Genomic DNA, 72,089 nt, shown 5'->3' with positions numbered 1-72,089 from the left:
TTGCCGATTGGTCCCCTGCTGCTGTGGAGGCCTTTCGGGAGCTTAAGCGCCGCTTTTCGTCTGCTCCTGTGTTGCGCCAGCCTGATGTTTCTCTTCCCTTTCAGGTTGAGGTCGATGCTTCCGAGATCGGAGCAGGGGCGGTTTTGTCGCAGAAAAGTTCCGATTGCTCAGTGATGAGACCTTGTGCGTTCTTTTCTCGTAAATTTTCGGCCGCCGAGCGAAACTATGATGTTGGTAATCGGGAGCTTTTGGCCATGAAGTGGGCGTTTGAGGAGTGGCGTCATTGGCTTGAGGGTGCCAGACATCAGGTGGTGGTTTTGACTGATCACAAGAATCTGATTTATCTGGAGTCTGCCAGGCGCCTGAATCCTAGACAGGCACGCTGGTCGTTGTTTTTTTCTCGGTTTAATTTTGTGGTCTCATACTTACCGGGTTCTAAAAATGTGAAGGCAGATGCTCTTTCTAGGAGTTTTGAGCCTGACTCTCCTGGGGATTCTGAACCTGCTGGTATCCTTAAGGATGGGGTGATTTTGTCTGCTGTCTCCCCAGACTTGCGACGTGCTTTGCAAGAATTTCAGGCAGATAGACCTGATCGTTGTCCACCTGGTAGACTGTTTGTTCCTGATGATTGGACCAGTAGAGTCATCTTGGAAGTTCATTCTTCTACTCTGGCAGGTCATCCTGGAATTTTTGGTACTAGAGATTCGGTGGCTAGGTCCTTCTGGTGGCCTTCCCTGTCTCGAGATGTGCGTGTTTTTGTGCAGTCTTGTGATGTTTGTGCTCGGGCCAAGCCTTGTTGTTCTAGGGCTAGTGGGTTATTGTTGCCCTTGTCTATTCCGAAGAGGCCTTGGACGCACATCTCTATGGACTTTATTTCTGATCTCCCTGTTTCTCAGAAGATGTCTGTCATCTGGGTGGTGTGTGACCGTTTTTCTAAAATGGTCCATTTGGTGCCATTGCCTAAGTTGCCTTCCTCATCTGAATTGGTCCCTCTGTTTTTTCAAAATGTGGTTCGCCTGCATGGGATTCCGGAAAACATCGTTTCTGACAGGGGAACCCAGTTCGTGTCTAGATTTTGGCGGACATTCTGTTCCAGGTTGGGAATTGATTTGTCTTTTTCGTCTGCATTCCATCCTCAGACTAATGGCCAGATGGAGCGAGCTAATCAAACTTTGGAGACTTATTTGAGGTGTTTTGTGTCTGCGGATCAGGATGACTGGGTTGCCTTTTTGCCGTTGGCAGAGTTTGCTCTTAATAATCGGGCTAGTTCTGCCACTTTGGTTTCCCCTTTCTTTTGCAATTCAGGGTTTCACCCTCGTTTTTCATCTGGTCAGGTGGAATCTTCGGATTGTCCGGGAGTTGATGCTGTGGTGGATCGGTTGCATCGGATTTGGGGACAAGTGGTGGACAATTTGAAGTTGTCCCAGGAGAGGACTCAGCAGTTTGCTAACCGCCGGCGTCGTGTTGGTCCTCGCCTTCGTGTTGGGGACTTGGTGTGGTTGTCTTCCCGTTTTGTCCCTATGAGGGTTTCTTCTCCTAAGTTTAAGCCCCGGTTCATCGGTCCTTATAGGATTTTGGAGATTCTTAACCCTGTGTCCTTTCGTTTGGACCTCCCGGCATCTTTCGCTATCCATAATGTATTCCATCGGTCGTTGTTGCGGAGGTATGAGGTACCGGTGGTTCCTTCTACTGAACCTCCTGCTCCTGTGCTGGTAGGGGGTGAATTGGAGTACGTTGTGGAGAAGATCCTGGACTCCCATATTTCCAGACGGAGACTTCAGTATCTGGTTAAATGGAAGGGCTATGGTCAAGAAGATAATTCTTGGGTAACTGCCTCTGATGTTCATGCCTCGGATTTGGTTCGTGTCTTTCATAGGGCTCATCCAGATCGTCCTGGTGGTTCTCGTGAGGGTTCAGTGCCCCCTCCTTAAGGGGGGGGTACTGTTGTGAATCCGCTTTTGGGCTCCCCTGGTGGTTGCTGGTGGTACTGGTGACTTGTGTGTCTTTGCTGTCTCAGTTCACCTGCTCCCATCAGTGTTTGGGAGTTTCCTATTTAGCCTTGCTCTCCAGTCATTTCCTTGCCGGTCATCATTGTAACCAGAGCCTTCGGTTGCATGTTCCTGCTACTAGTCTGCTGATCAGCTAAGTGGACTTTGTCCTTTTGTTTTGTATCTTTTGTCCAGTTTGCAGTTTTGTTATTCTCTGTAGCTGGAAGCTCTTGTGGGCTGAAATTGCCACTCCTGTGTCATGAGTTGACACAGGAGTCTTAAAGTAATTTCAGGATGGTTTTTTGATAGGGTTTTCAGTTGACCGTGAAGTCCTCTTTTGTATCCTTCTGCTATCTAGTAAGTGGACCTCTCTTTGCTAAATCTACCTTCATACTGTTTATGTCTTTTCCTCTAAACTCACCGTCATTACATGTGGGGGGCTGCTATCATCTTTTGGGGTATTTCCCTAGAGGTAAGCCAGGTCTGTTCCTTCCTCTACCAGGGGTAGTTAGTCCTCTGGCTGGCGCGTGGCATCTAGGGTTAATCAGGTATGCTCCCTGGCTACTATTAGTTGTGTGGTAGATTTAGCTCACGGTCAGCTCGAGATTCCATCACCCAGAGCTCGTCCGTTATCTTTGTGTTTTGATGTTTCCCTGCCATTGGGAATCATGACAGACAACCCAGCCGTGCAGTGCCTCCCAGGCGTCAAGCTCTCACATACCACCAGGAGGTGGGGTCGGATGCCCCAGTCGCCGCCGAGGCCGATGCCCAGATCCTAGAGGACGATTCCCCTGCAGGACTCCGCCTCCAGATGCAGAAGCTGACCAAGAGCGTTGCTGCCCTAGCCCGGACCGTGCAGTCCCTACAGGAGGCCCCCAAGGAGAAGATCCAGCTGGTCTCCAGACCAGAGGATGTCCCCTGGATGCGACAGAGGAGGACTCCGCCGACCAGAGGCAGGGACGATGATCGCTTTCATCGGGACGGACGACCTATCTGCCACCGCTGTCATCAGGTGGGCCACCTTGCAAGGTACTGTCATTTAAACGAGCAACCCCTGGGGCAGAGGGCCAACCCCCAGGAGTAGGACGATCAGGCCCACAGCATTGGAGAGCCAAATACATTGGAGGGCGACCAGTTCTTCCTATTGTGATCGACGGTATCCCCATGAACGCTTTGCTGGACACCAGTTCTCAGGTGACGACTATGCCTTACGTGCTTTATAAACGGTACTGGGAGAACACTGATATTACTCGTGGCCCCGATGACGATTTCACCATAATAGCCAGTAATTGTCAGCCATTGCCACAAGTGGGGTATAAAGAGGTAACCATCAAAGTGGGGCGGGTGGAATTGAAGGCCTAAGGGATTGTAATTGTTGATATTGACCACCGTGAATGTAATCCCATGATGACCATTGGTACTAATGTTATAGAAAATTGTCTTGCAGAAGTTATTGTCCTATTACAACAGGTAGCAGAAACAGCTGGCTACAGTGAACAACGTGCCCTGCAAAAAGAAATCAGGGCCCTGATGCAAAGACAGCAGGTGGAGCTGACTGCTGGTGAAATTGGTCGTGTCACAGTGAGTGATTCAAACCCCATTGCGATACCCCCCAGGGATGAAATGCTAATATGGTGTCAGGCAGCCATAGGCCTCAGGGGTAAAGACTATCAGGCCCTGGTAGAACCCGTATATTCGGATAATAGGCCTACCCTCCTGACAGCCAGAGGGGTGGTTGACGTCCGCAAGGGGAGGGTGCCAGTACGTGTTCTCAATTGCGGGGAGGAAGAAGTCCAGCTAGCCAAATATGCCACACTTGCCAAACTCTTTACTGTTAATAGTAGTGTGATACAGGCACCTGGGCCCTTGGTCCCGTCCAATCCGGCGGAGAACAACGGTTCTGCAGGGCAACCGAAAGATTGGTGTCGGGAATTACACGTGGGCACTGACTCTACCCCACCTCACCAGAAACAGGCGGCCTGCAGGGTGGTTCATGAGTACGAGCGGGTCTTTAGCAAACACCCCCTAGATTTGGGCAGGTAAAAGGGATCCCGCATCATATCCCCACAGGGGATCACCGACCCATAAAAGAGAGATACCGTCCCGTACCCCCAGCTCATTATCAGTGTGCCAAGGACATGTTGCGAGAGATGAAGGAGGCTGGGGTAGTGAGGGATAGTTGTAGCCCCTGGGCTGCTCCATTAGTCCTCGTTAAGAAGAAAGATGGCACAATGAGAATGTGTGTGGATTATAGGCAACTAAATCGCATTACACATAAAGATGCATACCCAGTGCCCAGGATAGAGGAGTCCCTGGCTGCTTTGAAATCTGCTAACTACTTCTCTACCTTGGATCTCACCAGTGGGTACTGGCAGGTTCCCGTGGCGGAGGCGGACAAGGAGAAGACGGCCTTCACGACGCTGATGGGTCTCTGTGAATTTAACTACATGCCCTTCGGATTATGCAATGCCCCGGGGACGTTTCAGAGGATGATAGAGTGCTGTCTGGGGCACAAGAACTTTGAATCCGTACTGCTGTATCTGGATGATGTCATTGTCTTCTCTAAGACCTATGAAGACCATCTGAAGCACCTGGCCCAGGTGTTTGAAGCCCTGTCCAACTTTGGCTTGAAGGTGAAACCATCCAAATGCCACCTGCTGAAACCCAAAGTGCAGTATCTAGGCCATGTGGTGAGTGCTGAAGGAGTGGCCATAGACCCCGACAAGGTTACGTTGATTAAGGACTGGCCGATACCCAGCAACCTCCATGAAGTCCGGCAGTTCCTCGGGTGGGTAGGCTATTACAGGAGGTTCATCAAGGACTTCACCAAGAAGGCCGCGCCATTGCAAGATCTGTTGGTGGGCCAATCCAAGAAGACCAAGGGGAAGAATACCCCATTTGATTGGAATGAAGGACTGGAAGGATCATTCACTTGCTTGAAGATGGCGCTGACGGGAGAAGAGGTACTGGCCTACCCTGAATATGATCAACCGTTTGTACTGTATACGGATGCCAGCAACGTAGGACTGGGAGCTGTGTTGTCCCAGGTCCAGAAAGGCAAGGAAAGGGTAATCACTTACGCCAGTAGGAAACTTCGTCCCACGGAAAGAAACCCTGACAACTACAGTTCCTTCAAGCTGGAATTCCTCGCCATCGTTTGGGCAGTGACGGACAGGTTCAAGCACTACCTGGCTTCAGCAAAACTCACCGTCTTCACTAGGGTTGAGCGAAACGGATCGTTCATTTTCATAAGTCGCCGACTTTTGGCAAAGTCGGCGTCTCATGAAACCGACCCGATCCCTGTGTGGGGTCTGCCATGCGGTACGCGACTTTTGCACCAAAGTCGCATTTCAATGACGCTAAAAGCGCCATTTCTCAGCCAATGAAGGTGGACGCAGAGTGTGGGCAGCGTGATGACATAGATCTCAGTCCCCACCATCTTAGAGAAGGGCATTGCAGTGATTGGCTTGCTTTCTGCCGCGTCACAGGGGCTATAAAGGGGCGTTCCCACCGACCGCCATCGTACTGCTGCTGATCTGAGCATAGGGAGAGGTTGCTGCCGCTTCTTCAGAAGCAGGGATAGTGATAGGCAGGGTACATAAAGCCACAAACCGCTTGTGCGGTAGCGATTTCCACTGTCCAACACCACCTTTTGTTTGCAGGGACAGTGGAAGCTACATTTTTTTTCCTCAGCGCTGTAGCTCATTGGGCTGCCCTAGAAGGCTCCCTGATGGCTGTGTTGCTTTGTGTGTACGCACAAATCCTGTTGTTCCTTCCTTTCTGCACAGCTATCTTGTGTGTTTGTCCCCACTTTTGTGTGCAGCAGTCCTTTTTATAGCTGCCTGCCATACTTTCCTGAGATTACTGCAGGGAGATAAAGATTGGCAAGTCTGCCTCTGTGCCAGTCCTGTGTGTGGCATCTGTCTCTCATTGTGTGCCACCGAAAACCACTGTGTAATACTGGGCCATTTTTTTGGGGGGGGGTAAATTCTCCCTGTAAAAAAAAATAATTAGTGGGAGATAAAGATTGGCAAGTCTGCCTGTGTGCCATTGCTGTGTGTGGCATCTGTCTCTCATTGTGTGCCACCGAAAACCACTGTGTAATACTGGGCCTTTTTTTTTTTTTTCTAAATTCTCCCTTTTAAAAAAAAAATAATTAGTGGGAGATAAAGATTGGCAAGTCTGCCGCTGTGCCAGTCCTGTGTGTGGCATCTGTCTCTCATTGTGTGCCACCGAAAACCGCTGTGTAATACTTGGCCATTTATTTTTTGGGGGTAAATTCTCCCTGTAAAAAAAAAAATAATTAGTGGGAGATAAAGATTGGCAAGTCTGCCTCTGTGCCATTGCTGTGTGTGGCATCTGTCTCTCATTGTGTGCCACCGAAAACCACTGTGTAATACTGGGCCATTTTTTTTTTGGGGGGGGGGTAAATTCTCCCTGTAAAAAAAAAAATTATTAGTGGGAGATAAAGATTGGCAAGTCTGCCTCTGTGCCAGTCCTGTGCGTGGCATCTGTCTCTCATTGTGTGCCACCGAAAACCACTGTGTAATACTGGGCCATTTTTTGGGGGGGGTAAATTCTCCTTGTAAAAAAAAAATAATTAGTGGGAGATAAAGATTGGCAAGTCTGCCTCTGTGCCATTGCTGTGTGTGGCATCTGTCTCTCATTGTGTGCCACCGAAAACCACTGTGTAATACTGGGCCATTTTTTTTGGGGGGGGGTAAATTCTCCCTGTAAAAAAAAAATTATTAGTGGGAGATAAAGATTGGCAAGTCTGCCTCTGTGCCATTGCTGTGTGTGGCATCTGTCTCTCATTGTGTGCCACCGAAAACCACTGTGTAATACTGGGCCATTTTTCTTTGGGGGGGTAAATTCTCCCTGTAAAAAAAAAAAATTAATAGTGGGAGTCTGGGAGATAAAGATTGGCAAGTCTGCCTCTGTGCCAGTCCTTTGTGTGGCATCTGTCTCTCATTGTGTGCCACCGAAAACCTAGTGTGTAATATTGTTTTTTTTTTTTTTTTTTTTTAAATTCTCCCATAAAAAATTAAAAATAGTGGGAGATTAAGATTGGCATTTCTGCTTGAGTGCTGGTCCTGTTTGTGCCATCTGTCTCAAATTATTGGGGCACAGAAAACCTAGTGTGTAACATTGGGCCTGATTTTCCTTTCAGTGTCAGGCACCTATAAAGGTATATATAAATCCAACAGAAGTTTGAGTTCACCTTATAAGTTGTTTTACAGTAACAAATACCGTTACTTTGGTTACGTTTTGCAAACAATGAGGAAGTCTAGTGGAAGAGGTCGTGGCCGTGGGCGGTCATTGTCAGCTGGTAATGATGGTAGTGGTGGTGGAGCATCAGGTGGTCGTGGTAAAAGCAGTACAGCACCTAAGTCTCGAGTTGTTGAGCCAGGTTCGTTGTCTGGCTACACAAGGCCTCGAACGCTCTCTTTTCTGGGAGTAGGAAAACCACTTTTGAAGCCGGAGCAGGAGGAACAAGTATTGGCTTTCATTGCTGACTCTGCCTCTAGCTCTTTCGCCTCCTCCTCGGAAAGTGCCAAATGTCAGAGCAGTGCATCGTCAGTGGATGCTCCCGGTCAGGAACAAGTCGCTTCCTTGTGTCCTTCACCCAGAACAACAGTGAAGGATGCGTCAGTCGACAGAACAGGTTACTCCATGGAGCTCTTTACACATACCATTCCTGGGTTAGACAGTGAAACAGTTAACAGGCCATGCCCATTCGAAGTTGAATCGGACATGGAGTGCACAGATGCACAGCCACAGCCAGATTACTATGCTGTTCCTTTGACTCAGACCAGAACATTGCCCTCGCAGTGTACTGAGGCAGAATCAAACCCAGCGGAGACTATGGTGCCCCGTCACGAACGCAATACCACCGGCTTACACGGTGACACAGACGAAGTTGCACACGACATAGAAGAGGAGGTCATAGATGACCCAGTTGTTGACCCCGATTGGCAGCCATTGGGGGAACAGGGTGCAGGCGGCAGTAGTTCTGAAGCGGAGGAGGAGGAGCCGCAGCAGGCATCAACATCACAACAGGTTCCATCTGCCGGGCCCATATCTGGCCAAAAACGCATGGCAAAACCAAAACCAGTTGGAGGACAGCGTGGTCATCCGGTTAAAGAAGCTCAGTCTGCAATGCCTGAAAAGGTATCCGATAGTAGAAAGAGTGCAGTCTGGCATTTTTTTAAACAACATCCAAATGATCAGCGCAAAGTCATCTGTCAAAAATGTTCAACTACCTTAAGCAGAGGTCAGAATCTTAAAAGTCTAAATACAAGTTGCATGCATAGACACTTATCCACCATGCATTTGCAAGCCTTGACTAACTACCAAACGTCCCTAAAGGTTGCAGCACCCTCGGCCAATGAAGCTAGTCAGCAACGCTACATCCCTTCCCTCACTGTAAACCCACCATTTCCCGCACCACCTGCAGTATCTGTGCAGCTTTCGTCGCCAGGCCAAAGCAGTCAGGGAATCACCAGGTTTGCAGTAGGAAACACTGCATGTAGGGCACCGGCAAGAATACCATCTCCAACCCTCTCTCAGTCACCCATGTCCACCGGCACCACCGCTAGTTCCACGATCTCCAGCTCTCCAGTCCAGCTCACCCTACATGAGACTCTTGTTAGGAAAAGGAAGTACTCATCCTCGCATCCACGTACACAGGGTTTGAACGCCCACATTGCTAGACTAATCTCATTAGAGATGATGCCCTACCGGTTAGTTGAAAGCGAAGCTTTTAAAGCGCTGATGGACTACGCTGTACCACGCTACGAGCTACCCAGTCGACACTTCTTTTCTAGAAAAGCTATCCCAGCCCTCCAACAGCATGTTAAAGACCGCATCGTCCATGCACTCAGGCAGTCTGTGACTACAAAGGTGCACCTGACAACAGATGCATGGACCAGTAGGCATGGCCAGGGATGTTACGTGTCCATCACGGCACACTGGGTGAATGTGGTGGATGCAGGGTCCACAGGGGACAGCAATATTGGGACAGTTCTGCCTAGCCCACGGTCAAGGAAAGAGTTGGCTGTAGGCGTTCGCCCCCCCTCTTTCTCTTCCTCCTCCTCCTGCAGAAGCGAGAGCTCGTCCACAGACCGCAGTCGCACATCCACTCCATCCGCAGCTGCCACTGTTGCACACCAGGTGTGCCATTATGGGACAGCTAGTGGCAAGCATCAGCAGGCTGTATTGGCAATGAAGTGTTTGGGCGACAACAGACACACCGCAGAAGTTCTGTCCGAGTTCTTGCAGAAAGAAACTCAGTCATGGCTGGGCACTGTACATCTTGAGGCAGGCAAGGTAGTGAGTGATAACGGAAGGAATTTCATGGCTGCCATAGCCCTTTCCCAACTGAAACACATTCCTTGCCTGGCTCACACCTTAAACCTGGTGGTGCAGTGCTTCCTGAAAAGTTATCCGGGGTTACCCGACCTGCTCCTCAAAGTGCGCAGACTTTGCTCGCATATCCGCCGTTCGCCCGTACACTCCAGCCGTATGCAGAACTATCAGCGTTCTTTGAACCTTCCTCAGCATCGCCTAATCATCGACGTTGCAACAAGGTGGAATTCCACACTGCACATGCTTCAGAGAGTGTGCGAACAGAGGCGTGCTGTTATGTATTTGTGGGAGGATACACGGGCAGGCAGTTGGATGGCAGACATGGAGTTGTCAGGTGTGCAGTGGTCGAAGCTACAAGACCTGTGTCAAGTCCTTCAGTGTTTTGAGGAATGCACACTGCTGGTTAGTGCAGACAACGCCATAATAAGCATGAGCATCCCCCTAATGCGTCTGCTGATGCAAAGTTTGACGCACATAAAGGAGCAGGCGTCTGCAGCCGAGGAAGAGGAAAGCCTTGATGACAGTCAGCCATTGTCGGGTCAGGGCCGTGTAGAGGACGCGGTAGCGGGCGAAGAGGAGGAGGAGGACGAGGAGGATGATGGGGATGAGTACTTTTTTAATGAGGAAGCTTCTCCTGGGCCAACAGAAATTAGTGGCGTTGCAAGGCCGGGTTCTGTTTTTTTAAGGGAGACAAGTGACGTAGATTTGCCTGTAACTGCCCCACAAATCAGCACAACCGCAGATTTGACAACTGGAACTTTGGCCCACATGGCGGATTATGCCTTACATATCCTCAAAAGGGACCCACGCATTTGTTAAAATGATGAGCGATGACGATTACTGGTTGGCCTGCATCCTTGACCCTCGCTATAAAGGCAAATTGCAAAATATAATGCCACATGAGAACCTAGAACAAATATTAGCAACCAAACAAGCAACTCTTGTAGACCGTTTGATTCAGGCATTCCCAGCACACAGCGCCGGTGATGTTTCTCACACGAGCTGCAGGGGGCTACAGGGCAGAGGTGTTAGAGGTGCACAGATCAGAAGTGGCGTTGGACAGAGGGGTTTTCTGACCAGGTTGTGGAGTGATTTCGCAATGACCGCAGACAGGACAGGTACTGCAGCATCTATTCAAAGTGACAGGAGACAACATTTGTCCAGTATGGTTACTATTTTTCATCCCTTATCGATGTTCTCCCTCAACCGTCATTCCCATTTGATTACTGGGCATCCAAATTAGACACCTGGCCTGAATTGGCAGAATATGCATTGCAGGAGCTTGCTTGCCCAGCAGCTAGTGTGCTATCAGAAAGAGTATTCAGTGCTGCTGGTTCAATATTAACCGAAAAAAGGACTCGTCTGGCTACCCAAAATGTGGATGATCTCACCTTCATTAAAATGAACCACTCCTGGATTTCAAATTATTTTGCCCCACCTTTCCTGGCTGACACCTAGCTTTCCTATAAAAAGGTCTTGCTTGTGGACTGGTCTTACTGAGTGTTCCAATCTCTTAATTTGCAGCAGCTGTTTGTCCAGCATACGACATGTTTACACCTCCCTCAATGGGAAAATTCCCCCCACGGGGCCGTGGTCTCGCCACTTGGCGCAAGCACCCGTTACAGTGCTGTTTGTCTGAAGAGGTGGGTGTGCCCGCTTTTGGTCGACGGCACTGCCACTGGGTCCCTCATAGTACAATGAAGTGTCTCTGGCGGTGGTGGTGCGCACCCAACGTCAGACACACCGTTGTAACATGAGGGGCCCTGGGACGGTACCGCCGGCCACAAGAGAGTCCCCCCCCCCCTTAGCTCAAACTGTGCTCTACCACGTGCAGAATTATCTCGCACAGCTCCACCAATGTTTAGTCTATGCGCTGACATCATTCAATGCCTGGCACTGACAGTACCAATTTGTTGACATCTATGATGCTAGTTAAAGTAGTCTGGGTCAGTGTCCTATATTGACACCAGTAAATACTTACTGCCAAATTACTTTGCCAGAAACTCAGCAGATGAGCCCACCCCTGTACCTAAGTATGCCACACTTTTTTTTTTGTTGTTTTGCGAGACATTAACATCTATTTATTTTTTGTGAGTACTAACTGTGTCAGACACTCCTTGCAATACTCCTCCACTGACCACAATGCTGCCTGTGTATCCATGTAACTGATTTAAAACTGCCTTGAGCCTATTTTTTGTTATTTTAGGCCTTCATTAGCCTGTCTGCGGTCCCTCCTTGCAATACTCCTCCACTGATCACAATGCTGCCTGTGTATCCATGTAACCGATTTAAAACTGCCATGAGCCTATTTTTTGTTATTTTAGGCCTTCGTTAGCCTGTCTGCGGTCCCTCCTTGCAATACTCCTCCACTGACCACAATGCTGCCTGTGTATCCATGTAACTGATTTAAAACTGCCTTGAGCCTATTTTTTGTTATTTTAGGCCTTCATTAGCCTGTCTGCGGTCCCTCCTTGCAATACTCCTCCACTGATCACAATGCTGCCTGTGTATCCATGTAACCGATTTAAAACTGCCTTGAGCCTATTTTTTGTTATTTTAGGCCTTCATTAGCCTGTCTGCGGGCCTTCGTTAGCCTGTCTGCGGTCCCTCCTTGCAATACTCCTCCACTGACCACAATGCTGCCTGTGTATCCATGTAACCGATTTAAAACTGTATTGAGCCTAATTTTTGTTATTTTAGGCCTTTGTTAGCCTGTCTGCGGTCCCTCCTTGCAATCCTCCTCCTCCGCTGACCACAATGCTGCCTGTGTATCCATGTAACTGATTTAAAACTGCCTTGAGCCTAATTTTTGTTATTTTAGGCCTTCGTTAGCCTGTCTGCGGTCCCTCCTTGCAATCCTCCTCCGCTGACCACACCAATGCTGCCCGTGTACCCCTGGAACCTATTTAAAAGTTCATAGAGCCTATTTATATATTTTATTTAATATTAATAAAGCCATGATGGACTACGCTGTACCATGCTACAAGCTAACCAGTCGACACTTCTTTTGCGAGAAAAGCCATCCCAACCCTCCACCAGCATGTAAAAGACCACATTGTCCATGCACTCTGGCAATCTGTGAGTACAAAGGTGCACCTGACAACAGACGCATGGACCTGTAGGCATGGCCACAGAAGGTTACGTGTCCATTACGGCGCAATGGGTTATTGTGGTGGATGCATGGTCCACAGGGGACAGCCTACTAAGTCTGTCTGCAGTCCCTAATTCAAATTGTCCTCCACTGTCTAAATCTGAGCTTCAACCTTCTGGCTCTCATTAAGTGCTTTTTTTAAAAAAAATTGGTGTTTGGGGCCTAATACATCTGTTTGCCGCTCACTGGTGTTCTCCTCAACTGAATAAATCTGAGCTTCAACCTTCTGGCTCTAATTTTTTTTTTTTTTAAATTGGTGGTTGGGGCCTAATACCTCTGTTTGCCGCTCACTGGTGTTCTCCTCAACTGAATAAATCTGAGCTTCAACCTTCTGGCTCTCATTTTTTTTTTTTTTTTTTAAATTGGTGGTTGGGGCCTAATACCTCTGTTTGCCGCTCCCTGGTGTTCTCCTCAACTGAATAAATCTGAGCTTCAACCTTCTGGCTCTCATTTTTTTTTTTTTTTTTTTAATTGGTGGTTGGGACCTAATACCTCTGTTTGCCGCTCCCTGGTGTTCTCCTCAACTGAATAAATCTGAGCTTTAACCTTCTGGCTCTCATTAAGTGCTTTTTAAAAACAAAAAATTGGTGTTTGGGGCCTAATACCTCTGTTTGCCGCTCCCTGTTGTTTTTCCTCAACTGTATAAAGCTGAGCTTCAACCTTCTGGCTTTCGGCCTATAGTATCAGATATTAAACAGCATTTGGCCTTCAACTTTGGTTGCGGCCTACTAACGGTGTCTGCCGCTCCCTGGTGTTTGTCCTCAACTGTATAAAGCTGAGCTTCAATCTTCTGGCTCTCATTAAGTGCTGTTTTTAAAAAAAATTGGTGTTTGGGGCCTAATACCTCTGTTTGCCGCTCACTGGTGTTGACCTCAACTGAATAAAGCTGAGCTTCAACCTTCTGGCTCTCATTAAGTGCTGTTTTTTAAAAAGCTTGGTGGTTACGGCCTACTAACGGGGTCTGCCGCTCCCTGGTGTTGTCCTCCTCTGTATAAAGCTGAGCTTCAGTCTTTAGGCTTTTGACCTATAGTAGCAGATATTAAACTGCATTTGGCCTACTAGTGTGGTTGGGCCCTTAAAACAGTGTCTGCTGCTCCTGGGTTTGCTACTCCACTGAACAAAGCAATGCCGCCTGTTTAGTCCTGTTACCAATTTTGAACTGCATTTAGCCTACTTTATTCTTTGGCCCTATATCTGTGTTTCCTCTTCATCCTGCCCATTGCCCAGCCACTGCTAGATGAGTCTGCTGGTACATTGACCTAGACCACTACATTCCCCTTGCACTCTACACAGCCAGAATCTGACCCTGCTGAAAGTAAGGTTCCCCTTCCCGCATGTTATACCACCTTACACAGGGACAAAGAGGAAGGTGCAGATGAAAGTGCAGGTTCCTTCATCAGGTGGGGGGGCATACTCGTTGGCGACGTCACTGGCACAGGGCCCCTCAGAGTACGCAAAAGTGTCGCTGCTGGTGGGAGGCGCCCCCGCCGTGCAAACACACCGCTGTACTTTGAGGGGCCCTGTGCCAGTGCCAATGCCAACGAGTGGGCCCCCCCTGCTTGCTTAGGATCACAGCACTAGCAAACTTGACATACTTACCTCTCACTGCTCCACCGCCGTGACGTAGTCCACGTTTCCTGGGCCCACTAAAACCTTGAACCAGCCCTACCCCCCACAACTTTTGCCAAATGACCCCCAATTTCTAATGCCCAACTATTATTATAAAGTTAATTAAGATTGACAAGCTTCAGAAACAAGAATGGATGTTTTTGGCATTAAAATGGGCACTGTAGGTGTTTTCCTGGCCTCCACTCACTGTCGACTATGCTTCCCCATTGACTTGCATTGGGTTTCGTGTTTCGGTCGATCCCCGACTTTTAGCGATAATCGGCCGACTGCACTCGACTCGACTCTGGACAAAGTCGGGTTTCGCAAAACCCGACTCGATCTTAAAAAAATGAAAGTCGCTCAACCCTAGTCTTCACGGATAACAATCTACTAACACACTTGGACACAGCAAAACTCGGGGCCTTGGAACAGCGGTGGATGGCCCGGCTGTCCAATTATGACTTCACCATCAAGTACCGGGCAGGACGCAAGAATGTGAATGCCGATGCCTTGTCCCGGATGCCCAATTTGCCAGAAACGGGGGAGGACCCGGAGGCACTTGAAGAAGTAGAGCTGCCCGCTTTCCATCGCCCCAAAGCCACTCAGTGCTCCCATCATGTGAAGAACAGGCACGGAAACAACCAGGATGCCACGCTGAATCCCCTGCCCCACCACGGGTGGGCAGAGACCCAGGATGGTGACCCTGCGGTCCGTCGGGTGAAAGAGCTCCTGACGCAGGCAGATTTGCATCCCGGCCCGGATGATCCACAAGAAACCCAACAGCTGTGGAAGGGGAGAAGCAAACTGTTTATTCACGATGGTAAGCTGTGCCGAAGAAGTATCGACCCCTGCACTCATGAATTGGTGTGGCAGATAGTGGTTCCCAGGCAAGATGCGCCAATGGTTCTGGGAGCGTACCACGATGGGGCTGGACACTTCGGGTGGAGGAAGTTGGAGAGACTACTCCGAGGGAGATTCTATTGGATTGGCATGAAAAGAGCCATCAAGAAGTGGTGTCGGGAGTGTGGCCCGTGCAGCCTACGCAGGAAGGACCGTGACAGCCAATGGGCTCCTTTGCAGCCCATCATCACCAAACAGCCGTTAGAACTGGTCGCGCTAGACCACGTGAAGATGACGCCTAGCCGGTCGGGCAATATTTATGCTCTCACCATCGTGGACCACTACTCCAGGTTTCTGGTGGTTGTACCTGTCAAGGATATAACGGCCAGGACGGCCGCCAAGACCTTCCAGCAGTACTTCTGTAGGCCCTATGGGTACCCGGAGAAGGTACTGACCGATCAGGGACCAGCGTTTGAGGCGGAGGTGTTCCAGGAGTTCTGCAATCTGTACGGGTGTAAGAAGATCAGAACCACACCGTACCACCCACAAACCAACGGGATGTGTGAAAAGATGAACCAAGTGGTGATCGACTTATTGAAGACCTTGCCTGTAGAAGAACGGAATTTGTGGCCAACAAAGTTGCCCGACCTGGTAGACATGTACAACCACATCCCAGTGAATTCTACCAACTGCACTCCGGCGTACCTGATGTGAGGAAAGTCTAGCATGGGGGTTCTAACCCCCGAAGATACCTCGCCGGATGCCGATTGGGATACGGAGAGGCAGCAAAGGTACCGCAAAGTACAGGAATGCGTGGAAAGAAGTCTCGCTCAGGCCAGGCAAAAACAGGAAAGGGTGTCATGATTCTCAATGGCGAGAGAACATAGCCCAGCATATATGAGAACTAGCTCTTGGAAGATGGAAACTATACTGACCATGAACTAAACCTGCCGCACAACTAGAAGTGGCCGGGTAGCATGCCTACGTTTTTTTATCCCTAGATGCCCAGCGCCAGCCGGAGAACTACCTAATCCTAGCAGAGGAAAAGACAGTCCTGGCTCACCTCTAGAGAAATTTTCCCAAAAGGCAGACAGAGGCCCCCACATATATTGGCGGTGATTTAAGATGAAATGACAAACATAGTATGAAAATAGGTTTAGCAAAATCGAGGTCCGCTTACTAGATAGCATGAAGACAGAAAGGGCACTTTCATGGTCAGCAGAAAACCCTATCAAAACACCATCCAGAAATTACTTTAAGACTCTAGCATTAACTCATAACACCAGAGTGGCAATTTCCGCTCACAAGAGCTTTCCAGACACAGTAACGAAACAGCAGCTGTGAACAGGAACAAAATGCAAAAACACACAAGGACAAAAGTCCAACTTAGCTGGGAGTTGTCTAGTAGCAGGAACATGCACAGAAAGGCTACTGATTACATTGTTGACCGGCATGAAACTGACAGAGGAGCAAGGTTATATAGCGACTCCCACATCCTGATAGGAGCAGGTGAACAGAGGGGATGATGCACACAAGTTAAATTCCACAAGTGGCCACAGGGGGAGCCCAGAATCCAATTTCACAACAGTACCCCCCCCTCAAGGAGGGGGCACCGAACCCTCACCAGAACCACCAGGGCGATCAGGATGAGCCCTATGAAAGGCACGGACAAGATCGGAGGCATGAACATCAGAGGCAGTGACCCAAGAATTATCCTCCTGACCGTATCCCTTCCATTTGACCAGATACTGGAGTTTCCGTCTGGAAACACGAGAGTCCAAGATCTTTTCCACAACGTACTCCAACTCACCCTCAACCAACACCGGAGCAGGAGGCTCAACGGAAGGCACAGCTGGTACCTCATACCTGCGCAACAATGACCGATGAAAAACATTATGAATCGAAAAGGATGCAGGGAGGTCCAAACGGAAGGACACAGGGTTAAGAATCTCCAATATCTTGTACGGGCCGATGAACCGAGGCTTAAACTTAGGAGAAGAAACCCTCATAGGGACAAAACGAGAAGACAACCACACCAAGTCCCCAACACAAAGCCGAGGACCAACACGACGACGGCGGTTGGCAAAAAGCTGAGTCTTCTCCTGGGACAACTTCAAATTGTCCACCACCTGCCCCCAAATCTGATGCAACCTCTCCACCACAGCATCTACTCCAGGACAATCCGAAGATTCCACTTGACCGGAGGAAAATCGAGGATGAAACCCCGAATTACAGAAAAACGGGGACACCAAGGTGGCAGAGCTGGCCCGATTATTGAGGGCGAACTCCGCCAAAGGCAAAAAAGCAACCCAATCATCCTGATCCGCAGACACAAAACACCTCAAATATGTCTCCAAGGTCTGATTAGTCCGCTCGGTCTGGCCATTAGTCTGAGGATGGAAAGCAGACGAAAAAGACAAATCTATGCCCATCCTAGCACAGAATGCCCGCCAAAATCTAGACACGAATTGGGTCCCTCTGTCAGAAACGATATTCTCCGGAATACCATGCAAACGAACAACATTTTGAAAAAACAGAGGAACCAACTCGGAAGAAGAAGGCAACTTAGGCAAGGGAACCAGATGGACCATCTTAGAGAAACGGTCACACACCACCCAGATGACAGACATCTTCTGAGAAACAGGCAGATCCGAAATAAAATCCATCGAGATGTGCGTCCAAGGCCTCTTCGGGATAGGCAAGGGTAACAACAATCCACTAGCCCGAGAACAACAAGGCTTGGCCCGAGCACAAACGTCACAAGACTGCACAAAGCCTCGCACATCTCGTGACAGGGAAGGCCACCAGAAGGACCTAGCCACCAAATCCCTGGTACCAAAGATTCCAGGATGACCTGCCAACGCAGAAGAATGAACCTCAGAGATGACTCTACTGGTCCAATCATCAGGAACAAACAGTCTACCAGGTGGGCAACGATCAGGTCTATCCGCCTGAAACTCCTGCAAGGCCCGCCGCAGGTCTGGAGAAACGGCAGACAATATTACTCCATCTTTAAGGATACCTGTGGGCTCAGAATTACCAGGGGAGTCAGGCTCAAAACTCCTAGAAAGGGCATCCACCTTAACATTCTTAGAACCCGGTAGGTAAGACACCACAAAATTAAACCGAGAGAAAAACAACGACCAGCGCGCTTGTCTAGGATTCAGGCGCCTGGCAGACTCAAGGTAAATTAAATTTTTGTGGTCAGTCAATACCACCACCTGATGTCTGGCCCCCTCAAGCCAGTGACGCCACTCCTCAAAAGCCCATTTCATGGCCAAAAGCTCCCGATTCCCAATATCATAATTCCGCTCGGCGGGCGAAAATTTACGGGAAAAAAAAGCACAAGGTCTCATCACGGAGCAGTCGGAACTTCTCTGCGACAACACCGCCCCAGCTCCGATTTCAGAAGCGTCGACCTCAACCTGAAAAGGAAGAGCAACATCAGGCTGACGCAACACTGGGGCGGAAGAAAAGCGGCGCTTGAGCTCCCGAAAGGCCTCCACAGCATCAGGGGACCAATCAGCAACATCAGCACCCTTCTTAGTCAAATCAGTCAATGGTTTTACAACATCAGAAAAACCAGCAATAAATCGACGATAAAAGTTAGCAAAGCCCAAAAATTTCTGAAGACTCTTAAGAGAAGAGGGTTGCGTCCAATCACCAATAGCCTGAACCTTGACAGGATCCATCTCGATGGAAGAGGGGGAAAAAATGTATCCCAAGAAGGAAATCTTCTGAACCCCAAAAACACACTTAGAACCCTTCACACACAAGGAATTAGACCGCAAAACCTGAAAAACCCTCCTGACCTGCTGGACATGAGAGTCCCAGTCATCCGAAAAAATCAGAATATCATCCAGATACACAATCATAAATTTATCCAAATAATCGCGGAAAATGTCATGCATAAAGGACTGGAAGACTGAAGGGGCATTTGAAAGACCAAAAGGCATCACCAAATACTCAAAATGGCCCTCGGGCGTATTAAATGCGGTTTTCCACTCATCCCCCTGCTTGATTCGCACCAAATTATACGCCCCACGGAGATCAATCTTAGAGAACCACTTGGCCCCCTTTATACGAGCAAACAAATCAGTAAGCAGTGGTAACGGATATTGATATTTAACAGTGATTTTATTCAAAAGTCGATAATCAATACACGGCCTCAAAGAGCCGTCTTTCTTAGACACAAAGAAAAAACCGGCTCCTAAGGGAGATGACGAAGGACGAATATGTCCCTTTTCCAAGGACTCCTTTATATATTCTCGCATAGCAGCGTGTTCAGGCACAGACAGATTAAATAAACGACCCTTAGGGTATTTACTACCCGGGATCAAGTCTATGGCACAATCGCACTCCCGGTGCGGAGGTAGTGAACCAACCTTGGGTTCTTCAAAAACGTCACGAAAGTCAGACAAGAATTCAGGAATCTCAGAGGGAATAGATGATGAAATGGAAACCAAAGGTACGTCCCCATGAGTTCCTTTACATCCCCAGCTTAACACAGACATAGCTCTCCAGTCGAGGACTGGGTTATGAGATTGCAGCCATGGCAATCCCAGCACCAAAACATCATGTAGATTATACAGCACCAGAAAGCGAATAACCTCCTGGTGATCCGGATTAACACGCATAGTCACTTGTGTCCAGTATTGTGGTTTATTACTAGCCAATGGGGTGGAGTCAATCCCTTTCAGAGGTATCGGAGCCTCCAATGGCTCCAAATCATACCCACAGCGTTTGGCAAAGGACCAATCCATAAGACTCAAAGCAGCGCCAGAGTCGACATAGGCGTCCGCGGTAATAGATGACAAAGAACAAATCAGGGTCACAGATAGAATAAACTTAGACTGTAAAGTGCTAATTGAAACAGACTTGTCAGGCTTCTTAGTACGCTTAAAGCATGCTGATATAACATGAGTTGAATCACCACAATAGAAGCACAACCCATTTTTTCGTCTAAAATTCTGCCGCTCGCTTCCGGACAGAATTCTATCACATTGCATATTTTCTGGCGTTTTCTCAGTAGACACCGCCAAATGGTGCACAGGTTTGCGCTCCCGCAGACGCCTATCGATCTGAATAGCCATCGTCATGGACTCATTCAGACTCGCAGGCACAGGGAACCCCACCATAACATCCTTAATGGCATCAGAGAGACCTTCTCTGAAAATCGCCGCCAGGGCGCACTCATTCCACTGAGTAAGCACAGACCATTTGCGGAATTTTTGGCAGTATATTTCAGCTTCATCTTGCCCCTGAGACAAGGACATCAAGGCCTTTTCCGCCTGAAGCTCTAAATGAGGTTCCTCATAAAGCAACCCCAAGGCCAGAAAAAACGCATCCACATTGAGCAACGCAGGATCCCCTGGTGCCAATGCAAAAGCCCAGTCTTGAGGGTCGCCCCGGAGCAAGGAAATTACAATCCTGACCTGCTGTGCAGGGTCTCCGGCAGAGCGAGACTTCAGGGACAAAAACAATTTGCAATTATTTTTAAAATTTTGAAAGTGAGATCTATTCCCCGAGAAGAATTCAGGCAAAGGAATTCTAGGCTCAGACATAGGTGCATGAACAACAAAATCTTGCAAATTTTGTACCTTTGTGGCGAGATTATTCAAACCTGTAGCTACACTCTGAAGATCCATTTGAAACAGGTGAACACAGAGCCATTCAAGGATTAGAAGGAGAGGAAGAGAGGAAGGCTGCAGTATAGGCAGACTAGCAAGTGATTCAATTAAGAGCACACTCAGAACTAGAGGAAAAAAAAAAAAAAAAAAAATTGTAGCAGACTTCTTTTTTCTCTCCTTTCTCAGCCAGTAATTTAACCCTTTTTTTGGCCGGTCAAACTGTCATGATTCTCAATGGCGAGAGAACATAGCCCAGCATATATGAGAACTAGCTCTTGGAAGATGGAAACTATACTGACCATGAACTAAACCTGCCGCACAACTAGAAGTGGCCGGGTAGCATGCCTACGTTTTTTTATCCCTAGATGCCCAGCGCCAGCCGGAGAACTACCTAATCCTAGCAGAGGAAAAGACAGTCCTGGCTCACCTCTAGAGAAATTTTCCCAAAAGGCAGACAGAGGCCCCCACATATATTGGCGGTGATTTAAGATGAAATGACAAACGTAGTATGAAAATAGGTTTAGCAAAATCGAGGTCCGCTTACTAGATAGCATGAAGACAGAAAGGGCACTTTCATGGTCAGCAGAAAACCCTATCAAAACACCATCCAGAAATTACTTTAAGACTCTAGCATTAACTCATAACACCAGAGTGGCAATTTCCGCTCACAAGAGCTTTCCAGACACAGTAACGAAACAGCAGCTGTGAACAGGAACAAAATGCAAAAACACACAAGGACAAAAGTCCAACTTAGCTGGGAGTTGTCTAGTAGCAGGAACATGCACAGAAAGGCTACTGATTACATTGTTGACCGGCATGAAACTGACAGAGGAGCAAGGTTATATAGCGACTCCCACATCCTGATAGGAGCAGGTGAACAGAGGGGATGATGCACACAAGTTAAATTCCACAAGTGGCCACAGGGGGAGCCCAGAATCCAATTTCACAACAAAAGGGACTACAACCAGCATGCTCCTGCGATTCCCTTGCCACCCGGTGAGCAGGTACTCAAGCGGAAGAGAAGGCTACACAAGCTTGACGACCAATGGGAAGCAGAACCGTATACCATCCTGCCGTCCGATTTCGACAATATTAAAGTCTGTCTCATCAGCAAAGATGGAGGGGAAACCTCAACGGCAATATCCAGAGACCACCTTAAGGTATGTCCTGATAAGTTGAGGGAGAAGGAAACAGATCCAAGAGCCTCTCCACTTGTAGAAGAGGAGAAGATGATACACACTGTTCTTGGCGATTTTCCCCAGTCTTGGTCTCAAATAAATCAGGCCATCGTGGTACCTGTCTTAACGTTTTGTCAACCGAACCCGCCTGAACTAGATGTGGTGCCAGATCCTCCGGACCCGCAATCACCACAGACCCTGCCGGACGATGCCATGGTCACCGTTGGACCAGCGGAGCCTCCCTCGGCTATCAGCGAATCTGCCGTACCCACTGTTGGTAGCAGCAGCTCTGAGAGATCCAGCATGCCAGTGCTACCCAGACTCACTAGAAGCGTAGCTAGAAGGCAGTGCACTATACCAATGGTAGCAAGCATAGCGAGCCCTGCTAGGCCAATAGCAACCCCTGCACTGCGGAGGTCTACATGTAGCACCAAGAATCAAACTCCCCTTCGCTACAAAACTTGGAGGTATTAACTAAAGTTGCTAATTGTATTTGTGTAAATATCTTTGTTACAAGTTTAAAAATGGACAACGGAGCAATGGACAGTGAATTGCTCCAAAACTCTCAAAAGGGACCCCTTTGTTTACCCAGGGTCCCTGATGTTTTAAAGTTACAACCACTGAACTGAGAGTCATGAACTGTGCATGACCAAACTTTTGCAACGTTCAAGCCTCCTCACCTCCCATAAAGGGAAGCACTGTTATATATTCACTTGTTCATAGCATTTACTTGTTTATAGTGTTTCAAAAATTTTGTGTGTTTTCTAATAACATGTAATGTTGCTTTTCTTTTCCCAGTCCGGGAGTACTGGATTTAACCGGGGGGGAGTGCAGCGCCCCAGAGTCCTGGTCGTTGCAGTAATGTCGCTCTGCCACTAAGGGGAGTGATGTTACGTCTGATTGCACTAAAAGTGTTCACCTGACCAGGTATCACAGACACACACTACACTCCACACTCCAGCCACCAGGGGGGGTGGCTCTATCTATTAGGCAACTCCTCACACTTTGGTAAAACTGAGGGTTGGACAGAAAGTCAGGAAGAAAGCAGCTAGGGAGAGCTGGAGAGAGGACCTGTCAGGGGTGGGATCCTGACAGCGGCCTAGGACAGACAGAACGTTACGGAGCCGTGCTTGAGTGTTACAGCGGCAGACTCCTAAGAAGGGACACGAAAGCAGAGTATATTGCAGAGAAGTGAGAAGCGAGATCACAGCACAAAGCAGATAGAACCAGAAGGAGTCGTGCCCTTAAGACCGTGGCAACATCCTTCTGAGGTGCATAGCCGGTGGCCGGAGCACCGAGGAAGTAAGGGACTCTACGTATTACTTCAAACAGCGGCATGACAGTTAACTATAGGTTGGCTATCTCACCTAAATCAACTACAAAGACAAAGGAGGCAATTGTGGGAGAGGGGCGTCTCTAGGGTCCCAGTATAACTCCAGGCCTACCCCGTCATACGGGTGCGTCCTAGCCATATCATCTGGGGGACGGAGAGAGAGAGAACATCAGAAACAGACACAACAGTTGTGAGGTCTATCCCGTGGTGCTCAGCAGGGAAGAACTACAACACACAGGCGCTAGAAGGTAGGCACTGATTTCCACCTGCAAAAGGGAACTCTGGATGTGCCTTCGGACCGGCCGGTCTCAGCCAGCCCTGTTAGCAGTGCTCTGGATTGAGGATCCTGAAGCCTTCAGTAAAGAGGTAAAGAGACTGCAACCCTGTGTCCTCGTTATTCATCGCGACCTGCACCACGCACCACCATCACACCTTTTCATTGGACGCCCCTTAGCAGGGTCACGGACCGGGTCTAGCCACCGTGACAACCCCAGGACCGAGACAGAGAGGCCCGGTACCGAGTACCCTGTGGCCCTGCATCTGGGGGCGCTCCATTAACTTGGAGATACTCCTGTACTCTCTAGTCGTTGGCTAAGTGTCAGACTTTGTGTCTCCTGTGGCCTTGCAAAGGATGGTCTAAAAAATTCTTGAAACGATTGGAAAAAATTGCTGTTACCACCAGATACGATGTTACTGTTACGGTTTGAGTGATGACTCGACAGTCCCACGGTTGGCAAGTTAGAACTCAGAGATTCACTACGTGCACCACTGGTGTTTTATGGAAAAGCAGATGTAAGATTCTGTAACAGTCTCTGCTGATACTCCTGCATGTGTGAATCCCTTTCTATGGCAGGAATTATTTCGCCAAATTTACTTTTGTACCAGGGATCTAAGAGTGCGGCAACCAAGTAGTCAGCATTACTTCAGATTCTGACAATCCGAGGGTCATGTTGCAGGTAGTCCAGCAAGAAGGCACTCATGTGTCTTGCGCATCCAGGAGGACCAAGTCCTTGTTATCTTGGTGGCGGCGAGGTGAGAATCATGCTTCCTTCCTCTGCCCTCTCCCCCCAACTCACACAACAGAAATTTGATCAAGGTCTCCCTCATCTGATGAGTCTTTCATGCCCAGCGCCAGTTTGTCCTCCAGTTCTTCCTCGGCTCCAGCACCTTCCTCAACAGTTTGGCTGCTACCATGCGCCCTCGGTAATCCCTCTCCCCCACCCTCCAATGCCAGCCGCCTTGGTGCTGCCGACTGTCTGGACCTTGGAAATATTATCCCTTCCACATACGACTCCTGTTCCTCCTCCTCTTGTCCCACCACCTGACTCCGAATACTGTTTAAGGTGTGCTACAGCATGTAAATGACTGGAATAGTCATGCTGATAATGGGATCGTCAGCACTAAACATCTTTGTTGCTATTTCAAAACTGTGCAGAAGGGTGCATAGGACCCTGATCTGAGACCACTCCTGCAGCGTGATTTGCCCTACCTCTGGATCTCGTTGGCCCAGGCTATACGTCATTTCAAGGTAAACACCGCCTGATGCTGTTGAGTCCTGGTGACAGCATAGTAAGGAGGTGTGCAGGATTCCTTCTGCGCAGTTAGAATGCGGGTGGCATTACCAGACAACCTTTGGGTGCAGGTGGAGGACTGAGAGGAGGTTGAGGAGGCAGAAGCAGTGGAGGAACTTAGAGATACAGAGGATCGACGCGCAACTCGTGGGGACAGAAAGACTTGGACAGCAGCCCCTTCTCCTGATGTCACCCAGTTACTCAGTGCCTAGTCACTGACATGTAATGCCCCTGTCCATGTCTACCCATCCAAGTGTCTGTGGTGAAATGCACTCTGTCACACACAGAGTTTCTCAAGGAAGCGGTGATGTTGTGTGTGACATGCTGGTGTAGCGCAGGCACAGCTTTCTTTGAGAAGTAGTGGTGACTGGGCATCTGGTACTGGGGCACTGCGACGGACATAAGGTCTCGAAATCCCTCTGTGTCCACCAGGCAGAAAGGCAGCATTTCTGTAGCCAACAGCTTCCAGATAGTGAAATTCAACCTCTTAGCTTTGTCATGGCTAGGAGGAAATGGTCTTTTACTTGTCCACATCTGAGCGACCAAGGGCTGGCTGCCGTGCTTAGACAGGGTTGAGTAGGGTGTCCCCGGCAAACTGCTGGTCTGTGAGGAAGGTGCAGGTGGAGATATTATGTTGCCTTGATCAAAATGTGGTGGTCTCGATGTCGGAGAGTGCTCAAAACCAGCAGGTGTTTCCACTTGCAAATTTACTGACGACCTGCCAATCACACTGGCTGTTGTGGGTAAATAGGTGGAAGGTCTGCATCCAAAACCATGTGCGACTGCTGTCCCCACAGTCACAGAGGATGAAGAGGCCGCGGATGCACTTGATGGGGCAGATGGTGGTTGGCCTGGCCCACTAGGCCGCATCGTAGCACAGTGAGCTTCCCACTGCAACTTATGCCTCATACCCATGTGACGGTTCATGCATGAAGTACTCAAACTATTCATTTTTTGGCCTCTACTGAGATTTTGGTGACAAATCTTACAGACAACATGAGTTGGGTCATCCTTTGCGATCTCAAAAAATGCCCAGGCTATGCAAGGCTTAGAGCCCATACGACCTGTAGAGCCACCACGACTTGTGCTCAGAGGCACAGTTGTGGTTGAGGATGCAGTTGTTGACGTGATTCCAGTACTCCGTCTCTTTCCAGGAAGGAGCAAACTAACCTCGTCGTCACTAGCATCCTCCTCCACCTCCTCTGCTGACCTCATGGACTGGCGGACTGTGGGTTGACAGTAAGTGGGGTCTCCATCATCACCCTGTGTGTTCTCACACCTGTCGTCCTCAGAGCCAACCTCTTCCTGCCCTGACCGAAAAGTCAAGTTTTCGTTCCAATCAGGTATCTCAGTCTCATCATCATCTTCCCCATTGTCTCCACCAACAAGAGTTACAGTTTGGGAACGAGGGTCTACATTATGCTCAGAACCTTCTTCATCTGGGCCTGGATCCAACTCACAGAGATTCTGGGCATCAGTGCAGATCATTTCCTCATCTGGATTCACAGAAGCTCTGGAGCAGACCTCTGATTCCCAGGCTAAAGTATGAGTAAACAGCTCTGCAGACCCAACCATCTGTGTTACCCCATACTCAGTCAGGCGGCTGGAGACTTGGGAGCTGTGAGGAAGCAAGTGCGATTGGGGTGACACCTCTGAGGACTGGAGTATTTGTGATGTTAAAGTTGAGGTGGAGGAGAGCCCACTTGAACGAGCACTTGATATCAAGCACCTGCTGTTTTTGTGCCTCATCTGGAATTTCTAGCGATGCTCGTAGCGATAGTCGTAATAAAGGGATCATATCAAATTGTCCACGAAAAGAAGTAGACATCTTACTTTGGCTGGAAGATGCTCTTTCTTCTGCAGATGTTACTGATGCTTTACCACCTACCCCACGGACACAACCTTTTTTTCAGTTTCCAACACGCCTATTCCCCTTTCCACCAGCAGCAGGCCTTTTGCCACTCATTTTGGTGCTTTACAAATTGGCAACTCTGTAGTTGTTGGCACAAAAAATGAAGGATGGAAACGGAGCAGAGCTGAGTGGCAAACTGTGGTACTAGGCCCAAAACATTTTACTGGGTTAGATGCAGTAAACATTTAGATACACAGTCGGTGTAGTTAGCTTCACAGGCGGGCTACTCTGCTGACGTGTAGACACTGCTCCTAGGCCCAAAATGATTTACTGGGCTAGATGCAGTAAAAATTTAGATACACAGGCGGTGTAGCTTCACAGGCGGGCTACTCCGCTGACGTGCAGACACTGATCCTATACCCAAAATGATTTACTGGGTTAGATGCAGTAAAAATTTAGATACACAGGCGGTGTAGCTAGCTTCACAGACGGGCTACTCCGCTGACGTGCAGACACTGCTCCTAGGCCCAAAACGATTTACTGGGTTAGATGCAGTAAAAATTTAGATTTAGTGCGCTGCTGTGCACTAGTCCTGCAGACAGTTCCCCAGCGGCTTCTCCACACCCGCTGACAGTGTGGTGCTGTGCACTAGTCCTACAGACAGGTTCCCGGTGGCTTCTCTCTGCCCGCTGACAGTGCTGCGCTATGCACTAGTCCTACAGACAGGTCCCCGGTGGCTTCTCCCCACCAGCTGACAGTGCGGTGCTGTGCACTAGTCCAACAAACAGGTTCCTGGTGGCTTCTCTACACCCGCTGACAGTGCAGTGCTGTAAACTAGTCCTACAGACAGGTCCCCAGCGACTTCTCCCTACCCGCTGAGAGTGCCTTGCTGTAAACTAGTCCTACCGACAGGTCCCCAGCGACTTCTCCCCACCCGCTGAGAGTGCGGTGATGTGCGATAGTCCTGCAGACAGGTCCCCATCAGCTTCTCCTCACCTGCTGACAGTACGACGCTGCACACTAGTACTACAGACAGGTCCTTAGTGGCTTCTCACCGCCCGGTGACAGTGCTATATGAACACATAGGAAGACACCATAGCTGCCAACCGTCCCTCATACTGCGGGACTGTCCCGATTTTGAGGCTGTGCCCTGCAGTCCAGCATGGGATTATACATCTCTAGCACAGCCAGCAGGAGGAGCAGCCGACATGCCCCATTTTATATTAGGCCATGCCCCCTCCGGATCTTCTTCTTCGGGGTGCGGTGGTTCAGAGAGGGAGAGAGAACATTCTGAGGTACGTGTGTGTGTGTTTGTTGCACACATACATGCAGCTGGCCTTGCTCTGCTGTATAGTACAAGGCATTATAATCAGGAGTAGTGGCAGCAGTTACAGCAATCAAGTGCATCCTGTTAGTCATAGGCATAGTATGTATATATATATATGTATCCTTTATATACTACAGCATTTATGGAGTGAAGCCAGTGGATAGTGGTGTTGTCTGAGTGCATGGGGAGTTAGCAGAGCTGGGCTACATTGCAATGTGCAGGATCTATGAGGCAGCAGTGTGGACAGCGACAGATGCTGAAATCTTTGCCTGCATTGTAAGCAGAGCTGCTGGGACACATCTACAGCCCCGAATGTACACTGGCATTGTCATGTGTGGCCATTATACAGTATGGAACACTGTGTGGCCATTATACAGTATGGAGCATCATGTGAGGCCATTATACAGTGTTGAGCATCATGTGGGGCCATTATACAGTATGGAGCATCATGTGGGGTCATTAAACAGTATTGAGCATCATGTGAGACCATTATGCTGTATTGAGAATCATATGAGGACATTATAAAGTATTGAGAATCATGTGGGGCCATTATACAGTATTGAGCATCATGTGAGGCCATTATACAGTATTGAACATCATGTGGGGCCATTATACAGTATTGAGCATCATGTGGAGCCATAATACAGTATGGAGCATCATGTGGGGTCATTATACAGTATGGAGCATCATGTGAGGCCATTATGCTATATGCAGCATCATGTGAGGTCATTATACAGTATTGAGCATCATGTGAGGCCATTATACAGTATTGAGCATCATGCGGGGCCATTATACAGTGCTTAGCATCATGTGAGGTCATTATACAGTATTGGGCATCATGTGGGGCTATTATACAGTATGCAGCATCATGTAAGGCCATTATACAGTATTGAGCATCATGTGAGGCCATTATACAGTATTGAGCATCATGTGAGGCCATTATACAGTATTGAGCATCATGTGGGGCCATTATACAGTATTGAGCATCATGTGGGGCCATTATACAGTATTGAGCATCATGTTGGGCGATTATACAGTATGTAGCATCATGTGAGGCCATTATACAGTATTGAGCATCATGTGAGGCCATTATACAGTATTGAGCATCATGTGAGGCCATTATACAGCATTGAGCATCATGTGGTGCCATTATACAGCATTGAGCATCATGTTGGGCCATTATACAGTATGTAGCATCATGTGAGGCCATTATACAGTATAGAGCATCATGTGAGGCCATTATACAGTATTGAGCCTCATGTGGGGCCATTATACAATATGGAGCACTGTGTGGCCATTATACAGTATGGAGCACTATGTGGCCATATATTTTTTCTGTTTATAATTATTGTTTATGAAACTGTGTAATCAGCAGTGCTAAATGGGTGTAGTTGGGGAGTGGATATGGGTGTGACTAGTTGTGAAATAGTTGTGGTCATGGGTGAGGCCTAAAATTTGCCACGGCGCACTGTTTGCGCCGCTACCTTTCTCCCTCTGCCTTCTTCAAAAGTTGAGAGGTATGGAAGACACTTGTCAGTCCCTGTCAGCGGGCGGGGAGAAGACACCGTGGACCTGTCTGTAGGACTAGTGCATAGCACCACACTGTCAGTGAGCATAGAAGCCACCGGGGACCTAACTGTAGGACTAGTGCACAGCGCTGCTTGCTCCACAGCAGCTATTTGTATGTTTTTCTTTGAAACGCCACAGCTTTACAGAGACAGACATACCTGGTGAAATACTACAGACGGTGCTTATAAGTGATGCACATAGTTTGAGCAGCCTGTATCACCTGTCAGGCTCTCTTTAATCTTTCTTAATCTCTGTTTAATCTCTCTTAGACTCTCTTTAGTCGAGGCTTGAGGTAAAAGTCTGCAGTCGGGCTGGCTGGCAAATTTTAGCCTGGAGTGCAAGCACAATGCAGTGGCCCGCTGTGACGCAAGCCGCGGCCCATCTTAAGGCTTGGGTCTCCTGTAGTAGCACTTGAGTATAGCACATGTGCGACAGAGGTACACCTTGTAACAACCCATTTCATAAAAATAGTTGAGGATCAATAAATACTTATCAATAGAAGAAAGGCTCTGTTAGTGTATCACCACCGAAAACACAAGTAAGTGCTCAATTAACAAATTTATTTATCTCTAGTGTTGAGCGATACCGTCCGATACTTGAAAGTATCGGTATCGGAAAGTATCGGCCGATACCGGCAAAGTATCGGATCTAATCCGATACCGATACCCGATACCAATACAAGTCAATGGGACACCCAAGTATCGGACGGTATCCTGTATGGTTCCCAGGGTCTGAAGGAGAGGAAACTCTCCTTCAGGCCCTGGGATCCATATCAATGTGTAAAAGAAAGAATTAAAATAAAAAATAGGGATATACTCACCCTCCGACGCAGCCTGGACTTCACCGCCGTAACCGGGAGCCGTTGTACCTAAGAATGCGTGCTTGAAGGGCCTTAGATGACGTCACTGCGCTCTGATTGGTCCGTAGCGGTCGCGTGACCGCTACGCGACCAATCCGAAAGCAGTGACGTCACCTAAGGTCTTTCAAGCGCTTGAAATACCTTAGAAGACATCCGCAGCTTCTGATTGGTCGCGTAGCGGTCGCGTGACCGCTACGCGACCAATCACAAAGCAGTGACGTCTTCTAAGGTATTTCAAGCGCTTGAAAGACCTTAGGTGACGTCACTGCTTTGTGATTGGTCGCGTAGCGGTCACGCGACCGCTACGGACCAATCAGAGCGCAGTGACCTCATCTAAGGCCCTTCAAGCGCGCATTCTTAGGTACAACGGCTCCCGGTTACGGCGGTAAAGTCCAGGAGCCGCCGGAGAGGTGAGTATATCCCTATTTTTTATTTTAATTCTTTATTTTACACATTGATATTAATCCCGATACCGATTCCCGATACCACAAAAGTATCGGATCTCGGTATCGGAATTCCGATACCCGCAAGTATCGGCCGATACCCGATACTTGCGGTATCGGAATGCTCAACACTATTTATCTCATTTGCTTCATATCAGCGTGTCAGCCAGGGGTCCACAGCATACCATAACATTGATATCAGCACAAATCCTGCCTTGCTGCAGGTCCAGCTCTCTGAACCCTCAGCATGCTATACCACCACCATCAGTACATGCTAATACTACCATCATTTTACTAAATTATTGGTAGTGGTTGTAGTAGTGCCTATACAACCAGCCAATATTTCAGCCCCATATTTACAGCGCGGTAGAGCAAAAATTAAGAGACCACCACACCAAAGCCCTGTCATGGCCAGCCTAATCTCCAGAGCTGAACCCCATTGAAAACCTCGGTAATGTAATCAAGAGGAAGATGGATAGTCACAAGCCATCAAACAAAGAAAAACTGCTTACATTTTTGTACCAGGAGTGGCATAAGGTCACCCAAAAGCAGAAAAGCATCTAAATCCGCAACATGTGCACATACCCTTATAGTGCCATTGTCTGGACTTTGCAGCCTCCTGTCCAGGCAACGGCACTATAACACACTACAGCGGCACTCAGGTATTTAATTACACTCCATATGGACATCACATCGCTTTCTTTGCATGAGACAATAGATAAATTTATTATCACATGAGCACTGCACTGCTGCAGACTAAGATGGCCACTAACAGCACTCTGCAGCAGTATGTATGTACAGTACAGACCAAAAGTTTGGACAAACCTTCTCATTTAAAGATTTTTCTGTATTTTCATGACTATGAAAATTGCACATTCACACTGAAGGCATCAAAACTATGAATTAACACATGTGGAATTATATACTTAACAAAAAAGTGTGAAACAACTAAAATTGTCTTATATTCTAGGTAGTGTTGAGCGATACCGTCCGATACTTGAAAGTATCGGTATCGGATAGTATCGGCCGATACCCAAAAAGTATCGGATATCGCCAATACCGATACCCGATACCAATACAAGTCAATGGGACACCAAGTATCGGAAGGTATCCTGTATGGTTCCCAGGGTCTGAAGGAGAGGAAACTCTCCTTCAGGCCCTGGGATCCATATTAATGTGTAAAATAAAGAATAAAAATAAAAAATATCGATATACTCACCTCTCCGACGCAGCCTAGACCTTACCGATGTAACCGGCAGCTTCCGTTCCTAAGAATGAGCGCTTGAAAGACCTTAGATGACGTCGCGGCCTGTGATTGGTCGCGGAGAGGTGAGTATATCAATATTTTTTATTTTTATTCTTTATTTTACACAATAATATCGATCCCGATACCGATTCCCGATATCACAAAAGTATCGGATCTCGGTATCGGAATTCCGATACAGCAAATATCGGCCGATACCCGATACTTTCGGTATCGGAATGCTCAACACTAATTCTAGGTTCTTCAAAGTAGCCACCTTTGGCTTTGATGACTGCTTTGCACACTCTTGGCATTCTCTTGATGAGCTTCAAGAGGTAGTCACCAGAAATGGTCTTCCAACAATCTTGAAGGAGTTCCCAGTGATGCTTAGCACTTGTTGGCCCTTTTGCCTTCACTCTGCGGTCCAGCTCACCCCAAACCATCTCGATTGGGTTCAGGTCTGGTGACTGTGGAGGCTAGGTCATCTGGCATAGCACCCCATCACTCTCCTTCTTGGTCAAATAGCCCTAACACAGCCTGGAGGTGTGTTTGGGGTCATTGTCCTGTTGAAAAATAAATGATGGTCCAACTAAACGCAAACCGGATGGAATAGCATGCCGCTGCAAGATGCTGTGGTAGCCATGCTGGTTCAGTATGCCTTCAATTTTGAATAAATCCCCAACAGTGTCACCAGCAAAGCACCCCCACACCATCACACCTCCTCCTCCATGCTTCACGGTGGGAACCAGGTATGTAGAGTCCATCTGTTCACCTTTTCTGCGTCGCACAAAGACACAGTGTTTGGAACCAAAGATCTCAAATTTGGACTCATCAGACCAAAGAACAGATTTCCACTGGTCTAATGTCCATTCCTTGTGTTCTTTAGCCCAACCAAGTCTCTTCTGCTTGTTGCCTGTCCTTAGCAGTGGTTTCCTAGCAGCTATTTTACCATGAATGCCTGCTGCACAAAGTCTCCTCTTAACAGTTGTTGTAGAGATGTGTCTGCTGCTAGAACTCTGTGTGGCATTGACCTGGTCTCTAAAATGAGCTACTGTTAACCTGCGATTTCTGAGGCTGCTGACTCGGATAAACTTATCCTCAGAAACAGAGGTGACTCTTGCAAAAGGTGGCTACTTTGAAGAACCTAGAATATAAGACATATTTTCAGTTGTTTCATACTTTTTTGTTAAGTATATAATTCCACATGTGTTAATTAGTGTTGAGCATTCCGATACCGCAAGTATCGGGTATCGGCCGATACTTGCGGGTATCGGAATTCCGATACCGAGATCCGATACTTTTGTGGTATCGGGTATCGGTATCGAAACAACATTAATGTGTAAAATAAAGAATTAAAATAAAAAATATTGCTATACTCACCTCTCTGACGCAGCCTGGACCTCACCGAGGGAACCGGCAGCGTTCTTTGCCTAAAATGCGCGCGTTTTCCTTCCGTGACGTCACGGCTTGTGATTGGTCGCGTGCCGCCCATGTGGCCGCGACGCGACCAATCACAGCAAGCCGTGACGTAATTTTCAGGTTCTCAATGCCTAATTCTAGGCATTCAGGATTTTAAAATTACGTTCCGGCTTGTGATTGGTCGCGTCGCCCATGTGACTGCGACGCGACCAATCACAGCAATCCGTGACGTAATTTCAGGTCCTGAATGCAGAATTAGGCATACAGGACCTGAAATTACGTCACGGCTTGCTGTGATTGGTCGCGTCGCGGTCACATGGGCGGCACGCAACCAATCACAAGCCGTGACGTAATTTTAAAATGCGCGCGTTTCCTGCCTCCCGTGACGTCACGGCTTGTGATTGGTCGCGTCGCCCATGTGACCGCGACGCGACCAATCACAAGCCGGAACGTAATTTTAATATCCTGAATGCCTAGAATTAGGCATTGAGGACCGGAAAATTACGTCACGGCTTGCTGTGATTGGTCGCGTCGCGGCCACATGGGCGGCACGCGACCAATCACAAGCCGTGACGTCACGGAAGAAAGTAAACGCGCGCATTTTAAGCAAAGAACGCTGCCGGTTCCCTCGGTGAGGTCCAGGCTGCGTCAGAGAGGTGAGTATAGCAATATTTTTTATTTTAATTCTTTATTTTACACATTAATATGGATCCCAGGGCCTGAAGGAGAGTTTCCTCTCCTTCAGACCCTGGGAACCATCAGGGATACCGTCCGATACTTGAGTCCCATTGACTTGTATTGGTATCGGGTATCGGTATCGGATTAGATCCGATACTTTGCCGGTATCGGCCGATACTTTCCGATACCGATACTTTCAAGTATCGGACGGTATCGCTCAACACTAGTGTTAATTAGGGTTGAGCGACCTTGACCTTTTTAGGGTCGAGTCATGTTTTGCGAAACCCGACTTTTTGAAAAGTCGAGTCGGGCGAAATCGGCCGATTACTGCGAAAAGTCGAGGATCAGCCGGAACACGAAACCCTATGCACGTCAATGGGGATTTTTTTTTTTTTTTTTTCTCTCTCTCTCTCTCTTTCTCTCCCCCTCCGTCCCAGCCCCGAAAATTTCGTTTTACACATTGCAAATCCCTGCTGCGCACAAGCGCTAAAATGATCATAGGCGTGCACGCCCCTAACCCCTATGTCATCACTCTGCCCACACTCCTACATTGGCTGAAAAAATGGCGCTAAACGCGTCATACGAAACGCGACTTTGGCGGCGCCAAGATCGTGTACCGCATGGCCGACCCCACACAGGGATCGGGTCGGGTTTCATGAGACGCCGACTTTGCCAAAAGTCGGCGACTTATGAAAATGAACGATCCGTTTCGCTCAACCCTAGTGTTAATTCATAGTTTTGATGCCTTCAGTGTGAATGTACAATTTTCATAGTCATGAAAATACAGAAAAATCTTTAAATGAGAAGGTTTGTCCAAACTTTTGGTCTGTACTGTATAAAAACAAAAAAAGGAGTTCTATACAATTACATAAGAAAACAATACTTTATTAATAATTACAAATACAGTTAATATACACAAAAAAGGACAATTGACCCTGGTAAAAAAGCATAGGTCTTCAGGCATAAATGTCATTACAATTAAGTCACAACATCACTATGGTAACAATCCATTATGTGTGCATTATTGCAGCAAAATGCAAAGTTTAAAGCAAGTGCATGTGCAAGTCTAATATAGTCAAGCTGCCAAAGTGCCCATAGCACCAGGGATCAAACATCAAACATCTTCCATCAACTTAAGGAAGTTCCCCATACCTCAGTATGTATATTCCATGTAGAAAATAATGAATCTGTCAAATATGCTCAATGCTCACCCATTTATCAAATAGGGATAATATTGGACGTGGACACCACTTACCGCAGAGCGCAGGCACTGGACAGAAGGAACTGGAGTAGGAGTGGGACTCAGACTGGCCTGTGGGCTGTGGCACACTGTAACCTAGATGGTCACATCTACATTATAAAGGGTCACATCCACATTATAGAGGGTCACATTCATATTATAGAGCTTCAAATTCACATTATAGAGGGTCATATCCACATTACAGAGGGTCACATCCACATTACAGAGGGTCACATCCACATTATAGAGGGTCGCATCCACATTATAGAGGGTCTCATCCACATTACAGAGGGTCACATCCACATTACAGAGGGTCACATCCACATTATAGAGGGTCACATCCACATTATAGAGCAGACCTGGGCAAAGTGCGGCCCGTTGGCCACATCCAGCCCTCTGGCTGTCTCAGTCCGGCCCGCGAACCAAGACAGCCATGGGGCTGGAAATCAGAGGTCCGCGAGCAGCACAATGCCCACGTGGCCGCTCACTGTTTCCATGTGCGCCACGGCGCTTCTGACTCCTCTAGCCACTTCCTCCAGTGTGTGAAACAGCTGATGCGATGAAATGACGTCATTGCATCAGCTGTTTACTCCGGAGAGTCCGCGCACCGGAGGTAGGGAGAGAAGCACAGCGCCAGGGAACGTGTGATCCTGTAAAATGTAGATGTGACTTTCTACAATGTGGATGTGACCCTCTGTAATGGGGATGTGACCCTATAAAATGTGGATGTGACCCTCTAAAATGTGGATATGACCCTCTAAAATGTGAATGTGGCCCAAAATTCCTCTCCTGGGTTACAAACTTGCACATTAAAGTAAGCTGGTAGGAACCAGAGTTGATTATAAACCCCATTGGAGGTTGTTACCTCCTCCTTTCTGACTCTGCACCCCACCCATCAGCCCAAGGGTGTTTATAATTAAGTCTGGTTCCTACCAGCTTACTTTAATGTGCAAGTTTGTAACCCAGGAGATGCATATTTACCCATTCACTCTGTAGACTTTAATTGCACAAGAGAGGCATTTATTAGATGATAGGACCCATCAGAGAAGTGTCAACTTGTTGCGGTTGATGGGCTCACATGAATTGGCCAATTTATGCATTAAGAACCTTCATTTTTATAAGTAATTTTTTAAATTTTTTTTTTTACTTTTTATTACAGTTTATTCAGCAATTATGAGAGATTTTGTGTTTGCATGTGTATTGGTCTCTACAGAGTGCTGCTGCGTTCCTCCTTTTTTCAAGTCATGTATTCATTGCAGTAGGCACCTGTTTATACAGTATGGAGGTGCAGATAAGTTTTTTGTTCTGTGCAGTTATCCATTGGAGGTTGTTGCCTCCTCCTTTCTGACTCTGCACCCCACCCATCATCCCAAGGGTGTTTATAATCAACTCTGGTTCCTACCACCTTACTTTAATGTGCAAGTTTCTAACCCAGGAGAGGCATGTTTGCACATTCATACTGTAGACTTTTATAGTACAAGAGAGGCATTTATTAGATGTTAGGACCGATCAGAGAAGTGTCACCTTGTCATGGTTGATGGGCTCACATGAAATGGCCAATTTATGCGTTAAGAACCTTCAATTTTGTAAGTAATAAAAAAAATGTTTATGTGGCGCCCCCTCCACCGCCGCAGGGCCGAGGGGTACCCGGTACCGGGCCTCTGAGTCTCTGCTTCTGGGGTTGTCACGGCGGCTAGGCCCCGGTCCGTGACCCTGCCGTGGGGCGCACAGTAGAATGAAAGGTGTGGGTGTTGGTAGTAATGATAGCGATGTAGCGGTGCAGTTGTGGGGTGCAGGTCGCAGTAAATAACAAGGACACCAGGTTGCAGTCTCTTTACCTCTTTACTGGAGATCTCTGAGTCCTCAGTCCAGAACACGGTTCACCAGGCTACGCAAGTCCAGCCGGTCCAATGGCACCTCCAGAGTCCTCCTCTCAGGTGGAAATCTGTGCCTTCCTTCTAGCGCTATGTGTTGTAGTCCTTCCCTGCTGTGCTCACGGAAAGTGACCCCACAACGGTTGTGTCTGTTTCTTAAGTTCCCTCACAACTCGATTTGATGTTCCTCTGTAATCCACCCCTCCCTGTATTCAGGTTGGAATGGCACCCGTTTGTCAGGTAGGCCTGGAGTTCTTCCGGGACCCTAGAGACGCCCCTCTCCCGCAATTGCCCCCCAAGACTTCATAGGTGATATGTGGTAGACAGCCCGCCTGAGACGGACTGTCCTGCCGCTGTTTGGAGTATGGCTTGAAGCTGTATTCTAATCCACTCCCTCGGTGTTCCGGCCACCGGTATTGCGCCTCAGCAGGGTGCTGCCTCTTTCAACAAAACCCCTGCTGGTATTCTCCTTCTGCTTGATCTCGTTTCTCACTCAGCACAATCTGCCTCGCTTCTAGTCCTTTCTTGGGCACCGCCGCTAAGCTGAGCAGGCACGGTCCCGCTACGTTCTCTCAATGCCAAGCCTCTGCCAGGATCCCACCCCTGGCAGAGACCCTACAGTCTCTCCCTTCACAACACCCTCTGCCACAGGGTGTTGCTCTGTTCAATCCCGTCAGCGTTCTCTCTAACTTCCTGCCTGACCCCCAGTTTATCCACTATGGTGGGGAGTGGCCTAATGAATAGCACCCTTAGCTCCCCCCGGAGGCCCTGCTGTGAAACATATTGGTGTCTGTGATACCTGATTGGAGGAACTCCTTCAGTGCCATCGAACGTACCATGGCTCCCCTTAGTGGCAGAGCCACAGTACTGCAACGACCAGGACTCTGGGGCGCTGCACTCCCCCCTGGTTAAACACAGTACTCCGGGACTGGGAAGAAAAACAACAATACAGATTAGTAAACAGACATACAATTTTGTTGAGTGCAAAACAATAAGTATACTTGAACAGGCTTCCCTTTATGGGAGGTGAGGACACTTTTAACGTTACAAACATAGTCAACATTATAAATTACAGGCTATACATAACTCCTGTTACCCAACCGGGTATTCTACTTAGTGCAAATTCTGGAACAATAAATTAACATTGCCTTTAAGAAACATACACTCTTAGTTTACCAAAGGCCTTCCTATAATCACATTACAGGGTAGGGTAACTTCACATTCTCCTACTTTGAACCTGCAGGACCGCCTGTCCCTATGGCACCAGACCTACTGCCTCTCCTTTCTTTTACAGGACCGCCCCGTTCAGCCAGGGCCTACTGCCTTTCGCTACTATACATAGTATAGACATAACATTCCTTTCGTTTAAAGAACTCTGAGCCAGCTCTACTCGGCTCCTTTAAGGACTCACTCTCTAACCCCTACGGGTTCGCTTTCTGTCCTTAGTAACAAAGTAACTTTCTATGGGGACGCAGGGTTTACCTTCTATCCTCACCTTCATCATTACTTCTTTACTTTCAACTATGCAGATCTCTACTTCTACCCCTGCGGGCTCTCTGCATCTTTTCCTTTCACAAAACATTATTTTCAGATTTCACAATTCAAACAATTTAAACACATATAACTTTTCATGTAAAACAGTTACATTCTTTCTCAAAGCATCATCATATTACCGTTCTAAAACAGTATCGCTTTCAAGTTCAATTCCACGCATCCCCTTTAAGAGAGGACCAAGCCTTTCTGAGGTAGCTCGTCTTCTCAGCCTACCAGTCCATGCAAAGGCTCCGGAATGGCATCTTCGCAAAGTGTCTTTTAACTAAAACCAGTAGGAAAGGTATCTTCGCAAAGTGTCTTTTAACTAAAACCAGTAGGAGGCACCCTTAAGAAGGTGCAACTATTTACAAGGAAGTTCGAATCATGCACAGTCCATGATTACTGCAGTTTGTGTAAAACTTCTGGAAAACAACAATAGTGACCCCGGGTAAACAAAGGGATCCCTTTAAGAGTTAACCCAGAACGGGTTTTAGCAGCAAAACAGCAAGGAAATAAACAGTTAACTATTTACAGTTTCAGGTTTCCGAGGCTTAGTTGGACGGCTTCCAGGGCAGCACCTGGCACTTAAACCTTCCTGGCCTGGGAAAAGTGAGGTCCAGGGCTACACCCAGTGCTGGACACACGCCGTTAATCCGTCTTTCATGTATGGTTAAATCATGCGCAGCGATGGAGGTCTGCGCAGCTTGAGTATGGGCATTTGTGGCAGCAAAGGTAGCGGCTGCTGCAAGATCAGTCACTGGAACCGAGTCAGCAGCTGTGGCACTAGCAGTCACTGGAGTGGTGTCGGTCGTCAGGGCAGGGTGGCTCTTCCTACCTGCTTCAGATGCGGTTCTCCCGGTGCCGGTCTGCTCCGTCTCCGCTGGGGTCTGGAACGCTGGCTGCGGGGCCTTGTGCTGCGACGCTGTCATCTCTGCTTGCAGCACCTCGCTTTCCGGCAGGGCCTTGCTTTCCAGCTTCGGAGCGCTGGGACTTCTTTCCTGCTCCGGACCAGATGAGGCTGCCGACAGATGTCCGGTGAGGCTCCTGATGATGGCCTTCTTCCACCCGGCCTCAGTGCTCAGCTGCGTCCGCCGGGGTCGGTCGCTGAGCTCGTCCACTCCAGCCTGCAGGAATTCAGCATCAGCGGTGGACGCCTGGTTGCGGTGCCCCTCCGGGTGGCTGGGGGAGTCCTCTGCTCCGACCCCACGCTCCGGCTCCGGGCGGCTCGCCATGGCGTCCTCCATGTCGCTCGCTCCTTCTTCCTGGTCCTTTTCCCGCTCTCTCCTTCGTGGGCGGTTTCGTTTTCTCTGTCTCTGCCCACCATTGAGGATCAGGAGGCGGATCTCGGCTGCTGACTGACACGTCCTCAAGGGGCCGAGATATTTAGACTGGGCGGCCATTGTCTTTCGCGCTCTTCAGCTTGTTCACGCCCACTTCCACGCCCTTCTTCTTCTCCTGCGCTCTCCTTAGCGCTGTAATGGCGGCGGTTTTGGCGGGAACTTCTGGCGGCAAGTGGCAACACACAGTCCTTGTAATAAAGCACAGTCCAAGCACGATAAATCACAGTTCCAAGGCACACATGACCTGATTCTTCAGGCTTAAGTAGATCCTGTTCGTGACGCCAAGTTCTGTGGCGCCCCTTCCACCGCCGCAGGGCCGAGGGGTACCCGGTACCGGGCCTCTGAGTCTCTGCTTCTGGGGTTGTCACGGCGGCTAGGCCCCGGTCCGTGACCCTGCCGTGGGGCGCACAGTAGAATGAAAGGTGTGGGTGTTGGTAGTAATGATAGCGATGTAGCGGTGCAGTTGTGGGGTGCAGGTCGCAGTAAATAACAAGGACACCAGGTTGCAGTCTCTTTACCTCTTTACTGGAGATCTCTGAGTCCTCAGTCCAGAACACGGTTCACCAGGCTACGCAAGTCCAGCCGGTCCAATGGCACCTCCAGAGTCCTCCTCTCAGGTGGAAATCTGTGCCTTCCTTCTAGCGCTATGTGTTGTAGTCCTTCCCTGCTGTGCTCACGGAAAGTGACCCCACAACGGTTGTGTCTGTTTCTTAAGTTCCCTCACAACTCGATTTGATGTTCCTCTGTAATCCACCCCTCCCTGTATTCAGGTTGGAATGGCACCCGTTTGTCAGGTAGGCCTGGAGTTCTTCCGGGACCCTAGAGACGCCCCTCTCCCGCAATTGCCCCCCAAGACTTCATAGGTGATATGTGGTAGACAGCCCGCCTGAGACCGACTGTCCTGCCGCTGTTTGGAGTATGGCTTGAAGCTGTATTCTAATCCACTCCCTCGGCGTTCCGGCCACCGGTATTGCGCCTCAGCAGGGTGCTGCCTCTTTCAACAAAACCCCTGCTGGTATTCTCCTTCTGCTTGATCTCGTTTCTCATTCAGCACAATCTGCCTCGCTTCTAGTCCTTTCTTGGGCACCGCCGCTAAGCTGAGCAGGCACGGTCCCGCTACGTTCTCTCAATGCCAAGCCTCTGCCAGGATCCCACCCCTGGCAGAGACCCTACAGTCTCTCCCTTCACAACACCCTCTGCCACAGGGTGTTGCTCTGTTCAATCCCGTCAGCGTTCTCTCTAACTTCCTGCCTGACCCCCAGTTTATCCACTATGGTGGGGAGTGGCCTAATGAATAGCACCCTTAGCTCCCCCCGGAGGCCCTGCTGTGAAACATATTGGTGTCTGTGATACCTGATTGGAGGAACTCCTTCAGTGCCATCGAACGTACCATGGCTCCCCTTAGTGGCAGAGCCACAGTACTGCAACGACCAGGACTCTGGGGCGCTGCATTTACTTTTTACTACAGTTTACTCAGCAATTATGATAGATTTTGTGTTTGCATGTGTATTGGTCTGTACAGAGTGCTGCTGCCTTCACACTCCTAACTCCTCTATACCTCAACCCAGGTACCTCTGTCCTCTTGCAGACTCCTCTTTCCCCCTGCAGACTCCTCTGTCCTCCTGCAGGAGTATCTGAAGAGGAATAACCTCATGACCCAATACCAACATGGGTTTACTAGGGACCGTTCCTGTCAGACTAATTTGATCAATTTCTATGAAGAGGTAAGTTCCGGACTGGACCAAGGGAACCCAGTGGACGTGGTGTATATGGACTTTTCAAAAGCTTTTGATACGGTGCCACACAAAAGGTTTACACATAAAATGAGGATAATGGGGATAGGGGAAAATATGTGTAAGTGGGTTAAGAGCTGGCTCAGGGATAGGATACAAAGGGTGGTTATTAATGGAGCACACTCGGACTGGGTCGTGGTTAGCAGTGGGGTACCACAGGGGTCAGTATTGGGCCCTCTTCTTTTTAACATATTTATTAATGATCTTGTAGGGGGCATACAGAGTAGAATTTCAATATTTGCAGATGACACTAAACTCTGCAGGGTAATCAATACAGAGGAGGACAATTTTATATTACAGGATGATTTATGTAAACTAGAAGCTTGGGCTGATAAATGGCAAATGAGCTTTAATGGGGATAAATGTAAGGTCATGCACTTGGGTAGAAGTAATAAGATGTATAACTATGTGCTTAATTCTAAAACTCTGGGCAAAACTGTCAATGAAAAAGATCTGGGTGTATGGGTGGATGACAAACTCATATTCAGTGGCCAGTGTCAGGCAGCTGCTACAAAGGCAAATAAAATAATGGGATGCATTAAAAGAGGCATAGATGCTCATGAGGAGAACATAATTTTACCTCTATACAAGTCACTAGTTCCACCACACTTAGAATACTGTGTACAGTTCTGGTCTCCGGTGTATAAGAAAGACATAGCTGAACTAGAGCGGGTGCAGAGAAGAGTGACCAAGGTTATTAGAGGACTGGGGGGTCTGCAATACCAAGACAGGTTATTACACTTGGGGCTATTTAGTTTGGAAAAACGAAGGCTAAGGGGTGATCTTATTTTAATGTATAAATATATGAGGGGACAGTACAAAGACCTTTCTGATGATCTTTTTAATCATAGACCTGAGACAGGGACAAGGGGGCATCCTCTACAACTGGAGGAAAGAAGGTTTAAGCATAATAACAGATGCGGATTCTTTACTGTAAGAGCAGTGAGACTATGGAACTCTCTGCCGTATGATGTTGTAATGAGTGATTCATTACTTAAATTTAAGAGGGGACTGGATGCCTTTCTTGAAAAGTATAATGTTACAGGTTATATATACAAGATTCCTTGATAGGGTGTTGATCCAGGGAACTAGTCTGATTGCCGTATGTGGAGTCGGGAAGGACATTTTTTCCCCAATGTGGAGCTTACTCTTTGCCACATGGTTTTTTTTTTGCCTTCCTCTGGATCAACATGTTAGGGCATGTTAGTTTAGGCTATGGGTTGAACTAGATGGACTTAAAGTCTTCCTTCAACCTTAATAACTATGTTACTATGTTACTATGTTACTCCTCTGTCCCCCTCAAGACTCTTCTATCCCCCTCCAGACTCCTCTGCCCCCCTCCAGACTCCTTTGTCTTCCTCCTGACTCCTCTGTCCCCTGCAGACTCCTTTGTCCCCCTACAGACTCCTCTGTCTCCCTGTAGACTCCTCTGTCCCCCTGTAGAGTACTCTGTCCCCTGTAGACTCCGCTGTCCCCCTCTAGACTCCTTTGTCCTCCTCCAGACTCCTCTGTCCTCCTCCAGGCTCCTTTGTCCTCCTCCAGACTCCTTTGTCCTCCTCCACACTCCTCTGTTACCTCCAGACTCCTTTGTCTTCCTCCAGACTCCGCAGTCCCCCTGCAGACTCATCTATCCCCCTCCAGACTCTTCTATCCCCCTCCACACTCCTCTGTCCCCCTCCAGACTCCTCTGTCCTCCTCCAGACTCCACTGTCCCATTGCAGACTCCTCTATCTCCCTGCAGTCTCCTCTGTTACCTCCAGACTACTTAGTCCTCCCCCATGTTCCTCTGTAGACTCCTGTTCCCCTCAGACTTCTATGCATGTTCCCGACATCTGTTGGGAAACTCATGGCTGTAAATTTATAGATCTTCTCGCCTGCGTAGCTTGGGTTGAATATTGTTCTATAAGTAATGGGAACCTGCGTCTGCGAATAGACTGAGTCTGATGAATCTGAGCGTTAGGACTCATGGGAGGGTAGTCGTTTTTGTCCAAGCTGCTGTCATCCCCAGTGATAGTTTGGTCATGATAATTTTTATCTCTCTTTGAAGGGACCCTTAAAGGTTTGTATTGGTCCTACAGAGATGTGAATGCAGATGACCCCCGCTCGACCCCTCACTCCATGTTGTCCTTTTAACTTTTTCTAGAATACCTTCACAAATGACTAAAGCTGGTAAAACTTTAGGATAATTACTGGAATTTGTGTAGTGTCGGGAGATAAATGACCTGTTTTTTCTGTACTCCTCCAGTGCTGCCGCGTAATGAGAAGCTGGCACAGCAGAGTATTCCAATAATTGTCTTTTTCTTGCCTGCGATGGTTATACGGGCCACTGTAAATGTGAAGATGTGATGTATAACCGGCCTCCTGCCTCGGTGACAATATATATATCAGCAAGCGACAATGAATGGTGTGTAGATAACCTGCTCGCAACTGGAAAACCACTTATCACAGCAAAGGTCACTGATAGCGTGGAGTACCATGGCCGTCTATGGGTGCAGTGTCACCGGCCCAGGGCGTCACTACATGCTTCATTAAAATACCATTGATACAGTCATATCCAGTACTATTTATAGTACTATCAGAGGCGTAGCTAGGGTTTTGGTTCGGGTGGGTGTGAAACTTCTGAGTGGGCCCCCAACCAGGTAACCTTGATTACAACTCGGTGACACACCATAATAGTGGAGGGGAACCTCAGCAGATGACAGCGATGTTACTGAAGATAATTTCTATATAAAGACCAGGGCTGGCGTCAGCACCCGGCGTACCCGGGCAAGTGCCGGGGCCCTGGCGAGACAGGGGGGCCCATTTACGGTAGTAACGGTACACAAGTACTGTACACACACTCCACACAGACACACTTATGTGCTCCTGGGGGGCACATCCATCATCACCACCCCGCTGCGCAGCTGCAGGAATACTCACCTCCGGGACCATCACCATGGATATGCAGAGTCACTACCGGGCCGGGCCTGGGACTGAGTTTCACTGGCGCTGCGCAGCTGCAATACTCACCAGTCACCGCCATCACCATGGATACGAGTCACTTCCGGGCCGGCGGTCATCTGTCCTATCACTTCCGGTCGGGTGAGAGCTCGTCATCCTAAGAGCTCAGAGAAGAGATCCTCTCGTCCACTTCCAGGTCCAGGCATCCAGCGGCAGCGCAGGCGCAGCGCCAAGCAGAAAGACGAGCAGGAGGCAGGAGCAGCAGTCAGGTGCACGGACGGTGCACCAGGTCCCTGTCCCTGTGTCCACAACGGAAGCAACGGCGAAGTGAAGCAGTGAGTGAGAGTGAGACTTCCTTCCAAGTTCCTGGTCCCAACGCATTGCGGGGGTGGGGGGAATGCAGCCTGCTGTGAGCCTGGGAGTGGAGCCGACTCCGAGGTCAATGTACGACCGTACAGGCGGCGGGAGTGGATCATCATGCCTGGTCTCTGCTCTGTGCAACTTGCAAGACAGACAGTACTGTCTCTGTCTGTGACTTGTGCAACAATATGGTATGTTAGTGAGTCTGGGACTTGTAGTCCTAGACTGTCTGTATATACTAAATGGCTGGCTGAGTTATATACTACGTACGTGGGCTGTGTTATATACTACGTCGCGGCCCGGGCCTGTGCTATATACTACGTGGGCTGGGCAATATACTACGTGGCTGGGCAATATACTACATAGCTGAGCTATATACTACGTGACTGGGAAATATACTACGTTTCTGTGCTATTTACTATGTGGCCTGTGCTATATACTACGAGGGCTGTGCTATATACTATGTGGCTGTGCTATATACTAAGTGGCTGTGCTATATACTATGTGGCTGTGCAATATACTATGTGGCTGTGCTATATACTACGTGGCTGTGCTATATACTACGTGGCTGTGCTATATACTACATGGCTTTGCTATATACTACGTGGGCTGTGCTATATACTATGTGGCTGTGTTATATACTATGTGGCTGTGCTATATACTACGTGGCTGGGCAATATACTACATGGGCTGTGCTATTTACTACATGGGCTGTGCTATATACTATGTGGCTGGGCAATATACTACGTGGCTGTGTTATATACTACGTGGCTCTGCTATATACTACGTGGCTGTGTTATATACTACGTGGGCTGTGTTATATACTACGTGGCTGTGTTATATACTACGTGGCTGTGCTACTTACTACGTGGCTGTGTTATATACTACATGGGCTGTTATATACTACTTGGGGGGTGTTTTATATGCTACTTGGCTGTGCTATATTTCTCTGCTGTATCTGTGCATCATGAATCATGGTATGTGTTAAAGGGGGGGCCCACTGAGACTCTTTCACCCTGGGCCCTCAAAAACCTGGAGCCGGCCCTACCCACACTGTATGATGGCCCCCTCACTGTAATCTCCACACTGTATGATGGCCCCCTAGATAGCCTCAATATAGTATAATGCACCAGATCGTCCTAAATATAGTATAATGCACTCCCCATAGGCCAACTCTATATTGTATAATGCACCCCCATAGGCAGACTCTATAGCACAAGGCAGCACTGCCATAGGCAGACCCTATAGCACAAGCCAGCACATCCATAGGCAGACCCTATAGTGCAAGGCGGCACCCCATAGGCAGACCCTATAGCACAAGGCAGCACCCCATAGGCAGACCCTGTAGTATAAGGCAGCACCCCCATAGGCAGACTCTATAGCACAAGGCAGCACACCCATAGACAGACCCTATAGCACAAGGCAGCACACCATAGGCAGACCCTGTAACATAAAGCAGCACCCCCATAGGTAGACCCTATAGCACAAGGCAGCACCCACATAGGCAGACTCTATAGCACAAGGCAGCACCCCCATAGCCAGACCCTATAGCAAAGGCAGCACCCCATAGGCAGACCCTATAGCACAAGGCAACACCTCCATAGGCAGACCCTATAGCACAAGGCAGCACCCCCATATGCAGACCCTATAGCACAAGGCAGCACCCCCATAGCAGACTCTGTAGTATAAGGCAGCACCCCCATAGGCAGACCCTATAGCACAAGGCAGCACCCCCATAGGCAGACCCTATAGCACAAGGCAGCACCCCATAGGCAGACCCTGTAACATAAAGCAGCACCCCCATAGGCAGACCCTGTAGCACAAGGCAGCACCCGCATAGGCAGACCCTGTAGTATAAGGCAGCACCCCCATAGGCAGACCCTATAGCACAAGGCAGCACCCATGTAGGCATACCCTATAGCACAAGGCAGCACCCCCATAGCCAGACCCTATAGCAAAGGCAGCACCCCCATAGGCAGACCCTATAGCACAAGGCAACACCTCCATAGGCAAACCATATAGCACAAGGCAGCACCCCCATAGGCAGACCCTATAGCACACGGCAGCACCCCCAAAGGCTGACCCTATAGCACAAGGTAGCACCCCCATAGGCAGACCCTGTAGCACAAAGCAGCACCCCATAGGCAGACCCTGTAGTATAAGGCAGCACCCCCATAGGCAGACCCTATAGCACAAGGCAGCACCCATGTAGGCATACCCTATAGCACAAGGCAACACCCCCATAGCCAGACCCTATAGCAAAGGCTGCACCCCATAGGCAGACCCTATAGCACAAGGCAACACCTCCATAGGCAAACCCTATAGCACAAGGCAGCACCACCATAGGCAGACCCTATAGCACAAGGCAGCACCCCCATAGGCAGACCCTATAGCACAAGGTAGCACCCCCATAGGCAGACCCTGTAGCACAAGGCAGCACCCCATAGGCAGACCCTGTAGTATAAGGCAGCACCCCCATAGGCAGACCTTATAGCACAAGGCAGCACCCCCTTAGGCAGACCCTATAGCACAAGGCAGCACCCCATAGGCAGACCCTGTAGGATAAGGCAGCACCCCATAGGCAGACCCTATAGCACAAGGCAGCTACCCCATAGCCAGACCCTGTAGCACAAGGCAGCACCCCCATAGGCAGACCCTGTAGCATAAGGCAGCACCCCCATAGGCAGACTCTGTAGTATAATTCCCCCCCCCCCCATAGGCAGACCCTGTAGTATAAGGAAGCACCCCAACAAAAAAACAATAAATACTCACCTCTCTTCTTCCTTGTTCCCACGGCTCTCCGAGCTCCCGCTCATCTCCTGACAGCGGGCGCCGGGTGGTGATGTCATCGCACCCACTGTCAGTGTAGGCGTCGGTGATGTCAGATGCTGACAGGGGGATGATGGGAGAAGGAGCGCAGCGCTCCTTCCCTCATCAATGCGGTTAGCTGTAAATGCTAAATGCCGATACAGCTGACCTTGCGATGATGGGCGGGGGGCCCACTGCTGGCATCGGGCCCCCCCGCCTGCTCAGGGGCCCCAGAGTGGCAGAGCAGGGAGATCGTCTCTCCCTGCTCTGCCGCAGAAAAGTGTAGCTCCGGGTGGACCCCCTCTGAGCACTGGGCCCGGGGCGATAGCCCCCTCTGCCCTCCCCCAGTAGCTATGCTACTGAGTACTATGTCTCCTTGGGCATTAAAGGGTTCGTCCAGGACTAAGATCTTCATACTTTGGATTGGTCATCAATATCAGACCATCGGGGTTCAACCCCACCAAATGTACAGAACCGGGTCAGCACAGCGCCATTTACTTTGTAGAGGTTGTTCTCGGTACTGCAGCTCAGCTTCTACTGAAGTGAATGAGAGCTGAGCTGCAGTACCCAACATTTTACACTACACATGTATGGCACTGTGTTGTTACTTTCTGAATACTGGGCACCTTGGAGCTGATTTGTGTGAGTTTTGGGTGTCAGAGCCCCAAACATTGGGTATTCATGAACTATAATGAAGATCTAGGTCCTGGACACCTCCCTAAATGCCCAAGAGTAATTGCTCTCTCTGTACTCATTTATGTACCAATTTGCTATGAGAGAGAACAAACAATGTGGATTTTGTTAGAAAGTTCACCTTGTTTTTACTGATAATCAGAAATAAAGAACACCAATACTAACATTTTTATAGAGTGGATTTAAAAAACAAATTTTATTTTTACATTAAATATAAAAAAAACACACGGGTTTATAAAAATATGCAGTCCGCAGGGAAAAACCAAGCACCATATAATACAAAGTATGTAATCTTAGTAATAAATTATATATAAATATTAAAAGTAAGAAGATATGGTGCCAGGGAAATACCGTGGGCAGGGTAGACATACAAACATAAAGAAACAATGGTACACAAACCCACAATATACATGTAATAATACTAATTACCTCGTGCAAGCCGCAAGGCAGGGACCCACCACACCCGATGCGCGTTTTGCTGTGGAAAGCTTCATACAGGGGTGGTGGAGGTAGCTTGGGGAGAGGCTAGTTATATTTGTCACTGGCCAATGACATAGAAGCACATTGTCTCTCTTAACTAATAAAACATATTTTCACAGTCTTATATGCACATTACCCAAAGGATAACATATGAGACAAAACCAAGATGTTACCAATGTATGCCACAATCGCGATATTGCGTTCCAACCAGAGGCAGAACATCCCCCGGAATGCATGTATAACTTCAGAGTAGTGGAGCCGAGAAAGATCAAATGACCTCGATTGTCATTTGATCTTTCACGGCTCAGGACAAGACATTCAGTGTCTCCCACTCACACACTACCTCCTTATCTTGCCCCCTATGTGTCGGTGTCCACAAAGGTTCAGTTGTGGGACTGGGACTGAGCACTATGCTTAGAGGTCGCATGCGCGCGCTCCCTCCCTCTTAAAGGGACCGCCCACATCAACCTAAGGTATTCACAGCCTATAGCTGGGCAACACCTTCTATTTAAGGCTTCTCCTCCAATATAGAGGTGCCTTGCATGCTTGCTGGTTGTCAAGTTCTCCAAGTCCACCTGTCTGCTTGTCTACCCTGCTCTTACCTGTCTCTGTCTGTCTGCTCGTACCTGTCTGTGCTCTTCTGTCCATCAGCCGGTCCTGATTGCACCTGCCAGTACTTTTCTGTTCCTCAGCCGGTCCCATCTGCACTCGTGGTTCCAGAGTTGCTACAGTGCGTGCCTACATTTTTCATCCCTCCTTTGGGCTTTAGCAGGTTAACCGCTGTAGGGGGTCAGTTGCAGTTGACACTTTCTGTGGGTCAGCCATGGAGTAGCACCTGACGCCACCTCTTTGTCCCTCATTGGCTCGCTGTTTTCGCCTGCTGCCACTTGTCCGAGTAGGGAATTGGTATTCCACCTAGTTACGCCCCTTCCAGGCTTTCAGAGGGATACAGAACAGTGATTCCACCACCTGGCCCATTACAGTCTCTATCTGCTGGTTTGGCTGTAGTGGAAGATGCCACTTTGTTGGTGTCTGCCACTAATTATTGTAAATGGGTAGACTTCTGGTTAGGTCTCCTTCATACATGTTGCCTGCAGCAGTAGGCAGGGATGGTGTCAGCACACGGCGCAGCTGGGCAAGTGCCGGGGCCCTGGTGAGACAGGGGGGCCCATTCATGGTACGGTACACTGAGGCTTCGGGGGGGCCCTGCAGGCAGGGCCAGCATTAGGGGCAGGCAACTGCCTAGCGCCCCTGCTCCCCCAGGGGCCCTCAGCTAGCGGCACATCACGCAGCAGCTATGGGGCTCCTGTGAGGCAGGGGGGACGCCTGCCGCCAGCACCGACTCCCCCGCTGCCACCGCGAACTATACAGCGGCATCTGCCGGTACAGTTCAATGCAATGATGGAGGAGAGAACGTCACTTTAAAAAGTTTTCCATAAAAAAATTGTCATATTCAATGTATGCAGTTTTTTCTTTGCAGTAAGTTTAGCTAACAATAAAATGCCTACTGGTAACTGAAGAAGAGGGAGTAGGTCACAAAAATTAACATATAAGGGGTTGACTTATATAAAGCCCCTCTGCTGTATGGTATTGTAGAATTTACAATAGCCATCACTCATGTAAGAAGTGAAATCTGGCATTGTACTATAACTATATTTCTCTGCTGTATCTGCGCATCATGAATCGTGGTATGTGTTAAAGGGGAGGGCCCACTGAGACTCTTTCGCCCGGGGCCCTCAAAAACCTGGAGCCGGCCCTGGACTCAACTACCCGTGATACTATCCTTACATTTTTCTGACAATGGTAGTCTTGAAAACTTATTTGTGTCACCCGAGTGCTGCTCAGCATAAAAGCAGGTAGAGATGTTGCATGTGGTATCAGGGCTCCCAGCAAAGGGGCCTACACCCATCCCTCACCCACCTCGTCTTACTGTGACGTTCAATTGAAAGCTGTAAATGCTGTCCCAGACCCCGACAGACCCCGATACCTCATGCCTGGCTGATTCCTGCAGTGCCATGCTACAATTTGTACAGTGGATGAATTGAGGCCACTTTCCTGGTGTCTGCACCTCATTTGATGTCTTTTGGCAGCATTTGGGGCCATCATAATGTGTTGTGCATGTGATTGTTTTTGCCTTCCATTGAGATGAATGGCGTTCGGTAATGAATATTCAACAAATTAATTGGCAAATATTGCAAATCCAGCGATTGTAATCCGAACCTAAAGCAGAACTATTCACTCATCTCTAGTCTTCATCATCAGGAACATCAATGCTCAAATATTGTAAACCTGAAAAAATGAAGTTCTGGTGAATCCGGTTTGTTTTGTGAATTTTGAAGCAAATGGAAATGTGTTCACCTGTAATGTCTGCACTATGCAGTAATATGGTGATTCCCAACCCGCTCTCTTCTATGTCACCTAAGGAAAGCAAGAAAAGCAGCCAGTAGACCGACACCTAACTCCACAAGGATTGCATGTGGGCAGTAACTGGGCATAGGTCCACAGTGGAGCTGTAAACACAAAACGACAGGAAGTTTTTCATCAGTACTTCTGCAACATTGCTTCAGTGTTTATTTTATGAATACATTCCAAAAGAATGCACAAATATAAAGATACATCACCACAGCAATAAGTAATATCTGTAAACACAAAGCAGGAGGATATTTTTAATCTATTTAATGCCTTTGCAAAATTGCTTTCATTTCCTTAAATTAAATGAGAGGAAGCAATAAAATTTGCTTCCAAATGTATTCACACCATTTAAGTATGTAACAAAGTCAACCGGGGGGGGGGGGTAGTTGTAACCGAGTTATTTAAAGGGCACAGTTCATAGACAGAGCCCACTGAGCAAACGGTCAGTGAGTACCCCCGGTCCTTTGCACATAAATACACTGGATCAAGACAGCTTTTCCCATAGGTTACCTTCTCTTCCTCTGGTCACAGCAGTCCAGGCAAATAAGGGTTCGGAATGAAGCTGTACTCCAAAGGGGAAAAGTAACTTTATTTAAACAATGATGAAGGATGAAGAGTACACGAGTACAATGTACAACACTGGATTTCCTGATCTCTCCCTGCACTGTGGAATCTGGGCACCTGAGACCCCTTCAAGCAGGGGCCCTTTCAGAGTCCTGGTGCCCATGTTGCGGTCATTAGTCCTGTAGTCTTCGGAACCCCTCCTTAGTCTCTTGAGTCCTTGAGGTCCTTGAAGTCCATACAGTCCGTAAAGTCCGATCCAACACAAAAAACGGCTCCCTGCTGTGAACGATGGGAGCCGGCACGCCAGTGAGAGCCATTCAGGGATTTTAGTGGCTCTCACTGGGCATAAAATCCTGGACTTCGGCAGGCGTAACCCCGCCCACCTGAGCAAAACTTCACCCACTCATCAATTTATTTGGGTCCTAGCAAGTGGGCGGAGTGTCTGCGGTAGGTAGGCGTGGTTTCGGGCGCCTGAACACACATTCAATGGGGATTCATTTAGGATCCAAAAAGAGCCGTTTTGTGAGCCGAAAGAGCCGGCTCTTTTTGGTGAGCGGAACCATGAGAGCTGGATCACCAAAAAGAGCCGGACTGCCCATCACTATGGCCAACGTATCCAGGCAGTTCTGAGGAAGCAACAGCTTCCTCTTCCCTGGTGGCTGAAAGTACAGCCTCTCTGCTGCTGCTGGACCAGCCCTTATTTTAACTATTGCCAGTCCCTAACTCTGCAATAGTGACGCATATCGGAACATTATACATTGCATGTACAGCACTTTAAGGGAAACATCCCAATACATTACAGGTACATAACACATATAGCATAATAATGACACAAAAATAAAAAGGTGCATCATATGGCGATATACAGGGTACATTACATACATAGCAATAATGAACATAGCTATATCACGTGCATGGGGGAAGTCACAAGGAAGGAGGAGGGGGCACAACTGAGGGGACCTGCCACCCCCTTACAAGTATGCACACCCTTTAAGTATGCACTTCCTTTTAAGTATGTTCACCCCTTAAGAATTTACACCCCTTAAGTATGCAGACCCCTTAGGTATATACACCCTTTAAATATGCACACACTTTAAGTATGCACTTCCTTTTAAGTGTACACACCCCTTAAGGATTTACACCCCTTAAGTATACACAGCTCTTACGTATGGACACCATTTAAGTATGCACACTTCTTTAAGTATTCACATTCTTTTGATATGCGTATCCCTTTTGTATGCACACCATTTGAGCAGAGGTGTGTCTAGGTTTTCCAGCACCATGGGCAAGAATTCTGTTTGGCGCCGTCCCCACTTATTCATATGTGATTTGCACACTTAAGGTACCTTCACACGAAACGACTTTGTAACGATATCGCTAGCGATCCGTGACGTTGCAGCGTCCTCACTAGCGATATCGTTGTGTTTGACACGCAGCAGCGATCAGGATCCTGCTGTGATGTCGCTGGTCGCTGAATAAAGTTCAGAACTTTATTTGGTCGTCCGATCGCCATGTATCGTTGTGTTTGACAGCAAAAGCAACGATACCAGCGATATTTTACACTGGTAACCAGGGTAAACATCGGGTTACTAAGCGCTTAGTAACCCGATGTTTACCCTGGTTACCAGTGTAAAATGTAAAAAAAACAAACAGTACATACTTACATTCGCATCCCCCGCTGTCTGCTTCCCACACTGACTGAGCGCCGCAAAGTGAAAGTGAAAGCACAGCACAGCGGTGACGTCACCGCTGTGCCCTGCTACTGCCGGCGCTCAGTCAGTCAGTCAGTGCAGGAAGCGGACGCCGGGGGACGCGAATGTAAGTACGTGCTGTTTGTTTTTTTTACATTTTACGCTGGTAACCAGGGTAAACATCGGGTTACTAAGCGCGGCCCTGCGCTTAGCAACCCAATGTTTACCCTGGTTACCCGGGGACCTCGGCATCGTTGGTCGCTGGAGAGCGGTCTGCGTGACAGCTCTCCAGCGATCAAACAGCGACGCTGCAGCGTCGTTTCGTGTGAAGGTACCTTTAGTCATGTGCCGAGGAGCTGGAGCTGCTCGCCCTAATTCTCTCAATTTTCAGTGAAAAATTGAGAGAAGCGGAAAGAAAATCTTAATAATAATAATCTCTATTTATATATTGCCAATATATTCCACAGCGCTTTACAGTTTAACAGTTTCATTCACAGCAGTCATAAGTAACAACGTTAACAATACAATAATTAAAGCTAAATAAGACGACCCTGCTCGTGAGAGCTTACAATCTGCTATGAGGTGGGGGAGATACAAAGTACAGGTGTGTATTTACAATGATGGTCCAGCCATCTTGAGGGAGTGGGGGATAGAAAGTGATAGTGAATAGGCTACACACATTTACACATAAAATGTGTAATGTAATGTTGTCATGTGACCCTAAGTATGGAATCAGAAGTGGTTGAAGTGTCCATGTGATGGCTGCTGGAACCAGCAAGCAGAGCTGAATCCTGACAGTGATTTGCAGAATGCAGAATTAGGCATTCAGGACCTGAAATTACGTCACGAATTGCTGTGATTGGTCGCGTCGCGGTCACATGGGCGGCACGCAACTAATCACAAGCCGTGACGTAATTTTAAAATGCGCGCGTTTCCTGCCTCCCGTGACGTCACGGCTTGTGATTGGTCGCGTCGCTCATGTGACCGCGACGCGACCAATCACAAGCCGTAACGTAATTTTCAAATCCTGAATGCCTAGAATTAGGCATTCAGGACCTGAAAATTACGTCACGGCTTGCTGTGATTGGTGGCGTCGCGGCCACATGGGCGGCACGCGACCAATCACAAGCCGTGACGTCACGGAAGGCAGTAAACGCGCGCATTTTAAGCAAAGAACGCTGCCGGTTCCCTCGGTAAGGTCCAGGCTGCGTCGGAGAGGTGAGTCTAGCAATATTTTTTATTTTAATTCTTTCTTTTACACATTAATATGGATCCCAGGGCCTGAAGGAGAGTTTCCTCTCCTTCAGACCCTGGGAACCATCAGGGATACCGTCCGATACTTGAGTCCCATTGACTTGTATTGGTATCGGGTATCGGTATCGGATTAGATCCGATACTTTGCCGGTATCGGCCGATACTTTCCGATACCGATACTTTCAAGTATCGGACGGTATCGCACAACACTACTGAAGACTCATCTCACACTAGGACAACCCTATAAATGCTCCTAACATAAATAAAAACATAGTAACCCTTAACTTGTCAGACAGCACAACATTTGTTTAACATAGACATGTATGACATAATCTTCTAAGTTATGGATTGTTACAGGATCAGAAGCAATAACAGCACAATATCCATGACCAGAACCACCAGCAGTCAAGAAATACATCATCAGAACCTCCATCAGTACAGAAATACAGCATCACAACTCTCATCGGTACAAAAATGCATCACCAGAACAACCAGCTGTACAGAAATTCATCACTAGAACCACTAGCAGTACAGAAATGTATCATCAGAACCACCAGCAGTACATAAATACATCTGTATAACCCCCATCAGTAAAGAATGACAGCATGAAAACCATCATTAGTACAGGAATACATCACTAGAACCACGATCAGTACATGAATACATCACTAGGGCCACCATTAGTATATGAATTCAGCACCATGATACATCAATTGCAATATCAGGTCAGACACGAACCTACAAATTCCAGTACATCCTTAACCATGGTTAAGATACTGGGAGGTGTTGATATCAGTCATCATCAAACTGTGGATCATACAGGAACCACAGTACTGATGAGAATTAGTCAGTATCACAAACATTTACATCCAGTTACCTTGTAGATTTTCTCTGAGTGGAGTTGTTCTCTTTCTTTTCTTCATGTTGCTTAGATGCCATGATGGCATTTCTCATGCACTGCTCTTCTCTGCAGACTTTCATCTTCTCCGATCTTGTGCAGCACATCCTCACATGATACTTTTAAAAATAGGAGTGTCATTTTAATGCTACTAAATAAACATAACTTTTCATCCCCCTACTCTACATAGTATGTCTGCACCCATCCCTTCCCTCACTTCTTATACTATTTGCACCCATTTCTTCCCTCACTCCCCATAGTGTGTCCTCATACATTCCCTCTTTGCTCTTTGCCATATTATGTCGGCACCTATCCTCCCCATTCTGTGTCCGCAGCCATCTTCCCCACTCTGTGTCCGCATACATTCCCCTCTTCGCTCCTCATACTGTGTCTGCACCCATTCCCCCAATACTGTTTTCTTATACAAACCCTCCATCCCACCCTTTGCTCCTCATACTGTGTCCTCAAATTTCTCCCACTCCCACCCCTCTGCTCCCCATTTTGTATCTGCACCCATCCTTTCCTTGCTCTCCAAATCTTTCCCACCCCCACTAAAATGTATCTTCATTGTCTTCAGCTCCACTGGAGCACTTAACCACCAATGTTGTTTGCACCTCTGCATGCCATCAGCATGATTACATGACCTAATCCTGCTGATGATATCATGTTAAAGACATGAGTACAACTGATCGCTGAGAACCAGCTCACTGCACCTTTTCTGAGCCAGCTGTCAGGTTGACAACTGACTTAGAGAACAGCTGACACTATGCAGCTGCTAATGAGACACCTCGGACGACCGCATCAGGCCTCCCAATGGAGCTCCCCTGCCCTGCCAGCTATGCCTGGGGCAAATGCCCATCTTGTCCCCCTAGATATGCCTCTGCTTTAAGTATATGCACCCTTTAAACATACTTTTTTGAAACTATTTTACCGATATAACATTTTGAATCAAAACAGAAGTAATTACTGATTGCGATAAATCTGAGGAGAACAGCTGTGTAATCTGTGTTCAGAAAAAAGAAATAGATTATTCATCATGCGTTGGGTCCACAGCAGGCGAGATTGTTTATAGTCATTTTCATTATTTTTATAAAAATACATTAATTTACTTTTATTTTTTATTATTAGGAAATAACATTAATGGGAATTTTTCAGGCTCATTACCCGTTTCGTGTCCGCCGAGCGTGGCCGTAATGATCGCTCTGCAAGTGACATAATTTTAATAAACAGCATGAAATGTGAGTGGGAGGTAACTGAAGACGCCGGCATTCTACCGTAGAACACAAGGGCGGCTTTGTATCAGGAGGTCATGTGATTGCGGCACTAAATTGAGTAAAGTGATTGGCCCTTTTAGGAACAATTTTTTCCCCCATTCAAATATGCAAATTGCGATTGCCTCGCTTTGGCAACATGTTTTTTATGATAAGCCGTTGATTGTGCATTTCAGACATTTTTATTTTCTCAAATAGAATTTTGAATCACTTGTTACATTAGTTGGCTATTTTCAGCTACAGTAACCTTTCCAATTTAGGCTGTAATATTAGAGAAGGAAAAAGAAACAATGTATCAAAAATAAGGAAAATAATAAAAAGCTGTAATAATTTTAAGATTACACAATGATTCTAGACTTCTCCTCCGATCATATTGACAATATGTAACCAGGACTAATTAGGGTTATCAACCTCACGAATTATTCTAAAACAAGAATTAACCCCTTACTGACATCGGACTTATTAGTACGCCAAAGTCAGTATCCCCCACTTTGAAGTGGGCTCCGACGGTGAGCCCAGATCTTTCCGGGGACATGTCATCTGATTTGAACAGCTGACATGTGCCCGCAGTAGTTGCGGGTGGTGGAATCGTGATCCACCTGCAGCTATTACCTAGTTAAATGCCGCTGTCAAACTCTGACAGCGGCATTTAAATCGCGTCATCGGGCCAGAAAAACCCGCACATGAATAGGGGTCATTGGTGCGTCGGCATGACAACCAGAGGTCTCCTTGAGACCTCTATGATTGTCAGTGCCGGATTGCTATTCAGCAATTCAGCTACATAGAGGTGATCTGAACATGTTTTTTTAAAAATATATAAAAAATAAAAGTTTAAATCACCCCCCTTTTGCCCCATTCAAAATATAAGCATTAAAAAAAAAATCAAACCTACACATATTTGGTATTGCCATGGTCAGAATCGCCCGATCTATCAATAAAAAAAGGATAAACCTGATTGCGAAACGGCATAGCGATAAAAAAGGCAAAATGCCAGAATTACGTTTTTTTGGTCGCCATGACATTGCATTATAATGCAATAACGGGCGATCAAAATAACATTTCTGCTCCAAAATGGTATAAAAAACACATCAGCTCGGCACGCAAAAAATAAGCCCTCATCCAACCCGAGATCACGAAAAATGGAGACGCTACGGGTATCGAAAAATTGCACAATTTTTTTTTGTGTGCAAAGTTTGGATTTTTTTTTCACCACATAAAAAAAAGAAAGAAAAGAAACCTAGACATGTTTGGTGTCCATGAACTCGTAATGACCTGGAGAATCATAGTGGCAGGGCAGTTTTAGCATTTAGTGAACCTAAAAAACAAATTAGATGAACAACCAAGGTTCAAGAAAACCAGAAAAAAACAAAAGAAAACCTTGTACCCTAACAAATAATGGATAAAACTAAATATTTATTGTTCACTTTAAAACAATTGAACGCACAATCAACATGCAGACAACCATGCTAGACTGAAACTATCCCTCACACTGATATTTTCCTTATTTACCCCGCCTATGCAGCAGAGGGTGGCACCCTACAATGCTTACGAGATAGGCGCCGCGACTCAACGGCGGCTGTCCCTGTTCCTCCTATCTATCAGCTATTCATAGTGTGATACAATTAAACCACCATTCTAACATGACAGGAAAAATGAAATGGACAGTGATTGCCTTTCAATTTAGTAGTCTACGGCAATCTTTAGACAGTGTGAAGGAGAGTGAATAACAAGATAACATAAAGTGCAAAAGAATGAATAAGCACAGAATACCTCACTATAACTGTTCCCTGCTATTTGTAACAGCCTACCTAACTGTAGAGGTTGGAACCCTACTGTTCAGCGGATATGGCGCCCCCACTCCACATTAGATAAACTAATAACTCTCAGATATATAGCATGGTGGGCCCAAATAACCTGCAGCCACAACCATTAGTCTCAAATAGGCTGAATCCAGTTAACACTACATGAGCACAGTACTGATATAAGACTGGGCTCCCATACTGTGACATAAAAATATGACAGTTATAACAATCGGGTAGTCATCATTTCCGATGTTTTGAGGACAAGCACCTCACACCTCAATGCGTTTCACCGATCTGGATCATCAGGAGGCTTAGATAAACAGATGCTAGAATCAGAATCAGAAGACTATACAAAAAGAACAAAAATATTGTGTGCTTGGATGTAGGCTTATGTGTTGTGTGTACCGTGATTTCTGTAATGATCTATTTTTATGTGTAGTGTGCACTGCGATGTCTGTGATGATGTGGTTCTGCGATGTGCAGCGCCCCAGAGTCCTGGTCGTTGCAGTACTGTGGCTCCGCCACTAAGGGGAGCTATGGTTCTGATGGCACTGAAAGAGTTCATCTGATCAGGTATCACAGACACCAATACATTTCACAGTCGGGCCTCCGGGGGGAGCTAAGGGTTCTATTCACTAGGCCACTCCCCACCATAGTGGGTAAACTGGGGGTCAGGCAGGAAGTTAGATCAGAAAGCTGACTGGGTTGGAACCAGGCAACACCTTGTGGCAGAGGGTGTTGTGGGGGAAGATACAGTAGGGTCTCTGTCAGGGGTGGGATCCTGACAGAGGCTTGGCAACTTGAACGAACGTAGCGGGACCGTGCCTGCTCAGCATAGCGGCGGTGCCCAAGGAAGGATCAGAAGCGAGATAGATTGTGCTGAGTGAGAAACGAGATCAAGCAATAGGAGAATACCAGTAGAGGTCGTGCTGTAAGACCGAAGCAACACCCTACTGAGGCGCACTACCGGTGGCCGGAACGCCGAGAGGGTATTTCAACATCCAGCTTCAAGCAATACTCTAAACAGCGGCAGGGCAGTCAGTCTAAGGCGGGCTGTCTAACTTATATCACCTATGCAGTCTTGGGGGGCAACTTGTGGAGAGGGGCGACTCTAGGGTCCCGGAAGAGCTCCGAGCCTACCCGTCAAACGGGTGCCGTCCCAACCAGAACACCAGGGAGGGACGGAGGATTAGCAGAACATCATCTAATCGAGTTGTGAGGGAACTTAAGAAACAGACACAACAGTTGTGGGGACTTTCTGTAAGCACAGCAGGGAAGGACCGCAACACATAGCGCTAGAAGGAAGGCACAGATTTCCACCTGCTAAGAGAACTCTGGAGGTGCCATTGGGCCGGCCGGACTTGCGTAGCCTGGTTATCCGGATTCCGGACTGAGGACCCAGAAATCTTCAGTAAAGAGGTAAAGAGACTGCAACCTGGTGTCCTCGTTATTTACTGCATCGCACCACTACAGCCTCACCACCACCTTCACCCGTCATATCTATCACTGTGCGCCCCTCGGCAGGGTCACGGACTGGGCCTAGCCACCGTGACAACCCCAGAGCAGAGACTCAGAGGCCCGGTACCGGGTACCCCTCGGCCCTGCGGCAGTGGGGGCGCTACAGATGCATGTAAGAAACTTAATTGCGAGCCCGCTCTGGGTATCTCTCCAACCCGTTTGTCTCCTTCTGGAAGCACCTCTTCTACTGCAGCTTCCTGTTATACAAAAATTATATATTAATAATATATATAGTGCAGACCAAAAGTTTGGACACACCTTCTCATTTAAAGATTTTTCTGTATTTTCATGACTATGAAAATTGTACATTCACACTGAAGGCATCAAAACTATGAACACATGTGGAATTATATACTTAACAAAAAAGTGTGAAACAACTGAAAATATGTCTTATATTCTAGGTTCTTCAAAGTAGTCACCTTTTGCTTTGATGACTGCTTTGCACACTCTTGGCATTCTCTTGATGAGCTTCAAGAGGTAGTCACCGGGAATGGTCTTCGAACAATGTTGAAGGAGTTCCCAGAGATGCTTAGCACTTGTTGGCCTTTTTGCCTTCACTCTGCGGTCCAGCTCACCCCAAACATCTCGATTGGGTTCAGGTCTGGTGACTGTAGAGGCCAGGTCATCTGGCGCAGCACCCCATCACTCTCCTTCTTGGTCAAATAGCCCTTACACAGCCTGGAGGTGTGTTTGTGGTCATTGTCCTGTTGAAAACTAAATGATGGTCCAACTAAACGCAAACTGTTATGATCCTTAGTGGTTGAGGATCACAAATTACTCCAGCTAAGTAACAAACATAGGACAAGCTCTAGGGAGGTGGCAAACTGGACTGACCGCAAATCTGAACCTATCCAAACACACTAGAAGTAGCCGGTGAACGTGCCTAAAAATCCTAGACGTCTCGAGCCAGCCTGAGGAACTAACTACCCCTAGAGAAAAAGAAAGACCTCTCTTGCCTCCAGAGAAATAATCCCCAAAGATATAGAAGCCCCCAACAAATAATAACGGTGAGGTAAGAGGAAGGCACATACACAGGGGTGAAAGCAGATTCAGCAAATGAGGCCCACTAATACTAGATAGCAGAAAACAGAAAAGGGAATCTATGCGGTCAGTAAAAAACCCTTACAAAATATCCACTCTGAGATTTCAAGAACCCCCGCACCAACTAACGGTGTGGGGGGAGAAACTCAGTCCCCTAGAGCAACCAGCAAGCGAGCAAATCACATTTTAGCAAGCTGGACAAGAAACATGATGAATGCTGATAATCAAAAAATGAACAAACAAAAACTTAGCTTGTCTTGGAGAGACTGGGAGCAAGGTAGTCACAAGGAATCTGAAGAGCACTGAATACATTGATAGCAGGCAAGGAACTGAGTATCCAGGTGAGCTAAATAGGAAACCAACCAAGGATAACGAACCAGCTGATGCAGCCAACCTGCAGAAAGACAACACTACACAGTACCGCTTGTGACCACTAGAGGGAGCCCAAAAATAGAGTTCACAACAGTACCCCCCCCCTTGAGGAGGGGTCACCGAACCCTCATCAAGACCCCCAGGACGATCAGGATGAGCCGTGTGGAAGGCACGAACCAAATCGGCCGCATGAACATCAGAGGCGACAACCCAAGAATTATGCTCCTGACCATAGCCCTTCCACTTAACCAAATACTGAAGCCTCCATCTAGAGATACGAGAATCCAAAATCTTCTCCACCACGTACTCCAATTCGCCCTCGACCAGCACCAGAGCAGGAGGCTCAACAGAAGGAACCACAGGTACCACATACCTCCACAACAAAGACCTATGGAACACATTATGAATGGCAAACGATGCTAGGAGATCCAAACGAAAAGACACCGGGTTAAGGTTTTCCAAGATCTTATAAGGACCAATGAAGCGAGGCTTTAATTTAGGAGAGGAGACCTTCATAGGAACATACCGAGAAGACAGCCACACCAAATCCCCAACACGAAGTCGGGGACCCACACCGCGGCGGCGGTTGGCAAAGCGCTGAGCCTTCTCCTGTGACAACCTTAAATTGTCCACCACATGGTTCCAAATCTGCTGCAACCTATCCACCACAGAATCCACCCCAGGACAGTCAGAAGGCTCAACCTGACCCGAGGAAAAACGAGGATGGAAACCAGAATTGCAGAAAAAAGGTGAAACCAAAGTAGCAGAACTAGCCCGATTATTAAGGGCAAACTCGGCCAATGGCAAAAAAGTCACCCAATCATCCTGATCAGCAGAAACAAAACATCTCAAATAAGTTTCCAACGTCTGATTAGCTCGCTCGGTATGGCCATTAGTCTGAGGATGGAAGGCCGACGAAAAAGACAAATCAATGCCCATCTTAGCACAAAAAGTCCGCCAAAACCTGGACACAAACTGGGATCCTCTATCAGACACAATATTTTCAGGAATGCCGTGCAAGCGAACCACATTCTGAAAAAATAGAGGAACCAAATCGGAGGAGGAAGGCAACTTAGGCAAGGGCACCAAATGGACCATCTTGGAAAAACGATCACACACCACCCAGATGACAGACATTTTCTGAGATACTGGAAGATCCGAAATAAAATCCATGGAAATGTGCGTCCAAGGCCTTTTCGGGACAGGCAAAGGCAAAAGCAAACTGCTGGCACGAGAACAGCAAGGCTTAGCCCGAGCACAAATCCCACAAGACTGCACAAAGGAACGCACATCCCGCGACAAGGAAGGCCACCAGAAGGACCTAGCCACCAAATCTCTGGTACCAAAAATCCCAGGATGACCCGCCAACACCGAAGAATGAACCTCGGAAATAACTCTGCTGGTCCATTTATCCGGGACAAACAGTCTCTCTGGTGGACAACGGTCAGGTCTATCCGCCTGAAACTCTTGCAGCACTCGTCGCAAATCTGGGGAAATGGCAGACAAAATCACTCCCTCTCTGAGAATACCAGCCGGCTCAGAAACTCCCGGAGAGTCAGGCACAAAACTCCTAGAAAGTGCATCAGCTTTCACGTTCTTTGAACCAGGCAGGTATGAGACCACGAAGTTGAAACGGGAGAAAATCAACGACCAACGAGCCTGTCTAGGTTTCAGGCGCTTGGCAGATTCGAGGTAAATCAGATTTTTGTGATCAGTCAAGACCACCACACGATGTTTAGCTCCTTCGAGCCAATGTCACCACTCCTCAAATGCCCACTTCATAGCCAACAACTCCCGATTACCAACATCATAATTCCGCTCGGCAGGCGAAAATTTTCTTGAAAAGAAAGCACATGGTTTCATCACAGAGCCATCAGAGCTTCTCTGCGACAAAACAGCCCCTGCTCCAATCTCAGAAGCATCAACCTCGACCTGGAAGGGGAGAGAGACATCTGGCTGACATAAGACTGGAGCCGAAGAAAACCGGTGCTTCAGCTCCCGAAAGGCCTCCACGGCCGCAGGAGACCAATTAGTCACATCAGAACCCTTCTTGGTCAAATCCGTCAAAGGTTTAACCACGCTAGAAAAATTAGCGATGAAACGACGGTAAAAATTAGCAAAACCCAAGAACTTCTGAAGACTCTTAACAGACGTGGGCTGAGTCCAGTCATGAATAGCCTGGACCTTGACTGGGTCCATCTCCACAGTAGAAGGAGAAAAAATAAAACCCAAAAAGGAGACCTTCTGTACTCCGAAGAAGCATTTTGAGCCCTTCACAAATAAAGCATTAGCACGCAGGACCTGAAACACCATCCTGACCTGCTTCACATGGAATTCCCAATCATCAGAAAAGACCAAAATGTCATCCAGATAAACAATCATAAATTTATCCAGATATTCTCGGAAGATGTCATGCATGAAGGACTGAAACACAGAAGGAGCATTAGAGAGTCCAAAAGGCATCACCAAGTACTCAAAATGGCCTACGGGCGTATTAAATGCTGTTTTCCATTCATCTCCCTGCTTAATGCGCACAAGGTTATACGCACCACGGAGATCTATCTTGGTGAACCAACTGGCACCCTTAATCCGAGCAAACAAATCAGACAATAGTGGCAAAGGATACTGAAATTTGACTGTGATTTTATTCAGAAGACGATAATCTATACAAGGTCTCAAAGAACCGTCCTTCTTGGCCACAAAAAAGAATCCTGCACCAAGAGGGGAAGAGGATGGGCGAATATGTCCCTTCTCCAAAGACTCCTTTATATAACTCCGCATCGCGGCATGCTCTGGTATAGACAAATTAAAAAGTCGTCCGTTAGGGAATTTACTACCAGGAATTAAATTTATAGCACAGTCACAATCCCTATGAGGGGGCAGGGCACTGGACCTGGGCTCATCAAATACATCCTGGTAGTCAGACAAAAACTCAGGGACCTCAGAAGGATTGGAAGAAGCAATAGACACCAATGGAGTATCGCCATGAATTCCCTGACAACCCCAACTTGACACAGACATAGCTTTCCAATCTAAAACTGGATTATGAGCCTGCAGCCATGACAGACCCAAAACGACAACATCATGCAAATTATGCAGAACAAGAAAGCGAATCACCTCCTGATGTACGGGAGTCATGCACATGGTCATTTGCGTCCAATACTGAGGCTTATTCTCAGCCAACGGCGTAGCATCAATTCCCCTCAGAGGAATAGGAAATTCCAAAGGCTCCAGGACAAAACCACAGCGCCTGGCAAACGACAAATCCATCAGATTCAGGGCAGCACCCGAATCCACAAAAGCCATAACCGAGTAGGACGACAAAGAACAAATCAAAGTAACAGACAAAATAAATTTAGGCTGTATAGTACCAATGGTGACAGGTTTAGCGATTTTCTTTAAGCGTTTAGAGCATGCTGAGATAACATGAGTAGAATCACCACAGTAAAAGCACAACCCATTTTGACGTCTATGACTTTGTCGCTCAATTCTGGTCAGAGTTCGGTCACATTGCATAGACTCAGGTCTCTGTTCAGAAAATACCGCCAAAGGATGAACAGATTTGCGCTCCCGCAAACGCTGATCAACCTGAATGGCAAAAGCCATAGAATCATTTAGACTTGTAGGGGTGGGAAACCCCACCATAACATTCTTAACGGCCTCAGAAAGACCTTCTCTGAAATTTGCAGCCAGGGCACACTCATTCCATTGAGTAAGCACCGACCATTTCCAAAATTTTTGACAATACACCTCTGCTTCATCCTGACCTTGAGAGATAGCCAGCAAAGCTTTTTCTGCCTGATTCTCAAGATTAGGCTCCTCATAAAGCAGTCCAAGAGCCAGAAAAAATGCATCTACATTAAGCAATGCAGGATCTCCTGGCGCCAGAGAGAAAGCCCAATCCTGAGGGTCGCCACGCAACAAGGAGATAACAATTTTAACTTGCTGAGCGGAATCACCAGAGGAACGAGGTCTCAGAGATAGAAATAACTTACAATTATTCTTAAAATTTAGAAACCTAGATCTATCTCCAGAAAACAACTCAGGAATGGGTATCTTTGGTTCTGACATAGGGCTATGAATAACAAAATCCTGAATACTTTGCACCTGTGCAGTAAGATGATCCACACTAGAAGTCAGAGTCTGAACATTCATGTCTGCAGCTGAGCTCAAAACCACCCAGAGTTCAAGGGGATGAAAGAAGCTAAACCAACTGCAGCAAACGAAAAGCTGGAGGAAAAAAAAAAAAATGTACTCAGGTCTTCTTTTTATCCCACTTCTGCGATGCATTAAACACTTTCAGGCCTGCTATACTGTTATGATCCTTAGTGGTTGAGGATCACAAATTACTCCAGCTAATTAACAAACATAGGACAAGCTCTAGGGAGGTGGCAAACTGGACTGACCGCAAATCTGAACCTATCCAAACACACTAGAAGTAGCCGGTGAACGTGCCTAAAAATCCTAGACGTCTCGAGCCAGCCTGAGGAACTAACTACCCCTAGAGAAAAAGAAAGACCTCTCTTGCCTCCAGAGAAATAATCCCCAAAGATATAGAAGCCCCCAACAAATAATAACGGTGAGGTAAGAGGAAGGCACATACACAGGGGTGAAAGCAGATTCAGCAAATGAGGCCCACTAATACTAGATAGCAGAAAACAGAAAAGGGAATCTATGCGGTCAGTAAAAAACCCTTACAAAATATCCACTCTGAGATTTCAAGAACCCCCGCACCAACTAACGGTGTGGGGGGAGAAACTCAGTCCCCTAGAGCAACCAGCAAGCGAGCAAATCACATTTTAGCAAGCTGGACAAGAAACATGATGAATGCTGATAATCAAAAAATGAACAAACAAAAACTTAGCTTGTCTTGGAGAGACTGGGAGCAAGGTAGTCACAAGGAATCTGAAGAGCACTGAATACATTGATAGCAGGCAAGGAACTGAGTATCCAGGTGAGCTAAATAGGAAACCAACCAAGGATAACGAACCAGCTGATGCAGCCAACCTGCAGAAAGACAACACTACACAGTACCGCTTGTGACCACTAGAGGGAGCCCAAAAATAGAGTTCACAACAGCAAACCGGATGGAATAGCATGCAGCTGCAAGATGCTGTGGTAGCCATGCTGGTTCTGTATGCCTTCAATTTTGAATACATCCCCAACAGTGTCACCAGCAAAGCACCCCCACACCATCACACCTCCTCCTCCATGCTTCACAGTGGGAACCAGGCATGTAGAGTCCATCCATTCACCTTTTCTGCGTCGCACAAAGACACGATGGTTGGAACCAAAGATCTCAAATTTGGACTCCTCAGACCAAAGCACAGATTTCCACTGGTCTAATGTCCATTCCTTGTGTTCTTTAGCCCAAACAAGTCTCTTCTGCTTGTTGCCTGTCCTTAGCAGTGGTTTCCTAGCAGCTATTTTACCACGAAGGCCTGCTGCACAAAGTCTCCTCTTAAGGCCGGGGTCACACTAGACCGTAATACGAACGAGTGCTATGCGATAAAAAATCGCATAGCACTCGGCCCAATGTTAATCTATGGTGCAGCTCCCATCATCCGATATTTTCTCCACCGTATTTCGGATCTGAGGGAACTCGCAGCAGGCTGCGATTGTCAGCGTATCTCGGCCGAGACTCGCCAATGAAAGTCTATGGGTGCGAGAAAAAATCAGATTACACATGGACCATGCGTGTGCATTGCGAGAAATACGCAGCAGTGTTCTATAGAAAAGCCGGTAATTCAATTGCCGGCTTTGCATTTCTCCTTCACAAACCCGACAGGATATGAGACATGGTTTTCATACAGTAAACCATCTCATATCCCCCTTTTTTTGCATATTCCACACTACTAATGTTAGTAGTGTGTATGTGCAAAATTTGGCCGCTGTAGCTGCTAAAATAAAGGGTTAAATGGCGGAAAAAAATGGCGTGGGCTCCCGCGCAATTTTCTCCGCCAGAATGGTAAAGCCAGTGACTGAGGGCAGATATTAATAGCCAGGAGAGGGTCCATGGTTATTGGCCCCCCCGTGGCTAAAAACATCTGCCCCCAGCCACCCCAGAAAAGGCACATCTGGAAGATGCGCCTATTCTGGCACTTGGCCACTCTCTTCCCACTCCCTGTAGCGGTGGGCTATGGGGTAATGAAGGGTTAATGCCACCTTGCTATTGGAAGGTGACATTAAGCCAGATTAATAATGGAGAGGCGTCAATTATGACACCTATCCATTATTGATCCAATTGTTTGAAAGGGTTAAAAAACACACACACACATGATTAAAAAGTATTTTAATGAAATAAACACAGCGGTTGTTTTAATATTTTATTGCTCTCTCATTCCATTTTCAGACCCTCGCTTGGCAAAACAATAAACACACAAGATACATACCCTTTCTGATGTCAGATCACGTCCCACGAGGTAATCCATCTGGAGGGGTTAACTAATATTACAGGCACGAGCTGCGATAAACCACTCGCTCGTGCCTGTAATCCCCGGGTGCTGAAAGGAAAGCAGTGATCTGTACTTACATTCAGTCGCGGTGATGCGCCCCTGCTGGATGTTCTCATGAACTGCAGCCTGGGAACTTTTTCCCACGCTCCAGGTCATATGAGGACATCTACCAGGGGGCGCATCACCGCGACTGAAGGTAACTATAGGTCATTGACCTACATTTCCTTCAGTCGCGGTGATGCGCCCCCTGGTGGATGTCCTCATATGACCTGGAGCGTGGGAAAAAGTTCCCAGGCTGCAGCTCATGAGAACATCCAGCAGGGGCGCATCACCGCGACTGAATGTAAGTACAGATCACTGCTTTCCTTTCAGCACCCGGGGATTACAGGTACGAGCGAGTGGTTTATCGCAGCTCGTGCCTGTAATATTAGTTAACCCCTTCAGATGGATTACCTCGTGGGACGTGACAGTTCATCAGAGAGGGTATGTATCTTGTGTGTTTATTGTTTTGCCAAGCGAGGGTCTGAAAATGGAATGAGAGAGCAATAAAATATTAAAACAACCGCTGTGTTTATTTCATTAAAATACTTTTTAATCATGTGTGTGTGTGTTTTTTAACCCTTTCAAACAATTGGATTAATAATGGATAGGTGTCATAATTGACGCCTCTCCATTATTAATCTGGCTTAATGTCACCTTCCAATAGCAAGGTGACATTAACCCTTCATTACCCCATATCCCACCGCTACACGGGAGTGGGAAGAGAGTGGCCAAGTGCCAGAATAGGCGCATCTTCCAGATGTGCCTTTTCTGGGGTGGCTGGGGGCAGATGTTTTTAGCCACGGGGGGGCCAATAACCGTGGACCCTCTCCTGGCTATTAATATCTGCCCTCAGTCACTGGCTTTACCATTCTGGCGGAGAAAATTGCGCGGGAGCCCACGCCAATTTTTTCCGCCATTTAACCCTTTATTTTAGCAGCTACAGCGGCCAAATTTTGCACATACACACTACTAACATTAGTAGTGTGGAATATGCAAAAAAAAGGGGGGATATGAGATGGTTTACTGTATGTAAACCATGTCTCATATCCTGTCGGGTTTGTGCAGGAGAAATGCAAAGCCGGCAATTGAATTACCGGCTTTTCACAGATATCGCGCTGAATGAAATATAAATACAGAATATATATATATATGTGTCTCAAGGACATATATATATATATATATATATATATATATATATATATATATATACTGTATATATGTTTTCCCGAACATTTGAGCACATAAATCCATTAGATGTCGGTTTTGCAAGCTTGCGAGAAAATCTCGGCATACGGATGCCATACGGATGTCACACGGATGTCACACGGATCATTTGATGCGAGGAAATCGCATCCTCGCACTGCACACGGATCACTGTTTTTGAAACATTTGTGCGATTCTCGGCCGTGAAAAACGGACCGTTTTTTTATACGTTAAGTGTGTCCCCGGCCTAACAGTTGTTGTAGAGATGTGTCTGCTGCTAGAACTCTGTGTGGTATTGACCTGGTCTCTGGGGCGGTCCTCATGTGGGCCAGTTTCTTTGTAGCGCTTGATGGTTTTTGCCACTGCACTTGGGGACACTTTCAAAGTTTTCCCAATTTTTCAGACTGACTGACCTTCATTTCTTAAAGTAAAGATGGCCACTTGTTTTTCTTTACTTAGCTACTTTTTCTTGCCATAATACAAATTCTAACAGTCTATTCAGTAGGACTATCAGCTGTGTATCCACAAGACTTCTGCACAACACAACTGATGGTCCCAACCCCATTTATAAGGCAAGAAATCACACTTATTAAACCTGACAGGGCACACCTGTGAAGTGAAAACCATTCCCGGTGACTACCTCTTGAAGCTCATCAAGAGAATGCCAAGAGTGTGCAAAGCAGGCATCAAAGCAAAAGGTGGCTAGTTTGAAGAACCTAGAATATAAGACATAATTTCAGTTGTTTCACACTTTTTTGTTAAGTATATAATTCCACATGTGTTAATTCATAGTTTTGATTTTCATAGTCATGAAAATACAGAAAAATCTTTAAATGGGATGGTGTGTCCAAACTTTTGCTTTGTACTGTACATATATATATATATATATATATATATATATATATTACGTGAACATCACCAAACATTTATTTACCTCACAGCGCTGACGACGGAGGGCTCCCAGAAGAAGACATGGCTACGACATGGCTGCTGTCAAGCTGTGGCTGGCTGGCTGCTGGCACACTGTGGCTGGCTGCTGGCTGGCACACTGTGGCTGGCTGCTAGCTGGTGGCAGGTTCATCTCTGGTGGCAGGTTCAGCTCTGGTGGCAGGTCTTTTGTCTTGGTGGCTGGCTGGTAAATGGATGAGAGAAGGCCTCACTGGCAGTGTTTATATCTTTTTCCTGGGGGCTGGCCAATTGTATCTGAGCATGGATCCGGCGCCGGATCCGTCATTTTCCAGATCCGGTGCCTCCTGGCGCCCATAGGCTTCAATTCTAGAAAAAAAAACGGAAGTGCTCGATCCGGCACCGTCCGGTTTTTCACCGGAGACAAAAAATGTTACTGTCTGCATTTTTTCCAGACACCGGAAAAACAGTTTTCGCCGGATCCGTCAAAAACCGGACACAACGTGAGGCCATCTGGCGCAATCCGGCGCTAATACAAGTCTAAGAAAAAAAACGGATCCGGCGGCAGCTTTTGCCGGTTCCGTTTTTTTTCAAAATTCGCCGGATTGAGCCTGACAGCAAAAACCTGATGTGTGAAAGTACCCTAAAGTAATGTGTGTACACTGTGACTGCACCAGCATAATATTGAATGTAGCACTGGAGCATAATACAGGATGTAACTCAGGATCAGTACAGGATTAGTAATGTAATGTATGTACACAGTGACTGCTCCAGCAGAATAGTGAGTGCAGCTCTGGAGTATAATACAGGATGTAACTCAGGATCAGTACAGGATTAGTAATGTAATGTACAGTATGTACACAGTTACTGCTCCAGCAGAATAGTGAGTGCAGCTGTGGAGTATAATACAGGAGGTAACTCAGATCAGTACAGGATCAGTAATGTAATGTACTGTATGTACACAGTTACTGCTCCAGCAGAATAGTGAGTGCAGCTCTGGGGTATAATACAGGATGTAACTCAGGATCAGTAATGTAATGTATGTACACAATGACTGCACCAGCAGAATAGTGAGTGCAGCTCTGGGATATAATACAGGATGTAACTCACGATCAGTAATGTAATGTATGTACACAATGACTGCACCAGCAGAATAGTGAGTGCAGCTCTGGAGTATAATACTAGCTAAAAGTGTGATCATGTGATTTAAAGGGAACCTGTCACCACGTTTTTGGAAGATGGGATAAAAATAGCGTTAAATAGGGGCAGAGGTGGGCGTTACATTAGTGTGTGTGTTATGCGTTTATTACCCACCTAAGTTGCCGAAATAACTTTGCAAAGTCTCCGTTTTCGCCTGTCAATCAGGCTGGTCAGGTCACATGGGCGTGGTGTCTTCACCCAGATTTGGCGTAGTTTTCCGTTGGTGGCGTAGTGGTGTGCGCATGCCCAAAGTCCGGAATCCTCTTCCAGGGGATTTAAAATAGCGCGGTGTTCGTTATTGCATTGGTGATCGGTGGGCGCGGCCATCTTCCTTTGGCCGCG

This window comes from Ranitomeya variabilis, chromosome 1, assembly GCF_051348905.1.
Source record: "Ranitomeya variabilis isolate aRanVar5 chromosome 1, aRanVar5.hap1, whole genome shotgun sequence".
Classification (NCBI taxonomy): domain Eukaryota; kingdom Metazoa; phylum Chordata; class Amphibia; order Anura; family Dendrobatidae; genus Ranitomeya; species Ranitomeya variabilis.
Note: the sequence above shows the minus strand (reverse complement) of the source record.